This window comes from Stenella coeruleoalba (genome assembly GCF_951394435.1).
Source record: "Stenella coeruleoalba genome assembly, chromosome: 20".
Lineage (NCBI taxonomy): Eukaryota > Metazoa > Chordata > Mammalia > Artiodactyla > Delphinidae > Stenella > Stenella coeruleoalba.
The window spans coordinates 42,544,925-42,604,233 of NC_137166.1; the positions used below are offsets into that span (position 1 = coordinate 42,544,925).

At 43.6% G+C, this 59,309-nt stretch overlaps 1 long non-coding RNA gene across 4 annotated transcripts; it reads right to left on the reverse strand.

The window, feature by feature from the left end:
* Window positions 1-33,939: 33,939 nt before the first annotated feature.
* LOC307178372 lies at window positions 33,940-56,137 on the reverse strand. Of its 4 annotated transcripts, none has more exons than XR_013825186.1 (5): window positions 55,897-56,137; window positions 55,299-55,408; window positions 53,688-53,783; window positions 39,768-39,868; window positions 33,940-38,126 (listed from the first exon to the last, which is right to left on the reverse strand). It is a non-coding gene; the product is annotated as an uncharacterized lncRNA (long non-coding RNA). The 4 variants fall into 4 exon arrangements; XR_013825188.1 differs by lacking the exons at window positions 33,940-38,126; window positions 39,768-39,868 and adding exons at window positions 43,696-49,535; window positions 51,639-51,756; XR_013825185.1 differs by lacking the exon at window positions 39,768-39,868.
* Window positions 56,138-59,309: the final 3,172 nt, after the last annotated feature.

Sequence of the window (59,309 nt, forward strand, 5' to 3'; positions counted from 1 at the left end):
TGGCTTTTTTTTTTTTTTTGGCCATGCCATGCGGCATGTGGGCTCTTAGTTCCCCGACGAGGAATCGAACCCTTGCCCCCTGCGGTGGAAGCGTGGAGTCTTAACCGCTGGACCATCAGGGAAGTCCTGCTGTGGACTTCTGTCTGTTCCAGATGTCGGGGCAATGTAGAAGATGGGTAGAGAAGGTCGAGGCAGGGAAGGAGGGTGGTGGGGCCAGGGGCAGCAGATTAGGCTGACTTGACAGTAGGCTGGCTCCTCCCAACTTCTCTTCTGAGGTCAGTACCCACCACTTCCCCCTTTAGCTAAAAACACAAGCCACAGCTTGGTGAATGGCATGTAATGTCAGACAGCCTTGCCCCGCAGAGGTACAGGTCTTGGGGTGGGGGCAGTGATTCACTGGGTCTGGCTCTGAGTCGGCACAGCCAATAGGATGGAGGGGGCAGCAGAGCAGCTGCCGGAGAAGGACTGGGGCTGCCCAAGGGTCCACGCAGGCAGTTGCCAGTCTGGATAGGCAGGCTGGGCAGCGACCGTGGCTCTAGTCAGAGCTCTGTGTCACAGAGCCCATGTCATTGATGTGTTCCTGTGGGGAGGAAGCTGAAAGGAGGGGTCTTCCGGGAAAGAAAGCAAGGAATATGGGAGTACCAGAGAGGGAAGGCTAAGCATCAGAGGGCTGAGGCCCAGCACCCCAAGGTCACCATCCTGGGCAGCTGCCCATCTGCCCTGAGATTTCTTGATGAGAGATGGGTGGTTGTTTGTGTTAAACAGAGGTTTTCAGGGAAAATGGTTTGTGCTTTTGAAGGAGGTCAAGGGCAATGAACAAGAGAGTGTGTGCGTGGCCCCAGACCCTGCTGTCCTCAGCCCTGGCTGCACCGTGGCCTGTGCCTCGTGGGTCTTTGTGGTGCTGGCCACACAGTCCTGGAGTTGTGAGGCTGTGCGGACTTCCAGCTCCGTGGGCCGTGTTCACCAGCAGGCTACGTGTAGGTGTCCTTGCCCTTGGTGAGAAACTTGTTCCTGTCATCCAGGAGTTGGTGAGAGTTTTAGATGGACCCTGAGGGGAGGGAGGGGCATGGCAGCCGGGTGCGCCCCCTCCCCACAGGGCTGCAGGCGGCATGGTCCAGCTGAAGACCTGCGGACAACTCTTGCCTGTGGGTGGTGTGTTCCTTAAACTCCCGGTCTTTGGGGCCTGGCTGGGAACACGACTTGAGCTACCCGCCGGGAGCACTGGGCCTGACATGTGGGTTCAGGGGCTCCTGATGGCCGCCCTCAGGGTTTCCTCTCCCCACGCCTCCGACCTCTCCTGTGGGGCAGGAATTCAGGCCACTAAGAATGGGAGGAGGGAGGGCATTGCAGACGGATGCCCTGAGCATCTGGGGGAGAACTAGTGAATGAAGCGACGTTAGGTTGGAGTGTGTGTCTCTGCACGTGTTAGCGTGTGTGTGTGTGTGTGTGTTCTGTCTGCAGTAGGGCTTCTGGCTAGGAGAGTGCGTGGGTCTCGTTTTGTATGATGGGCATAAAGCTTGGTGTGTGTGGTATGTGAAAATTTAATTGTGTGTGTGTGAGTTGAATGCTCTGTTGGGAGTGTGTGTGTGTGTTTGGGGGGGCACATGAGACTTGCAGTGTGTGTGACCGTGTGATTGCAACAGCCCATCTGTCTCAGAATATGTGTTTGTGTGTGTCTAGAAGTGCATGCGAGACCGTATGTGTACAATGGGGTGCATGTGATTATATGAATATGATTGTGGCCAACAGTCCCCGGCTGAAAACTCACACAGCTCCGTAAATGGAGGGCATTCAGTCCCACGACCACATTCATGCAGAAGCCGGTCTGGCCGGGCAGGCAGGGAGCCTGGTCGAGGGTGCCCAGAAATAGCCATCAGCACTGTTGGCTCAGCTGGAAGACCATCCAGTTCCCAAAATGACCTGGGCTCAGAGGCAGGGAAGTCAATGCCAGACCTCACCCTGGACTCCAGCGCCAGCCCCCGCTCTCAGCCCCGAGGAGATCGGGACTCTGCAGTCATCACAAGGAAGTGGGTGACTCAAGGCCATGGACCTGGGGGCAACACCTGAGGGGCCCAACACCAGTCAGTTTGCCCCATGATTTCCTCTGACTCCTGCAGCCCTTCTTCTCTGCTACAGTTGAGTGGAACTACGTGCTGGTCTGATGTGTTTCATTGTGTCAGGTCCTGTTGTGTTATATGTGTTGTGAAAATTCCCTATCCAGGTCCCTCTGGGGCCTCACCTATGAGAAGCCCCCAGCCCCTTCTCGGCCCTCAGGAAAGGCCTGTTTCCCCTATGCCTCTGTTCCCTGGCTCACCCTGCTTGGTCCTCGCACTGACCCCTCGGCCCCTCACCTACCATCGATCATCCCCATTCTGAAACTAGCCCACAGTTGGCCCCTGTGGCCAGACTGGGCTGTGGAGAAGAGCCCCGGCCCCAAACAATGCATTCTTCACACAGCTTACTTCCTTTGCCTTTCTGTGGCCCGGCGGGTGGGGAGGTGGGGAGTCTATGGACATCCAGGGGCTGACCTAAGGATTCTGGGGCAGGAGTCGGATAGGGACTGTCAGGCAGAGACCTCAGTCTGAGATTGGAGCCTGCTGACCGGGGAGTGAGCACAATAGCACAGGGGCCCCCCGGAGGGGGCGGGATGGGTGGGCACCCTGGTGAGACCCCGAGGAGGCTGCCACTGGGAGCAGTTCGTTTGGAAGTTTGGGCCTCAGCAGACTTGACAATCTGACTGCACCTGCAGCATTTGCAAGAAGCAGCGGAATAGGCACTTTGCTGTTCCAGCTTCTTGCTTTAAGCTCCTGAAGGGAGCCGAGAGGGTAATGGCATACACGTACACGTTCAGCACGCACAAAGCACGCCTTCTGTAAGAGATGCGGTGTCCAGAGCTTTTGCGCGCCCGGCTCTAACCCTGCCTGGATGAGGGCACGAGGCTGAGTGTGGGCACAGGAATTCAGTGACAGCGATTGAGAGAAGGCCATGAAGGAGCGTGAGACCACCAGGAACCTGTTAGAGAGTGAGCTTCTGCTTCTCCCTTCCAGAAAAGGAGCGCTGACCGGGGCCAGCACCTCTGTTGTCCCTGCTGCACCCCGCTGGTGCTCATAAAGGTGGCTGACCCAGGCTGCTGGTCCACTGGCCAGGTGCCATCTTGACCTCTGCCGTTTGCTCCAGCTGCCAGTTTCTGTAAGCAGCTCTTTGACCCGCCTCAGTCTAGATTTTGTAGTAGCCCAGTTGACTTCCTTCCTTCCCTTCCTGCTCCGCGTCATGCGGGATCCTCCCGGACCGGGACACGAACCCGTGTCCCCTGCATCGGCAGGCGGACTCTCAACCACTGCACCGCCAGGGAAGCCCAAAGCTTTAGTTCTTGACTCTGGTAGAGAGAGTTCTTCCGTTTTGGCCTTGTTCCAGAGTGTCTGCTGTTTTGGGCCCTCTGCATTTTCATGTAAATTTAGAACCAGCTTGTTGAGTTTGACCTAACCACGCATTAAATCTGTAGATCGATTTGGAGATAATTAAAAAAAATTTAAGATATTTAGTATTCCTCTCTATGAAGATGGTACATGTCTCCATTTGTTTGTCTTCATTATTTTCTCTCAGTAAAGTTTTATATATCTATTTCTCTCTATATCTATCTCTCTATATCTGTATCTCTTATTCATTTATCAGTTCATTTATCCTAGGCATCTGTTATTTTTAATGCTGTTGTGAATGTTATCTCCTTTGAAAATGTAATTTTCTAGATGTTTGTGCCGCCGTATAGAACATTTTAATTATTCTATACTGACTTACATGCAGCACTTAAGAGACTCTCTAATATTTTATCTGTAGGTGCTTTTGGACTTATATAACTGTATCTAATACCTGTTCATTTCTTCCTTTTCCATCTACACAGACTATTCTTCTCTTGCTTTACTGCATTTGTAGGCTCTCTAGTACAATGTTGAATAGCAGTGGTAAAAGTAGGCATCCTTATCCTCTATCTAGACCCAAGGGAAGGTTTTTGCTTTGTTTTATTTTGTTTTTGACAGCTTTTTATCTTATATTATTATTGTTTGTTTTGGCATAATTTCAGACTTACAAGAAAGTTACAAAAATATTATGAAGTATTTCTGGCTACCCTTTATCCAGATCCAAAAGGATAGCGTTTGGTATTTCACCATTAAATAGGAAGTTTACTGTGGGAATTTTTTTTGGTAGACACTTGTTATTAGATTAAGGATATATTCTTTTGTTTCTACTTTCTAAGGGTTTTAAATTTTTAATTATTTTATTTATTTATATTTTTGGTGGTACCATGCAGCATGTAGGATCTCAGTTCCCCGACCAGGGATTGAACTCGCGCCCCCTGCGTTGGAAGCATGGAGTCTAACCACTGGACCGTCAGGGAAGTCTCTCTAAGAGTTTTTTTAATTCAAGAAAAGATGATGAATTTTATAACACATTTTCTGCATTTATTGAAATAAACATATACTTTACCCCTTAGTTCTGTTGATGTGATAAGTTACATCAAATGCTTTTCTAATATTAAACTTACCTTGCATTTCTTGTATAAATCCTTGTTAATCAACATATAGTATCCTTTTTTTAGTCTTAATGTTTTTTAAAAAATATTTATTTATTTATTTGGTTGCACCAAGTCTTAGTTGCGGCAGGCAGTCTTCTTAGTTGTGGCATGTGAACTCTTAGTTGCGGCATGCATGTGGGATCTAGTTCCCTGACCAGGGATCGAACCCCGGCCCCCTGCATTGGGAGCGTGAAGTCTTATCCACTGTGCCACCAGGGAAGTCCCAACATATAGTATCTTTTTGATATGTAATTTCACATACTTGTTAATATTTGGCTTAGATTTTTTTGTCTATGACCTTGAGTAGTTGGATTTTGATGTCATGACATTAGCCTCATTACATTAATTGGGGTATTTAGTGATGTTTTCCATTTGTTCCAAGAGATCTAGTTTCCCCCTTTCCCCAACCTGCTCTGTACCCCAGGATATGGCCTTTTTCGGATTGTGTCACTGGGTTACTTTGTCTTTCGGTTTTTGGTAGAGGCTTAGAGTTTAAAGTATAACTAAGTTCTAAGGCCATGGGGGTGGTTGCAACAGCACCTCAATCTACACAGGAATATTTTCCCCAACCTGCTTCTTCTCTTGAGTGTCTCTGTGCTGTTCCCCCATCACCTCTCCAGAGCTCCGACTTCAGGAAAAGCCAAGCCCCTTCTAGGCCCACCGTCCTGGGCCATTCGCACAACCAGTCCCGCACCCCTGCTGCCTCTGTGAGCTTATCCCTGCCTTTCTTTCCTCCCTCAGTGACCTCCTTTCTGCTTCTTGACCAGACCGAGTATGCTTCTGTAGCAGGGCTTTTGCATGTGCTGCACTCCCTACCCGAAATGCTCTTCCTCCAAGTGGCTGCCTGCTTCGTTGCCTCATTTCTCAGGTCTGTTCAAATATCACACGTCAGAGAAATTTCTCCATACTGGTTTTTTTTCTTTTAATACGTTTATTTATTTATTTTTGGTTGCATTGGGTCTTTGTTGCAGTGCGCGGGCTTTCTGTAGTTGAGGTGAGCAGGGGCTACTCTTCGTTGCGGTGTGCAGTCTTCTCATTGCGGTGGCTTCTCTTGTTGCGGAGCACGGGCTCTAGGCACGCAGGCTCAGTAGTTGTGGCACACAGGCTCGGTAGTTGTGGTGCACAGGCTTAGTTGCTCCTTGGCATGTAAGATCTTCCCAGACCAGGGCTCAAACCCACGTCCCCTGCATCGGCAGGTGGATTCTTAACCACTGCACCACCAGGGAAGTCCTCCCCATACTCTTGACCCCTTACATCAAAGGCGCTGGCTCCCTCCTGCCCCCCATGGCACTCTCTTCTTTCCCCCTGCTTCATCTTCCTCCATAGCACTTCTTGCCATTGGTTGATTGTCTTTCACTCCCTCTTCGATGTATAAAGAGCTGCAGGAGAGCGAGAGCTTTGCGTGTGCTGCTGCATCCCCAGGACTAGGACAGGGCCCAACCCTCAGTGGGTGTTTCACAGTGTTTGTTAGAATAATGGAAGGAATATTCCATTTCTCTGGAGTTGATAAACAAGAATATTTTTACTTCTATTTGCTGTAGATGTGCTTGTGAATATTGCCTGGGATTAATTAAGTAAGGTGAAGGTTTATAATATTTTGATAAGTCAGAATTAAGTAGCTTTTTGTTGGAGGCCCCTGGCTGGCCTTTTCTCTGAGTCACCTTTGGCAGAATAAGGTTTGCTGAAGCCCAGAGTTGAAGTTGGGACACAAGTTGTGTGACCACAATCAGAACCTTATGCCAGATAGGATTCACATCTGGTAATTGCTCTTGGCAAGGAGACACCAAGTATTGAGCTCCAGCTGTCAGCTGGTCTCCGTGGAGCCCTCCCTTGCCATGGCTACTGATGCCTGGGGGCCATACCTCTGAAGGTCACCCCATGAGGGGCTCAGGTGGCTGCAGATGTGCCTCAGAGTTCCTGGGCAGGAACGTGAACACCATATGGGCCAGGCTGCACGTGCTTGCCCTGTGTGTATGTGGGACGGGACTTCAGTGTGGTGGGACACCTGGGCACGGGTCACACGCCTCCTGTCCTTCAGAAGACACTGCCTTCCATCCCCTCCCCAGCTCTGTGAGATGAGGAAGCCAGTAGCTTGGAGTGCTGAAGTAACACAGGTCGCTGCTATGGGTCCAGCCCAGTGCCCTTCCGAGGATGCCACAAGACCATCTGAGACGTCCCCGGATGGTGGGGACATTCGGTGAGGTCAGAGCAAAGTGCTGAACAGGGTCAAGAGAGGAGTGGCAGCAGATGTTGTCCTTCCCTAATGCAAGTTTTTTTCAAATAAAATTTTAATTTGGGATAATTTTAGATTTATAGAAGAGTTGCAAAGATTTGTTAAAACTGAGAAACAACATTGGAACATTACTGGTAACTAAACCCTACTCTTTATTTGGATGTCACCAGGTTGTCCACTAATGTCCTCTTCGGGTTCCAGGATCCAATATACAACCTATGCACACTGCATTCATTGTCTTGCCTCCCCAGTCTTCTCCGCTCTGTGGAGTGACTCATTCTTTCCTTGTCTGTCATGGCCTTGGCAGTCTTGAGGAGGACTGGCCGGGTATTGTAGAATGATCCCCAGGCTGAGTTTGTCTGCTGTTTTTCTCATAATGTAGACGGGGGTACAGACTTTGGGTTTTGAGGAGAACACCACAGAGGTGAAGTACCTTCCCGTCACCTTACAGCAGGGTATATATGGCAGCAGTATGTCTTACCACTGGGTATACCAGCCTTGATTACTTGACTAATGTTGTGTTCGCCATGTTTCTGCACTGTTTTCCCCTTCCCCTACTGTTTCCTTTGGAAATGAGTTACTGAGTCTAGCCCACTCTCAGGGAGGTCAGGGCAGGAAGTTCCCCCTCCTGGAGGGGATAATCTACATATATGATTCGGAATGTTTCTGTAGGGAATGTTTGTCTCTTCTCCCCCATTTGTTTATTTAATCATTTATTTATCAGTATGGACTCACACATATTACTTTATACTTTGGGTTATCATCTAATATTCTGTTACTTATTTTGTTGGCCAAACTGTTTCCAATTTGGACATTGGAAGTTTTCTCAGGCTTCCTTCTGCTAGAGTTTTCAAGGACCATCTCATCTTGTTTGCACCAACAAACTGCTTTCCTAGAGTGGAAGGTTGAACTTGACTCTTGAGAGAGTTTTCAGCGCATGGAGCGGCGCCTCTGGTGGACCCAGCACTCTGGGCCTTAGGACTCCCATCCACAGTGGCCCGTAAGGCTGTGGGCCTCAGAGACTCTGATGCAGGAGTCAAACCCCACAAACCCACAGCTGTTTACTGATGCTTCTGGATAGGCTATGCAGTCCAAGCATCTCCTGGGACCAGATGCACTGACGGAGGAGGGCAAGACAGCCAGGAGAGGGGGCAAGCCTGGAGCCACTGGGAGTCAAGAACGTGCCCAGGAACTTGCTCCCTTAAGGGTCTCAGCAAAGCTGGTGGCACGATAAAAAATTACAGAACTACCGGCCCCTGGGAAAACCCACATGGCTGCAAGTCCTGTGAATTCCCTGGTAGGGAGTGATTCAGAGCCCAAGGCTGGTGTCCACCAGTCCTCGGGGCCCAGTCCAGAGACTGCAGCAGTTAAGATATTTAGGGGGCTTCGGTAAGGTCCAGCTCCTCATTCTTTTTTTTTTTTTGCGGTACGCGGGCCTCTCACTGTTGTGGCCTCTCCCGTTGCGGAGCACAGGCTCCGGACGCGCAGGCTCAGCGGCCATGGCTCACGGGCCCAGCCGCTCCGCGGCATGTGGGATCTTCCCGGACCGGGGCACGAACCCGTGTCCCCTGCATCGGCAGGCGGACTCTCAACCACTGCGCCACCAGGGAAGCCCCAGCTCCTCATTCTTATCTCCAGGACTTAACCTTGGGGAAAGGTAAGGATTCTGGATGACCTTTTGTCTCCCTGTAGTGGTGTAGACCTGCCCTTGACTCTCCTGTGCTTTCCTCTCCACAGTTCGGGAGAGTACTGCCTTTGGAGCCCGGATAGGCTGGGGGGAAGGATGACCAGGAAAACAGATGATGGCTGGGGCTGGGTCAACAGAGCATTTCGCTCAGAATGGAGCCCCTTAGAAATGTCAGCTCCAGCTGTTCTTTGGCAAAGATACCACCACGTCTCCTCCAGGAGCTCTGCTCTTGGAGTAGGAAGGGATTCCCACACTAAACACCCGCAAGGGCTGAGGAAGCCACCTGCACCAGGTGCCTGCCCACAGGCCTGTGGAGCTCCCGGGAGGGGTGTGGGCTGGGCTAGGCTCAGGGAGCTAGTGGTTTATAAAGCAGCAGAAACCCTGCCCTGAGCAGAGCATCCCAGCGCTGACACGATGAAGGGAACACTGCTTGTGCTGGCCTTGCTGGTGACCAGAGAGCTGACCTTTGAGACGGATCAGGGTAGGAAGGAGGGTACAGATGGTCTTCCTGACCCTTGCCCCATGCCGTCTCACTGCATCCTTCCGTAGTCATCTCCAGGCAGCTTCTAGGGACAGATTTAGAGAGCAGCTGGCAGATCAGTGCCCAGGAGTCCTGCAGAAACCCCCTGAGGCTTTCAGGCTTTGAATGCAGGGGGAGGTCATTAGCTGTGCACACTGTGAGGGATAGTTAGTTGGGGGTAGCGGTGCTTATTGGAAGGGAAGAAGCGGGTAGGCTGGTGTGCCTGGGGGCAGTGGTCAAGGGCAGAGGGGTCTCCAGTCCTAGCCCCTCTAGCTGCTCCCTTCTGCTGGGAGTGCCTCATAGAGAATGTTTTCTGTCTGGGATATAACAGTCCTGGGAGAGGGTGGATCTCAGTGGGAGGTGAGTCTGGAAGCATTGGATATGTGAGTTACTACCAAGAGGTGGGGAAACGCGAACCTCCTACCCCGGTGATTCCTTTGATGAAGTGTTTTCTGTCTGTGCTTACAGCGGAAGCTTGCCCTATATTTTACAGAGTGGTTAGCACTGTGGTCCTCGGAAAGCAGGACACTGTTGGACCTAGCCCTTGAAACAGTTGGCACTACTGAACGGGAAAAAGCAGACATAGAAAAACTCCAGGATTGCTACAATGAGTTGGGATTTCTGGACAAGCTCAAGCCTCTGAAACTCATGGTAATTTACTCTCCCCATCCGCCACCCTGACGACACACATGCAGCATATTGCAATATGCCACATGGTAATAGGCCGTGCAGTCATGGGATATGTGAGAGACAAGAGCTATAAACAATGAAACACGTAAACCTTTGCTCCACCCTACGGCACGTATGTTATGCAACCGCAGTCCACCTGCACAGCCAGCCTCTTCCGCTACCGAATATGTCCACAGCGTGCCAGTTAGCTCCCACACAACAGCGGACTCATATCAGTGCAACACACCAAGTGCGTTGACTCGTGATTTTTTCTTGGTGAGGGGAGTTAGCACTGGAGGAGTAGAATTTTAATCTTTGTCAGGAAAGGAAGAATTCAGCTCACACGCACTAGGAGTCCTGTCAGAGCTATTTTAGGAATATTGAAAATGAGCCCCTGCCTTTAGACTCTTCTCCCAGGAAGGGACTCCCTTGGCTTTGTAAGGTTTCTGGCTTGTGGCCACTTCCTTCCTCGTGTGCCCACGTTGATGGCTATTCCTCTGGCTAAGAGCCCCACTTCCACTGACATTGTCTCAGTGCCTACAGGCCAGAAGTCCACTCAGGTGTTTGGGGGCCTGAGGCAGCTTCTAGCTACATGCAGCTGCTCGGCTGTGCTAGTAATGTTATCTTCTGAGGAAATATCTTTCTTTCGTTGTTGTTCTTGTCATACCTCATGCTACCAGATAGGTAGTCTGTCTTTTACCCTATTTTCCTCAAAGTGTTGATACTGCATAGCGAGACGTTTTCCCATAAAGCAGAGTTTCTTGCACTAATATAAGCACACAGGGCACATGGGGCTGTTTACATGCACATTCCGTACACCCAATACACCTGACAGAAGGGGCTCAGGTGCAGGAGACGTGACACAAACCCCGCCTCTGCTACCTTGCTCCTCCCTCAGGACCAGCCCCTGCTACGCCCTGCAGAACCCTTGTCCTCTCCTCCCCTCCCTCGCACGGCTCGTTGCTCTGTCTCCATCCTGACACCTGTGCACAGGCGCTTAGGGAGCCGTCCTCCTCCTGGCCGGCCTGATGGCAGCCCCCTCTCCACTGGTGGGTCTGTGGGCCAGAGGTTCTTGCTGGGGATGCAGCTGAATCACTGAGGGTGAGGTGTGAGGTGTGAGGTGATCCTGGGGAGACAGGGTCGCCCTGCTGTGGGCTCAGGTCCTGTCCCTCCTCATCCTACTCTCTCCCAGGGTTCCATCCTCCTCAGTGATGAATGTGTTAACTATACAGTGTCCACGGAGATGGATAATATTCTGGGAGACATTTGCAAACTGCTCCCCTTGAGGAGATAATCTTTGCGAGTGATGCCTGGTCTACGCTTGGTCTTCCTGCCCTGTTCTCCTTATCAGCTGAAGCTAGAATCCAAACACCTGTCCCCACCTGACTCTAATAAAATGGCTGCCGCTTCGCTCAGCGTGCCCACTGTCTGTATGCTGTGCGGGGAGGATGTGAGGCCCCGCAGGAGATCTTGGGAGATGGTGAGAAGTGACACATGTGGTCATTGAGAGCATGGGGACTGGAGTCAGAACCAGGGTAAGCCTAGGCTCTGTCCTTGGCAAGCTGTGGCACCATGGGCAAGTTTGCTGTAACTTTCTCAGGCCATTCTCTCATCTGCAAAATGGGGATTGTGTGTGAAGATTAAGCAAAATAACACATATCTAAACCCCGACTTCACCAGCCTGGAAAGATAAAAGTGTTGTCCGGGGCCACTGATAGCATAGTATATCTCCCACTCTGGCCTTTATCACAGTTGCAGAGCCTCTAGTCCTTTAAATGTCCCTCCAGTTATTGGAGGGTGACTCCGGAGATGACCTGAGTAAGCTCATTGCAAGTCCCCTCTTTTTCCTACTGGCATTCACCATTTTCTACTTCTTAGGTGGATGTCTTCTGAGGAGCCTGACCTTTCTTCAAGGACACTTAGTACCACTGCTGTCCTTGGGTTCTGCCACTGGGACCAGGACCCCCATGAAGTCTTGGGCCAGGAGGGAGGGAGTGGATGGAAGAAGCTAACCCAGAGGCAGTGTTGTTGTCGTGGAAAGAGCTCAGGCTCTGGAGTCTTAATTGCAGGATGTGCCACATGGGGCACGTGTCCCGAACCCTCCGAGCCTACGTCTAAAAGCACGAAATGGGTAATTGCGTCTAAAAGCACGAAATGGGTAATTGCGTCTAAAAGCACGAAATGGGTAATTGCGTTACCAGTAGGAGACTTGTGAAGCTACAAGGAAGGGACTAGGCTTTACCTCTGTCTCCTAGGGTCTAGGGCAATGTCAGCTACAGGGAGCATGGCCCGCAAAAAGAGTGGCATAACTGGTAAAATCTCTCTACTGTCTGGCCAGGTGGGCAAAATAAGGTCACATACCAGGAGCTGAACTTGGGACCTGGGGCTAAGAGGCCAGGGCCTTGAGCCTGGCTCTTCTTTGACCTGATGGCTGAACTTAAGTATTTCACTTCACCCGTTTGTTCATTCTACACCTTGATTTTTTACATCTGCCAAGTGCTGGATGCTCTGCTAGGCTTAGTATTAAGTGTTCAGGTCATCCTAAAAAGATGTAAAATTTTGTTGAAAAGTGCAAAATAAAATTTGAACAGATAAAGAGCTAAATCATATCCTTGGATGAGATGAATTGACATTGTAGAAATGTCATCTGTTCCCAAACCCATCTAAATTCATCTTTGTTGGAATGAAGATGGACTTAATATTTGCCACCCAAAATAAAGGCTTGAAGTCAACCAAGGAAATTTTGAAAAACAGGAACTGTGAAGAGGATTGTTCTCACCGAGTATTGCAGCTGAAGTATGTCTCCAACTAATAAACAGTCTAGCTTTAGTGGAGGAATATTTAGGTGGTCATTGTGACAGAAGAGAAAACACATGGATAGAGTCAAAGATAGTGTAAGATATAATAATAACAATTTATTGAATCATGAAGAAAGAATGGATTTTTTAAAAATGGCATTGAGGGCTTCCCTGGTGGCGCAGTGCTTGACAGTCCGCCTGCCGATGCAGGGGACACGGGTTCGTGCCCCAGTCTGGGAAGATCCCACATGCCGCAGAGCGGCTGGGCCCGTGAGCCATGGCCGCTGAGCCTGCACGTCTGGAGCCTGTGCTCCACAACGGGAGAGGCCACAACAGTGACAGGCCCGCGTACCGCAAAAAAAAAAAAAAAGGCATTGAGAAAAATGGCCAAAGATTAAAACAATCGAGATGGATCTACCAAGCCTTTTCCTGTGGGTTTATGTGGATTAACATTTTAATTAACATTGCTCCAATGGTTAATTATTCATCAGTCACAACTGGTTTCTCTGTCTCTCTGTTTCTCTCTCTTTCAGCATGACGTTCATGATACCATAAATACTTTGTCTCCTAGGGCAGAATATACAATGGAGAAAAGACAAACTCTTCAGCAAGTGGTGCTGGGAATGCTGCACAGCCACATGTAAATCAGTGAATTCAGAACACATGCTCACATCATACCCAAAAAGAAACTTAAAATGGCTTAAAAACTTAAACATAAGACATGACACCATAAAACTCCTAGAAGAGAACATAGGCAAAACATCCTCTGACATAAATCGTACCAATGTTTCCTTAGGTCAGTCTCACTAGGCAATAGAAATCAAAGCAAAAATAAACAAATGGGACCTAATCAAACTTATAAGCTTTTCCACAGCAAAGGAAACCATAAACAAAATGTAAAGACAACCCACAGCATGGACATATATACACGACCAAATGTAAAAGAGACAGCTAGTGGGAAGCAGCCGCATAGCACAGGGAGATCAGCTCGGTGCTTTGTGACCACCTAGAGGGGTGGGATAGGGAAGGTGGGAGGGAGACACAAGAGGGAGGAGATATGGGGATGTATGTGTATGTATAGCTGATTCACTTTGTTATAAAGCAGAAACTAATATACCATTGTAAAGCAATTATACTCCAATAAAGATGTTAAAAAAATAAAGACAATCCATAGGCTGGGAGAAAACACTTGCAAACAATGCGACCAACAATGGCTTAATTTCCAAAATATACAAACAGCTCTTAGAACGCAATAACAAAAAAACAAACAACCCAATCAAAAAATGGACAGAAGACTTAAATAGACATCTCTCCAAAGAAGACATACAGATGGCCAATAGGCACATGAAAAGATGCTCAACATTGCTAATTCTTAAAGAAATGCAAGTCAAAACCACAATGAGGTACCACCTTACACTGGTCAAAATGGCTATCATTAAAAAGTCTACAAATGACAAGTGCTGGAAAGGGTGTGGAGAAAAGGGAACCCTCCTACACTGTTGGTGGAAATGTAAATTGGTGCAGCCACTATGGAAAACATTATGGAGGTTCCTCAAGAAACTAAAAATAGAATTACCATATGATCCAGCAATTCCACTCCTGGGCATATATCTGGACAAAACTATAATTCGAAAGTGTTCATAGCAGCACCATTTACAATAGCCAAGACATGGAAGCAACCTAAGTGTCCATCGACAGATGAATGGATAAAGTAGAAGTAGTATATATATATATATATATATATATATATATACACACACACACACAACGGAATACCACTCAGCCATTAAAAATAATGAAATAATGCCATTTGCAGCAACATGGATTGAACTAGAGATTTACATACTAAGTGAAGTAAGTCAGAAAGACAAAGACCATATGATAACATTTATTTTATTTTATTTATTAATTTTTTAAATTAATTAATTAATTAATTTTTGGCTGCATTGGGTCTCTGTTGCTGCCCGTGGACTTTCTCTAGTTGCGGTGAGTGGGGGCTACTCTTCGTTGTGGTGCACAGGCTTCTTATTGCAGTGGCTTCTCCTGTTGTGGAGCATGGTCTCTAAGTGCGTGGGCTTCAGTAGTTGTGGCACATGGGCTCAGTAGTTGTGGCTCATGGGCTCTCTAGAGTGCAGGCTCAGTAGTTGTGGCGCATGGGCTTAGTTGCTCCACGGCATGTGGGATCTTCCTGGACCAGGGATTGAATCCGTGTCCCCTGCATTGGCAGGCGGATTCTTAACCACTGTGCCACCAGTGAAGTCCTATTTATATATGGAATCTAAAATATGACACAAATGAACTTATTCACAAAACAGAAATAGACTCACAAACATAGAGAATAGACCTGTGGTTCCAACGGGCAGGGGTGAGGGAGGAATCGATTCAGAGTTTGGGATTAGCAGATGCAAACTATTATGTATAGACTGGATAAAAAACAAGGTACTACTGTATAGCACAGGGAACTATATTCAATATCCTGTAATAGCCATAATGGAAAAGAATATGAAAAAGAATATATATATATATACACACACATATATATATATACATATATATATATATATAAACTGAATCACTTTGCTGTACACCAGAAACTAACACAACATTGTAAATCAACTATACTTCAATAAAAATAAATTATAAACAAACCAAAAAACAAAACCTTTGTCTCCTAATCAGATGCTTGGAGATGGTCTTAGGACATTAGTGCAATTTTCCCAGGTTGCCGCCTCCTGAATAAAGCAATTTTTCCTTTTCCAGCAACCCTTGTCTCTCCAGTATCCACCTTTCCAACAGTGAGCAGCTGAATTTGGGTAGGATACCAGCCTCCTCCACTTACGCTCCTGGGTTGAACACAGTCACTGACTACATAGACAGGGATGTTTACTGTGGGAACGGCAGCAGAGTTCCATACTTGACCACCTGCTCAGTCACCCAACATCCCTCCCCCATTTTCCCCAGTATGACCTTGTCTAGACTTTTTCTCTCTTGTCACTGCCCAAATATACTGTAGCCCATAAAATTGACTTCAGCCCACATGTATTTGAAGAGAAATAATATTTATTAGCTTCCAGATAATAAGTGGATTCACTGCGTATGGAAATGACAAGCTTTCGTGTGTCTTTTGATTTTGTAACTTTGTGAAGCATAATACAATGTCTATTTCTTTTTTTTCTTTCTTTTTTCTTTTTTTGTTATTATTTTTTACATCTTTATTGGAGTATAATTGCTTTACAATGGTGTGTTAGTTTCTGCTTTATAACAAAGTGAATCAGTTATACATATACATATGTTCCCATATCTCTTCCCTCTTGCGTCTCCCTCCCTCCCACCCTCCGTATCCCACCCCTCCAGGCGGTCACAAAGCACCGAGTTGATCTCCCTGTGCTATGCGGCTTACAATGTCTCTATTTCTGTGATCGGTTGCAGAGTACACACCACGGAAATCTTCGTGCGCCCCTTTGAAAGGAGCGAGAGCGAGACCCCATCTCTTTATGGAAACTTCGGGTCACCACTTCCGAGAAAGTCTTGCTGGGCATCTTGGCCTTTGCCGAGAGGTCTGGAAAGGGCGCCCCTAGCCAGCGTCCGCGTCTGAGTGAAAACTACATTACCCAGATGTCTCTGCGCTGCGCGTCTGCGGCGCTGGGCCAATGAAGGCCGAGGAGAAGGACGCTCTCTTACTTTGCGAAACCTGTCAAGGAGGGACTTCCGGCGTTCTCCTGGCGGCGGTCATTTTGGTGACCATGGGTCGGTCGGCTTGATCCGGTTATGCAGCTCTTGGTCCGGCCCGAGGTAAAGTGAGCGGGAAGGGGCGAGAGAAGACGGTGTCTGCAGCTCATAGAGGCGGATGTGTGGCTCGGAGAGGGCGCCGCCTGGTGTGACTCCGCCTGGGGGCTGGGGTAGGGGTTTGGCTGAGCCCGCGGCGCCCGGGCTTTGTCGCCCGACTTTCCCGGCTTCGCTCCGCTACAGGCTCTCTGGCGGCTGTGCTGAGGGACCCAGCAGAGGTTGATGCTCTGTGCCACAGGCCTTCACCTGCCCAGACCCCCACCTCCGAACCCTAAAGCTTCGAATGAGGGGCGCTTGCCCAGGTCACTTTAGGTTGTCCCCTTTAAGACAGTGGAGCGTTCCTGGGTGGAGTCCCCATTTCTGACACCCAGTGTAATGAGTAGAGGACTGTTACATGCAGAGGGACCAACATGTGCAGAGCCATGGAGGTGCGATAGAGGAGCATTCGGGAAACCTGGGGCGAGTCTCCTTATGGAAACATTGTGAGCGGATGAGCGCTATGTGGAATGGTAGTTGCCCGAGCAGCTGGGCCTGCATTCTGAATACACTGGTAGCCACGGAGGGTTGTGAGCAGATAGACTAGATTTGAGCTAGAATTCTAGAAGTTTCCTAAAGGATGCTGAGAGATCAAACTGCGTGCGGGGTAGAGGGTAGGGGTGGGCAGTTAAGGATAGTGGGTATGGGGTGACCTTGTGGAGGCTACTGCAAACAGACCAGAATTACCATGGAGGCTGGACCGGAGAGGTGGCTGTAGAGTGGGGAGAAGTGATCCAATTATGAGACTTTTTTTTTTTTTAATAATTTATTTTGGCTGCTCTGGGTCTTAGTTACGGCACGTGGGATCTTTGTTGTAGCATGTGGGCTCTTAGTTGTGGCATGAGAACTCTTAGTTGCGGCATGTTTGCAGGATCTATTTCCCCGACCAGGGATTGAACCCAGGCCCCCTGCATTGGGAGTGCGGAGTCTTAACCACTGGGCCACCAGGGAAGTCCCTATGAGAAGATTTTAAAGGATAGAAAAATTAGCATCCACTCAACCCTCTTTCCCCATTTTTAACTAGGAGTTTATGAAACAACCACTCATTTCCACTGAGAGATCAGTATTCTGAATGTGTAGGTGTAGGTAGGCGTTTCAGTTCAACACTGAAATGTGTGAATTTAACAAGTTTATGCGAACACTTAATATTTGGTTCACACTTGAATATACCATAAATCAGTATATTAAGACACTAAAAAGTCTTAAATATTACATTTTCTCAAATACTCAAAAGGTAAATATAACACACATCTAAAATTTCAAAATCCATTAAGTCATTTGCACTGAAAACATTGACAAAAGCCTCAATTCTGTGGATGGTAGTTATAGCTCATATTTAACACCTGACATACCCTAAGGCATATGATACCAACGTTAGCCCTATGAGGTTGGTACCATTTTTATGCCCATTTTAGAGATAAAAACACTGAGGCACAGGAAGATTGAGTTCTAGTTTAAGGTTACACAGCTAGTAAGAGGCAGCACCAAGGACTGAAGCCCAGAAGTTAACGTCAGGCCATCTTGCTTCAGGGTAGGCATAGGACGTTGGATCAGCCCTTGAGACCCCACCATGGATGCCCTTCACTCATAGTCTCACTCTTCCTGCAGGTTTCCATGGCTTCAGAAGCGTTTCATGAGCAATGTATAGGTGAGTAAAGATTGGCTCAGGACCTCACTCTCCCCATCTCCCACTCATGGTCTCCAGGATGTGTCCTGGGACCCCCTGCCTGCCACTCTACTGTTGTCATTGGTTCTGAGGCCTCTCCTCAGACTCAAGACCCTGAATCCAGGCCAGGGGTTGTATGGAGGGGTCCCTGGTTTCTGGCCACTAATAGTCTGTCCTGTAGAAGGTATTAAATGTACGGGAATCACCATGTGCAAATGCTTAGAGGTGAGACTGAGTGGCAACCGCAGTTCTCCATTACGTCTTACGGGATCAGAGAGCCGGGGTGCAGGAGTCAGGCCTGAAATGGCAGGCTGAGGAACTGTGCCTCTATTCTGGGGACACTGGGAGCCATGGAAGTTTTGGAGTAGAAGAGGGTCTGAATCAGGTCTAAACAGACTTTCTCTGGTTGCAGAGTAGAGAGCAGACAGTAGGAGTGAGGGAGGCTTTTGCAGTACTCTAGATGAGTGTGGTGACAGCGGGACCAGGTTGGTGGCTGGATCAGGGTAGTGGCTGTGGATGGGGATTTGTGGATTTGTTTTTAAAGTAGGTCCAACAAAACTTTCTGACTAGAGAGGGGAGTTGTCTAAGTGTTGGCCTTTGCAGCTGGAAGGAAGGAGATGCCATTAACTAGAGTGGGGAAATCACTTGTAGGCATGTAATTTTCAAGAGGGAATATTAGGAGTTAGATTTTGGCCATGTTGAGTCTGAGAAGCAGAGAGCCCCCCAAGTGGAGGCATTGAGTGGAAAGCTGGACACAGGTCTGGTTTTCAGGGGAAGAAATCAGGTTGGAGACACCACAAGCTGGTGGCCTGTGTGTGGACTGGGGTGGAGCTGTGAGTCATTTAGTAGGGGGAGTCTTCAGATCATGGTGACGGTGTTGTTAGGGGACAAGGAAGAGGAGGGCCAGATTGGAGGACTGGGCCTCTCTCTTGAGCACCTGAATGGGGCTGGTGCACATCACAAAGGCAGATGAGGGAGAGTAGTGGCCGTGCGGGAGGGAGGAGGTAGGTGTGGAGGAGAGGTGGGTCTGGTAGGGGACCAAGGCTTCCAAGGGGGAGTGCACATGAGGTGGATGTGGGAGCATAGCAGTAATGGAGGTGAGATGGCAGTGAGGCCGAGGCCTACTCCCCCTCTAAAAGCACGCTAGAGTTTTGTGACCTTTGGTGAGGCCTGCAGGGTTTCACTTAGGCTGGCAGATAAGCTCAGGGGCAAATGGGTCAGCTGGGAGAGTAGCTGGGCCTGGGCTGGGGGATGGGAGGTTCTGGGTTTTGAATGAGGCTTGACTGGAAAGAGGAAGGCTGAGACTGGTGAAGGGACAGCATGTGTAACACAGCAGTAAAGAGAATTTAAAGTATGTGGCACCTGCATGTGGTTCTAGGTGGCTGAAGCTGAAGCAAGGAAAGGGCGTGGTGGAGAGGCCTTTAAAGCAGGGCTGGGGCTTCCCCTGCCAGCGTGGGCCATCAGGGCTCTGGGCAGGTGGATCGTAACTGCGTTTGGCAAGCACTTTCCAGATGCCTTGTGCAGAGTGGCATGTGGGGAGGCCAGGGAGATGCCTTTGGTGTGGGCTGAGGTGGAGGAGGTAGCAGTGTTGGTGGGGGGTTGGAAATGTGGGGGAGGTGTTGTCAATGGAGTGGTGCGCTCAGTGGGGAGAGTGAGAACTGAAGGTCCCAGGGACTTGCTCCCAGCAGCTTAAAGGAAGAAAACTGAGCCCATGTTTGGTGTGTCTGGGAGGCATGATCTGGGAACCCTTGTGGAACTTGCTGGCAAGAGTGGAGGTGGAGACTTTCATGCCATACCCAGTGCTTGGATGGCATTTATTTGCCCACATGCCTATCGTGGATGTGGGATGGCACATTGATCAATAGGAAGGAGAATGCTGGCACCAGTGGCATCTGGGCCTCGTATATCCTGAGTTTTGGAGCTGGAGAGGAGTGGGGGCAGGGAGTGGATGTCTGGGGGACTAACTGAGGGTCCTGGGGAGAGAGGCTGCTCAGGGACGTTGCCTTCCCCATCATGGTAGGGCACTGTAACCTTTGAGGATGTGGCTGTGGACTTGTCTCAGGAGGAGTGGGAGCTTCTTGAGGGACTCAGAGGCTCCTGTACCATGATGTGATGTTGGAGAATTTTGCACTTGTAGCCTCACTGGGTGAGTCCTTCACACTCAGCCGAGTGTCTTTGACTGGTTTCTTTCCTTCCTTGTTTCTCCAGGGGCCACTCTTTCCTTCACAGCCAGACTGTGGACATTGCTCCCTTCCTGTGTCTTCTTTCATAGGTGCTGTGGGTGCCAGGCTTGGCTGAGTGTACTTTCCCATCCTCTCCCAAGCAACCCTTCAGCATCCCTGAAGCCTTTCAGGGAAGGATATGGGAGTAGGAAGTCTGCAATGAAACCAGTGGATCCCAAAGACTTGGTCACCCTAGCAGAGTGACTGTCCAGATATATTGCAACTCTCTGCCCCAGGTCTGCCCCCGTCCCTCCAGCTGGCATTTCCTCATGCCTGACTGTGCCAGGAATTGCAGGCACCAACATGGTCACTACTTGTGGGGACCACTGGGCTGTTCCTATGAGATACTCCTCCAGGTTTCTTTTTGTAACATTAGTTTTTTTCCCTGTGTTCATGGGGTGGGTTGCTCTGCACCAGTGTTGTCTACTCACCTGCCTTGTCTTTCACTTAGGACTTGTGTCTTCCAGGTTCCATGTAGTTGCCCAACTGGAGTTGCAGGGAGAGATGTGGGTGCCTGACAGGGCAGGCCTGACTCCAGCCATAGCAAGAGGGCCCTGGAGGGGGACTGGCCTTGGGAGGTGGGACCTGAGGGATGGCTTCATGTCAGGGCTGGGTTCACATCACACCAGGAACCTCTCTGGTGCCCATTGTTGTTTTCATGCCAAGGTCAGGGGCCATAATTTACTTCTATCTTTTAATCTCCATTCTTGACAATTTGCCCCTTTATCATTTCTAATCTGACTTCTGGCCAGGGCTAATCCATGCCTGTCTGGCCTTCAGGTCTCCCCTGTTCCTCTCCACGGCTCCCTCAGAAGGGCTCTCCAACATTGAGCTACACGTAATGTATTGGTGAAATGTAGACATATTCTAAGCAGTACATGAACACCAGCTACTTGGTTGCAGTTGATTTCCCCTTTTGTTCAGTGCTCATGTCACTAGCAGACAAGCCCCTGCTGAAAGCCATTTGCAGAGAAGTGAGTTGGGAGACCCAGCCTCTTCTTCCTGTACTGCATCCCACCTGTTTCCTTGCCCATAGTAGACCTCCCCATTGTGTGATCTTGCCAGGCTCAGAACTGCACAGCAGACCCTTTCTTACCTCACTTCAGCCCCTTTGTCCTTCCAACAGTCCTATGTACTAATTCCTGGGTTTGTAAGAAGTACATTTGTGATAGGGCTGCCCCCTCCCACCAGAGGCTGCATGCTTTCAGATTGTTGGTTTTGAATGAAGGATGAGGAGGCACTTTCTCAAGGCGTGTTACAACTCAGGACTCCCAAGGCAGGTCCAACCACCCAGAAGGCCTACCCTTGTGGGATGTGTGGCCCAGTCTTGAAAGACATTTTGTACCTGTCTCAGCAGCAGGGAATATACCCCAGGCAGAAACTGCACGTGTGCAGCATGTGTGAAACCACTCTGGTTCAGTGTAAGCATTCACCAGCAACAGAAGCAGCACAGTGGAGAGAAACACCTCAGAAGGGTTGAGGACTGGCTTTTGTTTGTTAAGAATTGCAGAGTCCACATGTCAGAGAATCCCTTTATGTGTGGGGATTGTAGGAAGGACCTCCTGCCCAGCTTGGGCCTTCTCCAGCGCCAGAACACTCACAGCAAGGGGAATTCACCTAGAAGCACTGAATGCAGGGAGACTTTTCGCAATGGAGAAGGGCACGATAGGTGAATGTGGGAAAGCCTTTAGCCACAAAAATAAGTTCGTTGAACACCAAAGAGTTAACACTGGAGAAAGACCTTATCAGTGCGTTGAATGTGGAAAATTCTTTAGGCACAACTCTAGACTTATGGTACAGCAGAGAGTTCACATGGGTGTAAGGCCTTATGGGCGCAGTGAATGTGGGAAAGCCTACAGCAGAAGTTCCCACCTTGTTTGGCATAAGAAAGTTCACACTGGAAAAAGGCCTTATGAATACAGTAAATGTGGGAAAGCCTATAGCAGCAAACACTTGTTCAACACCAGAGAGTCTACACTGGAGAAAGGCCTATGAGTGCAGCAAATATGGGAAACTGTTTAGCCATAACTCCAGCCTTATTGTACACCAGAGAGTTCACAGTGGAGCAAGGCCTTATGAATGCAGCAAATGTGGGAAAGCCTTCAGCTATAGACACAGACTTGTTCAACATCAGAAAATTCACACTGGAGAAAGATCTCATGAGTGTAGTGAATGTGGTAAAGCCTTTAGCCAGACTTGTCCAGCACCAGAAAATCCACACTAGAGAAAGACTTATGCATGTAGTGAATGTGGGAAATGCTTTAGGCAAAGCTCTGGCCTTATTGAACATCAGAGAATTCACACTGGGGCAAGACTTTATAAGTGTAGTGAATGTGGAAAATTCTTTGGCCACAAAATCACACTTGTTTGGCACCAAAGAACCCACACTGGAGAAAGGCCTTGTAAGTGCACTGAATGTAGGAAATCCTTTAGCCAAAGTTCTGGCCTTATTGTACACCAGAGAGTTCACACTGGTGAAAAGCCATACGAGTGCATAAAATGGGAATTTTTTTAGCCAAAGATCCAGCCTCATTTTACACCAGAGAGTTCACACTGGCAAAAAGCCTTCTGAGTGCAACGAATGTGGGCAACCCTTCTGCCTTAAACCCACACTTGTTCAACACCAGAGACTACACACTGGAGAATGGCCTTATGAATGCAGTGAATGTGGGACATTCTTTAGCCACAAGTCCAGCCTCATTAAACATCAGAGAAGTCACATTGTAAAAAAGCCTTAAGCTAGTGGCCTTTCCTCATTTGTTACCAGAAAGTTCAAACTGGAGAAAGGCCTCTGCAGTGCAGGGTGTTTGCTTGGTCAACGGGAATGACACCAGGGAGAAGTTCTGACAGTAGTCTTTATAAAGTAGCCATCAACCAAAAGTTGTATCTCACACATCTGAACGTCCACAGTGGGGAGATTTCCTATGAGTGCCAGTTATGTGGGAAGCTCTCAGGACCTGTAATGCAGTTTGACCTGCTCAAGGCCCTTGCCTGAGTTAAATCACTGCCAGTACCTGTGGCAGAAGCCATCTCGCCTCTGCCTTCTGGCTGATGTGCATCAGGTTACCCGGTGTGCCCAGGGAAGGCAGACCTCTGTACTCTCCCCTTCTCTGGAGGAAATCATGAGTGGTCTAAGGTCATTGGAGGCATAATTACATTCACACACTGGGTGTGATTAGAGTTGGGGGGAGCGAGCTAAAGAGGATGTACCCCATCTGAAGTGCTTCCAGAAATATTCTGCTCACTAAAGCTGTGAGGGATGAGCATGTATAGATATTCTCAGTACTTGTAGATTTACATTTCTTCTATGGACAAGGGTCACCGGCAGAGCAAATAATCTTAAAGCTTTCTGGATTCCTGGGGCTACTTGGGCTGTTTACCTCAAAGCCACTGTTAGACAGGCAAGAAAATGGAGACTGAGAGAAGAGAGATATTGTAGTCCAAGAATGTCACTTTTGTGACTCACAGTCTTTATTGCTTGCTATTCTTTCCTTCCATTGAAGTAGGGGTGTCCCACCAGAGGGCTGAGAATAGTTATGGTCAAGTCAATATGTTTGTCAAATATTCCAGTTCTTCAAGAGAAACAGGAGATCCAGATTTTTTGAAAGCTGGATTGAGATATAATTGATGGGCAGTAAACTGTGTATATTTAAAGTGTAAAATGTGATGTTTTGTCATGTATGGGCATTATACATATATGGTTTAATGATATTTAACAAATTCATCACCCTCCAAGTTACCTTATCCTCCTTTATAATCCCTCCTGTCCTCCCGCCCTAGCTCGCCATTCTCATGTCTTTCACTAAAAACTTCCAATTCTAGAATTTTGTATAAATGGAATAACAAGATGTTTACTCTTTTTTGCCTTTTTTTCCTCCACATATCATAATTATTTTCAGATTTCTCCATGTTGCATGTATGGGTACTTTATTTGCCTCATTAGAGAGTAGTATTTACTTGATGGATATATCACAATTTGTTTTTCTATTAATCTTTTAATGGACATTTGGATTGATACTAGTTTGGAGTTACTGCAAATAAAGCTGCTATGGACATTCATGTACTAGGCTTTCTCTTGGGTTGTCAACTTAAAGAAAAACACAACATAAGAGTTGTGAGTTTAAGTTTTATTCAGGGTCTTACTGAGGACTGTAGCCCAGGAGACAGCTCTGAGGAACTGCTCCAAAAACGTAGGGGAGGAGCCAGTATATATATGAATTTTTTGGCTAGGAAATACATGTAGTCAAGCATACATCTTGGTAAAAGATTACTGCTAATCACAAAGAACAGATATCTCAAGTTAATGATTTTAGTGCTTTTCTATGTATGAGAAGATGCAAGAATCTGGGGTCACTAAAGTTCTTCCTGAGATATGCATCTAATTATCTAGGGGACCATTTATCCAAAGCACAGAGTGACTCATCCTGTTTTTTCATCCTGAATTCCCCTCAAGGTACACTGCTGGTGGTGACTGCAGTGGGTTGTGGCTTAACCCCTGTGTACCTGGATGATGAGTGATGCTCTTTGTTCTTTTTTTTGTTCATGTTCCAATACTTAGGAGTAAAAGGCTTGAATGTCTCATTTGTGACCACAGCATTTTAACTTATGCAGTGACTGAGTGCTAACACAGAAATGTTAATACCATTGAAAGATTTTATTACATTTCCCAAGGGAAAGGACACATAGGGCTACATGGAGATCACCACTGTTGGTCAGGAGGCAGAAAAGAGTGAGGGGAAGGCAGAGGCCACAGCCTTTATTGGGGTTTTTGTGGGAGGAGCAAGGCAGAGTAAACAGCTTAGGATTGGCTAGTTTGAATAATGACAGCAGGTTTTGGACTAGAGAACTGGTCTCAGATTGTCTGGTACCTGGCCTTGTGTTGATTTAGGGCAGGGGAAATATTGGCTTTGTGTGTGACTTGGTGGTTGGGGCTATAGATTTGGATCAGTTGGTTTGTACATTAGAGACATACTTCTGGCTAAACCCTTTGCTGTCTCAAGAATGGGATAGTCCTGGGAGGGGTGGTCTCTCCAGCAAGCTTTTTAAGATGTCAAAACATCAAAAAATACAGAAAATAAAGAACATGATAAATACACTGAGTCAAAGAGTAAGTGGATGTATATCTTTTTATAAACTGACAAACTGTTCCAAGGTGGTTATACCATTTTACATTCCCACCCGCAGTGTATGAGAGTTTTATTTGCTCTATATTCTTACCAGCACTTGGTGTGGTCAGTGTTTTTGATTGTAGCCATTTTCCTTAGGTGTGTAGTGGTATTTCTCTGTGACTTTATTTTGTATTTCCCTAATGGCCAGTGTTTAGAATTTTTACATGTGCTTACTACCATCCCTCTGTTTTCTTTGGTTAAGTGTTTGTTCAGATCTTTTGCCTATTAAAATCTTTTTCTGATGTATTACTGATTTTTCAGATTTCTTAAATTCTAGATTCAAGTCCTTAATTAAGTATGAGATTTGCCAGTACAGTTTTCTAGCCTGTGGCTTGGTTTTTCATTCTCTTAACAGTTTTCCTATGGCAGAAAATTGTAATGTTGATAAAATAAAGTCCAATATATTGTTTTTTTCATTTTATTGAACATGTGTTTGGATTGTATGTAAAAAGTCTTTGTCTAACCCATAGTAAGAAGATTCTCTCTTATGCTCCCTAATGGAGGTTTTCAGTTTTAGGTTTATAATCCATTTTGAGTCAATTATAATGCACTGTGTAAGGTTTGGAGTCAGAGTTCTTTAAAAAAAAATGATACTCAGTTGCTTCACAACATTTGTTGAAAGAACTATCTTTTCTCCACTAAATTGCCTTTACACATTTCTCAAAAATCAGTTGCTCTTATATGTGCTACTCTTTTTCTGTACTTTTTTCATCTATATTTTTGCAAATATCTTAGTCTTAATATAATTTTATAATATGTCTTGAAATCATGTAATGCAGTCCTTCAACTTTGTACTTCTTTTTCAAATTTCTTCTTGCTATTCTGAATCCTTTGCATTTCCATATGAGTTTTATTTATTTTTATTATTATTTTTTTGCGGTACACGGGCCTGTCACTGTTGTGGCCTCTCCCGTTGTGGAGCACAGGCTCTGGACGCACAGGCTCAGCGGCCATGGCTCATGGGCCTAGCCACTCTGCGGCATGTGGGATCTTCCCGGACTGGGGCACGAACCCATGTCCCCTGCATCGGCAGGCGGACTCTCAACCACTGTGCCACCAGGGAAGCCCTCCTCAATCATTTTTAATTAATTTGAGTCCTCTTCCTTTTTTCCTTGTTAAGTCTGCGTAAAAGTTTGTCAGTTTTATCTTTCAAAAAAATTGACTCTTGGTTTCATTGATTCTCCATTGTTTCTGTATTTTACATATTCACTCTGTTCTTTATCTCCTTCCTTTTGCTAACTTTGGGTTTAGTTTGTTCTTTTTCTAGTTCTTAGAGTTGAAAAGTTAGATTGTTTATTTGAGATCTTTTTTCTAATGCAGGCATTACTCACTATAAAGTTCCCTCTTAGCACTGCTTTTGCTGCATCCCTTAGTTTTGGTATGTTGTGTTTTTATTTTCCTCTGTTTCAAGGTATTTTTTCAAATTTCCCTTTTGTTTTCGTCTTTGGTTATTTTAGATTATATGTTTAACTTCCACATGTTTTTGAACTTTTCAGTTTTCTGTTATTGATTTCTAGTCGATACCTTTGTGTTTAGAAAAGGTACTTGGTGTGATTTCAATCTTTCTGAATTTGTTGAAACTTGTTTTATGACCTAACATATTATCTATCCTGGAGAACATTCCATGTACACTTGTGTATACACATTCCATGTGTATAGTTCAAGTCCAATGTTTTGTTACTGATTTTCTCTCTGGATTTTCTATTCACTGTTGAAAGTAGGGTTGAAGTCCCCTTCTATTATTGTATTGTTGTCTATTACTCTCTCCAGTCTGTTACTATTTGCCTAATACATTTAGGTTCTCCAATGTTGGGTGCATATATATTTACAGTTATTATATCCGCTTAATGAATGAACTGTTTACTATTACATAATTAACTTCTTTGCTGTTAAACTTTTTGAATTAAGGTCTGTTTTGTCTGATACAAGCATAGTTACCTGTGCTGTCTTTTAGTTTTCATTTGCATGGAATATCCTTTTCCATGTCTTCACTTTGAGCCTGTGTGTGTCCCTGAAGATGAAGTGAATCTCCTCTCTGCAGCACCTAGTTGGATCTTGATTTTTCTTTTTATCCACTCAGCCATTCTGTGTCTCTTGATTACAGAATTTAATACATTTATATTTAAGTAATTATTGATAGGGACTTGCAATTGCCATCTTGCTTGCAATTGTTTTCTGGCTGTATTGTAGTCCCTTTGTTTCTTTTTTCCTCTCTGTTGCCATCCTTTGTGAATTTATGATTTTCTGTAGTGGTATACTTTGAGTCCCTTTATCTTGTGTTTATCTACTATAAGTCTTTATTTTGTTACCTTGAGTGTTATGTGAAATATCTTATTGCTGTAACAGTCTGTTTTAAGCCAATGACAACTTAACTTTGATTGCATAAAAAAACTCTACCCTTTTACTCCACCCAACCATCATTATGCTTTTGATGTCACAATTTGTATCTTTTAATATTGTGTATCCATTACCAAATTTTTGTAGCTATAGCTATTTTTAATGCTTCTGTCATGTAACCTTTATACTACAGTTAAGTGTTTAACACACCACCATGATACAGTATTAGAGTATTGTGACTTTTAACTATATATTTACCTTTACCAGTGTGTAATACTATTTTCATATGTTTTTCTGTTTCTACTTAGCAACTTTTTGTTTCAGCTTGAAGAATTCATTTCAGCAGTTCTTGTAAGGCAGTTCTAGTGGTCATGAACTCCCTCAGCTTTTCTTTTTTTGGGAAAGTCTATCTTACCTTTATTTCTGCAGGACAGTTTTGCTGGGTAAAGTATTCTTGGTTGACAGTTTTTTTCTTTCAGCACTTTGAATATATCATCTCATTATCTCCTGGGCTGAAAAATTCTGCTTAGATATCACTGATAGACTTATGGGGGTTCCTTTTTTTAAGTGTTATATCCTTTTAAAAATATCTATCTATCTATCTATATTTGGCTGCACCAGGTCCTAGCCGAGGCACACGGAATCCTTGCTGTGTGCGGGGTCTTCTTTGCAGCATGTGGGATCCTAAGTTGTGGCGTGTGGGATCTTTTACTGGTGGCATGTGGGATCTTCAGTTGTGGTATGAGAACTCTTAGTTGCGGCATGTGGGATCTAGTTCCCCGACCAGGGGTAGAATCCAGGCCCCCTGCATTGGGAGTGTGGAGTCCCAGCCACTGGACCACCAGGGAAGTCCCTGGGGGTTCCTTAATATGAGAGAAAATTTTTTTCTCTTCATGCTTTGAAAATTCTCAGTCTTTGATGTTACACAATTTTATGGTATTTTGGAGATGACTGTTTTAGAGTGAAATGTTTTGGTTTACCTATTAGCTTCATGAACTTGAATGTCAGTATCTCTCCCCAGGTTTGGGAAGCTCTCAAGACATTTCTTTTTTTTTTTTTTTTTCTTTGTGGTACGCGGGCCTCTCACTGTTGTGGCCTCTCCCATTGCGGAGCACAGGCTCCGGATGCACAGGCTCAGCGGCCATGGCTCATGGGCCCAGCTGCTCCGCGGCATGTGGGATCTTCCCGGACCGGGGCACGAACCCGTGTCCCCTGCATCGGCAGGCAGACTCTCAACCACTGTGCCACCAGGGAAGCCCCTAGACATTATTTCTTTTAAAGAGTCTTTCTTTCTCTCTCTCTTCTTCTGGTATTCCAATGATGCATAGATTGTTTCTCTTAGTGGTGTCCCATACGTTCTGTAGTTCTCAATCTTCTTCTTCATCCTTTTTTATTCTTTTTTTCTCTTTCCCTTTCTGATAGGATAATTTAAAATAATCTGCCTTTGAGCTCACCAGTTCTTTCTTCTCCTTATGCTATTTTGATGTTAAAGCTCTCTATTGAATTCTTCAGTTCAATCGTTGTATTATTCAGCTCCAAAACTGTTTGGTCTTTTTATTTAAAGCTCTCTATCTTTGTTGAACTTCTCATTTTGTTCTTGTATTGTTTTCCTGATTTTGTTAAACTGTTTAGCTGTTCTCTTGTAGCTCTCTGAGCATCTTTACATCAACTATTTTGAATTGTCAGGTAATTCATGTAGTGCCTTTTTTGTGTGAGTCAGTTATAGGATGTTTACTGTGTTCCTTTGGTGGTATCATGTTTCCCTGATTTTTCATGATCTCTGTAGCTTTGCATGGGTGTCTGTCCATTTGAAGAAGAAGTCACTTCTTCCAGACTTTATGGACTGACTTTGGGAAGGAAGAAACTTCACCTGCAGGTGGAGGCATGCTGGAACATGTTGAGACCCTGGTTCTAGTGCTGCAAGGCATGAAGTGTGAATATGTGTGTTGTCTCTGGGTCTGGGTGGAAGTGGTGACTCTGGCTTAGGCTGCTGGGGTACAAGGCATCAGCAACTTCATGGTCATTGGTGAGTGATGTAGGGGGTCCACAGAGGCTGCAAGGATTTTTGGGGTCCTCAGCAGCACCGCCAGGTCCAGTGGCTAGGGAACAAGGCATGGAGCAGTGGTAGCCAGAGCTGGTGGTGTGTATATGCTCACCTGTGGGGGCCAGCTGTAGGTGCATGTAAACTGTCAGGGGCCAGTTCCAGACACATGCGTAGCAGTGGGGGCCAGGGTCAACTGTAAAGGCCAGGGTCAACTGTGAGTGCACTGGCAGTGTGCACAACCAGGGCTGTTGTGTCTTGCCACGGGTGCATGTAGTAGAGGCCTGGGGTTAAGAGTTAGGCTGGGGGTATGCAGGCACACAGCTAGAGGGGTTAGCTGAAGGTGAATCCAGGAGTGCAGGTCAGTGACATGAGATGGGGTCAAATCTGAGGCCACAAGGAGCTGTGGAGGCCCTGGCTGTTGACATGCACTACTGCGGCTGCAGGATCTCCCCAGCCATGTGCCACAGCACTGTAGGCCAGCAATGGGGGTTTGGGCCAGACAGTGCACTTCAGGAGGCTAGTTGTAAGTAAGCCCAGTGGTGTGGCCTGGAACAGGAGATAGGGCCTAATTCAGGCCTACAAGCAACTGTGGGGGCCCTGGCTGTTGGCATGCCCTTCGGTAGCTGCAGGATCTTGCTACAGGTGTGCACAAAGCAATGGAGGCTATTGACAGGTTTCAGGCAGGCAGTGTGTAAGTGCACAGAAGGAAAGGCTAGCCCTGCACATGTGCATGGCAGTAAAATTCATTTTTACTTACCTGATTGGACCCCTTCATTAGCCTATAATTTTTCTTAAGACAAACTTCAGAATTCTTGGTCTGTCCCAAGTGCCTATCCAGAACCATCTGTCGGTTTTTTTTCCAGTTTCATATCGTGCTGTCCTACCCATGTCTCTATTCTCAAAACATCAGATTTCTACCATTACCCTGAGGCTGCACAAGACTTCCATGAGATTCCTCCAGTTGGTTGTCCTAATGTCAGAAGCACCTGAACTATGCTTAGAAAATCCATCAAACTTTCATAGTGAGAGGCTTCTTTCAGATCTCCAAACAAAAAATTTTCCTCTACCACACTATTTCAGAATTTCGTGGATTTCTTCATTGAAGAACCTAGTATAGTTAATTTGAGTAATCTTTATATAATTAATTATATGCATAATGTTAGCATGTACATCTGTTATAGGATTTATGAGTTCTGGGACATTATTTCTTCATCCACTGTTCATTGAATCACAGATTCCTAGGGAGAATCTGAAACTCCTAAATATTAACAGATGATGGAAAGAATGATTGAATGCCCTTTAGAGAACAGAGTCATACAGTTACAGTTTCACTGTCCAGGAAGCAAAGCAAAACTGAGAGACATGGGTATCACTGACAATGACTATAAAAGGGCCAAATGTGGGCTTCCCTGGTGGTGCAGTGGTTGGGAGTCCGCCTGCCGATGCAGGGGACACGGGTTCGTGCCCCAGTCCGGGAAGATCCCACATGCCGTGGAGCAGCTGGGCCCGTGAGCCATGGCCGCTGAGCCTGCGTGTCCGGAGCCTGTGCTCCGCAACGGGAGAGGCCACCACAGTGAGAGGCCTGTGTACCGCAAAAAAAAAAAAAAAGGGGCCAAATGTTGAGAAACATGAAGCAACAAACAAGATATGTTCACCACTCACTGGCCTAAAATAACAATAGAGTCCTCTAAACAGTCAAAATGAAAGAGGGTGAGGAAAAGGAAGCAACACCTCACTAGGTATAACATGATGTGTGTGGCTCTGGTTTCATGGTTAGGACTGGGGGAAGGGCTGTTTTTTTGTGACTGGATTGGACTCATGGCTTCAACCTATGTAGGACGAAGACCATGGTGACACTACCCCAGACGATGGGGCCCAAACACATAGTCAATTGTAGAAACTATAACTGTAAGTAGAGGGCTTAGAAATCTGTCTGGAAAGAGTAAGGAACATACCCATAATTTATTATTACACTTAAGCTTTGGCTGTTCAATGTACTACTTTCATAGGAACAAAGGTATTAGCAAGAGATTAAAGATCCAGCAAATAGAGGAAGCCAGTGCACTTCTGGGAGCCAGTCTGAGCTCCATCCTCCCTGACTTACTGGGGAGAAGCTTAATACCCTGGGAGCCACTCATGAGGCTGGTCGTGCTGAGGGGCACCCCTGTGCCCACTCTGAAAATACAAGTCGTCATCCTGTGTCATCCCGGAAATATTTTGATCCAAATGCTGCCACTCTCTGAGGCTACCTTGCCTTGTGTTCATGTCACATATATTCTTTCCACATTCCTTTTTCTGCCTCTTAAGGTATTGACTTAGGTCTTTTTTTTTTTTTTTTTTTTTAATACTTGGGCCTCTCCTCGTTGTGGCCTCTCCCGTTGCGGAGCACAGGCTCCGGACGGGCAGGCTCAGCGGCCATGGCTCACGGGCCCAGCTGCTCCGTGGCATGTGGGATCCTCCCGGACCGGGGCACGAACCCGTGTCCCCTGCATCGGCAGGCGGGCTCCCAACCACTGTGCCACCAGGGAAGCCCCTCACTTAGGTCTTCTTTAATATTGTATTTTATCAAAAAATTTTTGATACACCGGTTTTTAAAAATGAAGTGGTTCTCAACAGGTGACTGTGTTGCCCCAAGGAGACATTATCAATGTCTGTTGAAATATTTATTTACTTACTTAAAATTTAAAAGCATATTGTGGTAAGACTATTTAACATGAGATACACCTTAACAAATTTTTAACTCTTAACAAATTTTAAACTGCATAATACAGTATTGTTGGCTCTAGGTACAATGATATATATAGTAGATCTCAAGAATTCATTCATCTTGATGAACTGAAACTTTATGCTCATTGATTAGTAACTCTTCATTTCCCCCTCCCCCCAGCCTTTGGCAACCATGGTTACACTCTATGATTGTATGAATTTGACTCTTTTAGATACCTCATACAATAGTGGAGTCATGTAGCTTGTTTTTCTGTGATTGGCTTATTTCACTTAGCATAATATTCTCAAGGTTCATCCATGTTGGCACATACTGCAGAATTTGCTTATTTTCTGAGGCTGAATATTCTGTATTTTATATATAAAAGAAATATTTACATACTTATATATACATTTATATATTTAATATAGTATTATCCAGCCTAAAAAATGTGATAGGCTAAATATCTAATATATGGTATATATAATATAGTAATATATATTATAAAATTATATTGCATATATGTATATTTTCTTTATCCATTCATCTGTCAATAGGTTGTTTTCACATCTTGAATATTGTGAATAATGCTATAATGAACATGAGAGTGAAGATATCTCAATACCCTGATTTTGACCCTTTGGGATAAATACCCAGAAGCAGGATTGCTGGATTGTATGGTAGTTCTATTTTTACTTTTTTGAGGAACCTCCACATTGTTTTCCATAGCTGCTCCAACACTTTGAATTCCCGCCAACAGTGTAAAAGGGTTTCAATTTCTCCACATCCTCACCAGCTCACCAGCACTTCTTGTCTTGTGGTTTTTTGATAATAGTCATCCTGTCATTTGTGAGGTGATATCTCCTTGTAGTTTTTATTTGTATTTCCCTGACAATTAGTTATGTTGAGTACCTTTTCATATATACCTGTTGGCCATTTGTATGTCTTCTTTGGAGAAATATCTATTCAAGTCTTTAGCTAATTTTTAAATCAAGTTACTAATTTTTAAAAACTGTTGCTCTGTATATATTTTGGATATTAACCTCTTATCAGATATATGATTTGCAAATATTTTCTCCTATTCTGGAGGTTGCCTTTTCATTCTATTGATTGTTTCCTTTGCTGTATAGAACTTTAGTTTGAAGTAGTCCCACTTGACTATTTTTGCTTTTGTCACCCATGCTTTTGGTGTCATATCAGTGAAATCATTGTCTAGACTAATGTTGTGAATCTATCCCCCTTTTTCTTTAGGAGTTTTACAGTTTCAGGTCTTATGTTTAGGGGTTTGTGTTTGTTTCTACAGTAGATCTCCAGAACTTACTTATCTTGTATATCTGAAACTCTGTACCCTTTGACCAACATCACCCCATTTCTAAGCCCCTGGAATCCACCATTCTGTTCTCTGCATTGGGCTATTTTATCTTTTTCCCCCAGGTTTATTGAGGTATAATTGATAAAAATTTTGTATATTTAAGGTGTACAATGTGATGTTTTGATATATGTATACATGTGAAATGTTTACAAAATCAAGCTAATATTTCCCTCATCTCACATAGTTACCATTTAAGTGTGTGGTGAGAACACTTAAGCTTTACTCTTAGCAACTTTCAAGTACACAATATTATTAACTATAGTCACCATGGTGTACATTAGATCTCTAGTAGTTATTCATACTGCATAACTGAAACTGTACCTTTGACCACTATGTCTTCATTACCGCCAAACTCCAGCACCTGGCAACCACAATTCTACCCCCTTCTTTTATAAGTTTTGACTTTTTTAGATTCAACATATACAGTATTTATCTTTCTCATTCTGGCTTATTTCACTTAACTAAATGTCCTCCTGTTTCATCCATGTTGTAGCAAATGGAAGGATTTCCTTAGTCCTTAAGGCTGAATAATATTCCATTATATACAGGTTATATACTGGAACTGATTTTTTATATTGTGTGAAACTTCCTCTTTCTGCACGTTTTCCCAACACCATTTATTGAAGAGTCTGTCCTTTTGCCATTTTGTGTTCTTGGCACCACTGGCAAAGATCAGTTGCCTGTAAATGCATACCTTTATTTCTGGGCTCTCTATTCTGTTCCTTTAATCTATGTGTCTGTTTTAATTCCAGAACTATACTGTTTTTTTTGTTTGTTTGTTTTTTGTGGTACACGGGCCTCACTGTTGTGGCCTCTCCCGTTGCGGAGCACAGGCTCTGGCTCACGGGCCCAGCTGCTCCGCGGCATGTGGGATCTTCCCGGACCAGGGCATGAACCCGTGTCCCCTGCATCGGCAGACAGACTTTCAACCATTGCGCCACCAGGGAAGCCCTATACTGTTTTTATTAGTATAGCTTTGTAGTGTATTTTGAAATCAAGAAGTATGATGCCATCAGCTTTGTTCTTGTACAAGATTGTTTTGGCTATTCAGGGTCTTTATGATTCTATATTAATTTTAAAATTGTTTCTTCTATTTCTATAAAAAATGCTATTGGAATTTTGAGAGGGATTGCATTAAATCTAGGCATTTTAATAATATTAATTCTTCCAATCCATGAACACAGGATAAATTTCCATTTGTTTGTGTCTTCAGTCTTTCACTTAGTTTTTACTTTCACTCTATAGTTTTCAGTGCACAGATCTTTCACCTCCTTGGTTAAATTTATTCTAGGTATTTTTTGGTTTTGATGCTATTGTAAATAGGATTTTCTTTTTCAGAATGTTCATTGGTGTACAGAAATTGAACTAATTTTTGTATATTAATTTTGTATCCTGCAACTTTACTGAATTTGTTTATTAGTTCTAACAGTTTTTTGGTAGAGTCTTTAGGATTTCTATATATCATGTCAACTGCAGAGACAGTTTTTCTTCTTTTCCAATTTGAATGCCTTTTATTTCTTTTCGTTGCCTAATTGCTCTGGCAAGGACTTCCACTACTTTGTTGACTAGAAGTGGTGATAGTTGACTAGAAGTGGTGATAGTGAGCACCCTTGTCTTGTTCCTAATCTTAGAGGAAAAACTTTCAGCTTTTCTAACTATGTTGTTAATGGTGGATTTGTCACATAGGGCCTTTACTATGTTGAAGTAAGTTCCTTCTATACCTAATTTGTTTAATCTTTATCACGAAAGAATGTTAAATTTCATCAAATGCTTTTTCTGCATCTATTCAGATCATATGCTTTTTATCACTCATTTTAATGTGGTATATCACATTTATTAATTTGCATAGGTTGAACATCATTGCATCCTAGGGACTGCCAGGGAAATCCTGTAGTTTTCTTGTAGTAGCCTTATTTGGCTTTGGTATCAGCTTAAAACACTGGCCTCATACAATGCATTTGGAAGTGTTTCTCCTCTTTTAATTTTTTGGGAGAGGTTGAGAAGGATTGGCATTAATTCTTTAAATGTTTGGTAGAATTCACTAGTGAAGCCATCTGGTCCTGGGATTTTGATTACTGATTCAATCTCCTTACTCATTGGTCTGTTGAGATTTACTGTGTCTCCATGATTTAGTCATGGTACACTGTATGTTTCCCGAAATTTGTCCATTTCTTGTAGCTTATCCATAATAGTTGGCATACAGTTGTTCATAGTAGTCTCCTTTGATCCTTTTCATTTCGTTGGCATCAGTTGTAACGTCTCCTCTTTTATGTACAATTTTCTTTCCTTGAGTCTTCTCTCCTATGTTCATGGTTAGTCTAGCTTAAGATTTGTCAATTTTGTTTATCCTTTCAAAAAGTCAACTCTTAGTTTTGTTGATGTTTTGTTTTTCTAGTTTCTATTTAATATATTTCTTCTCTAATAATTATTTCCTTCCTTCTGCTAACTTTGGCCTGTGTTCGTTTTTTTTTTTAGTTCCTTGAGGTATGAAGTTAGACTTTTGAGATCTTTTTTCTTAATGCAGGCATTTATTGGTATAAACATCCCTCTTAGAACTGCTTTTGCTGCATCTCATAAGACTTGGTATGTTACATTTCCATTTTCATTTGTTTCAAGGTATTTTAAAATTGCCTTTTTGATTTCTTCTTTGACTTGAGTGATTTTTCTCAAGAGTATATTGTTTAAATTCTCCATTTTTCATTTTCTTTCTGTTACTAATTTCTAGTTTCATACAATTGTGGTCAGAAAAGATACTTGATATGATTTTAATCTTATTAAATTTCTTAAGACTTGTATTTTGGCCTAACATATGATCTGTCCTGGAGAATGTTCTGTATGTATTTAAGAAGACTGTGTATTCTACTGGTTGGATGGAATGTTCTGTATATGTCTCTTAGGTTCAGCTGGACTGATAGTTCAAATCTGCTGTTTCCTAATTGATTTTCTCTCTGAATGATCTGTCCATAATTGTGAGGTATTGAAGTCCCCCAACTATTATTGTATGGCTGTCTATTTCTCCCTTCAGACCTGTGAAAGACTGCATATATTTTTAGGAACTCTGATGTTGGCTACATATAAATTTTAAATTTTTATATTTTTCTTGATAGACTGACCCCTTCATCATTATGCAGTGACAATCTTTGTCTCTCTGACAGTTTCTGACTTAAAGCCTATTTTGTCTTATATAAGTGTAGCTACCTTCTTACCATTTTTGGTTACCATTTGCATGGAATATCTTTTTCCAGTCATTCATTTTCAGCCTATGTCTGAGAGTAATTATTGATAGTAAGGAGTTACCATTGTGATTTTGTTGTTTTCTGACTTTTTAAAAGTCCTTTTTTACTTCCTCTCTTCCTGTGTTCCTTTGTGGCTTTTTTTTTTCTTGATTGTGGTATGCTGTGATTCCTTTCCCTTTATGTTTTGAATTGACTAGAGGTTTTTTCTTTGTGGTTACTATGAGGCATACATAAAACATAGATATAACATCTGTTTTAAGCTAATGATGACAACTTCAGTTGCATGCAAAAATTTGTAACATTTCACTTCTCCAACCCACATATTATGTTATTGATGTCACAATTTACATTTTAATATTGTTTATCCATATCAAATTACAGTAGTCACAGTTATTTTAACAGTTTTGTCTTTTACCTTTTATACTAGACTTAAAAGTGATTTATGCATACCACTACTATATTGGCATATTCTTTTTTCCAGTTTTATTGAGATATAATCGACATACAGCACTGTATGAGTTTAAGGTGTACAGCATAATAACTTGGCTTTCATATATTGTGAAATGATTACCACATAAGCTTAGTTAATACCCATCATCTTACACAGAAACAAAAAAAAGTTTTTTCCCTTGTGATGAGGACTCTCAGGATTTACTCTAACTTTCAAATATACCATACAGCAGTGTTAACTACAGTCATCATGTTGTACATTACATTTCCAGCACTTATCTCATAACTGGAAATTTGTAGCTTTCTATATTAGAGTATTCTGAGTTTGACTATATATGTGCCTTTACAGTACGAATTATACTCCCACATTTTAATATTATTTTTTAGAAATTTAACATTTATTTTTGGCTGTGTCGAGCCTTAGTTGCAACACGTGGGATATTCATCGTGGCACGTGGGATCTTTCATTGTGGCGTGCAAGCGTCTCTGTAGTTGAGGCGCACGAGCTCAGTAGTTGTGGCGTGCAGGCTTAGTTGCATGTGGGATGTTAGTTCCCTAACCAGGGATCGAACCTGCGTCCCCTGCATTGGAAGGTGGATTCTTTACCACTGGACCACGAGGGAAATCCCTAAAATTTTTATTGAAGAATTCCATTAGGACTTCCTGCGAAGCAGTTCTAGAGGTGATAAACTACTCAGGGTTTTTTGTTTTGTTTTGTTTTTTCCTCCTGGAAAAAATCTGATCTTGCCTTCATTAAAAATTTTCTGACATACAACTGACAAAAAATAAATTTATATATATTATGTACTTTAAATATAAATATATTTAAAATATACAAATTGATTATTTGATATAAGTACACACTGTGAAAATATAACTACAATCAAGTTAATTAACACATCCATCACTTTTTTTGGTAAGAATGCTTAAAATCTCTCCTAGCAAATTTCATGTATGTGATACAATACTATTAACTATAGTCACTGTTCTGTACATTAGATCCTCAGAGTTTATAATGGAAAGGGTACAAACGTTTCTGAGAAGAAACCCACGACATTCCTCCAGAATCTCTTGTGTATAACAAACTGCTTTTTCTTTGCTGCTTTCAAAAATCTCTGTCTTCGATTTTGACAGTTTGATTATAAAGTGTCCTGTTGAAGTTTTCTCTCTGTTGAAACTGACTGGGGAACTCTGAGATTCATTTATCTGGATGGTCCATATCTCTCTACATATTTGGGATGTTTTCACCTATTATTTCTTTAAGTAAGTTTATTGCCACTTCTCTTCTCCTTCTACAAGGACTCCCATAATGCATATATTGGTTCTTTTTTTTTTTTGGATTAAACAACAAGAATTTATTTCTCACAGTTCTGGAACTGGAAGTCGGAGGTTAGGGTGCTAGGAGGGTGGGTGTCTGGTGAGAACTCTGTCTTTGGATTGCAGCTGGCTACCTTCTTGCTGTGTCTTCACATTTCACATGGAGGAGAGAGAGAGCTCTTCTTATAAGGACACTAATTCCATCATGAGGGGTCTTACACCCCACCCCACCCTCCCTGCCGCAATGCATATATTGGTTCTTAAAAGTCTCATAGGCTTTCTTCACTCTTTATCATTCTTTCTTCCCCTCCCCCAACTGTATAATTTCAAATGATCTGTCTTTGAATTCATTGGTTCTCCTGCATGATCAAATCTTCTGTTAAAGCTTTCTATGGAATTTTTGATTCATCATTATATTCTCAGCTCCAGAATATATGTTTGGTTGTGTGTTAAAGTTTCTGTCTCTTCATTTAACTTATTTTGATCACGTATTGTTTTTCTGATTTTGTTGTCTGTTTTAGCTCATAGTTTTTTTGAGATGATTATTTTTCAATTCTTTGTGCATCTATTCATAGATCTCAATTTCTTTTCGACTGGTAACTGGCAAATTATCGTCTTCCTTTGGGGTATCATTTTCCTATTTTACTATCTCTGCCTATGCTCTGCATCCCACCCTTTTCCAGCCATTCATTCATCTATCTTCACATTTGTCAGATAGAAGCAATCCCTAGCTGCATTATCTTCCTGGCTCTCTACTGTAAAACCTCAAGATGACACTTGGCTTTGTCTGGCCCACATCTGGGCTGCTGAGAATAGTTGGAGTCATCAAGTGTCTAGATTGGCACTACTGCAGAGTAATGCTCTTGCCCCTCTCCTGCTTCCTTGCACAGCTCAGTCAGTTGATGTGTCTCTAACCCCCTCCTCAGCCCGACAGCCTCTTCCAACTACTTACTTTTGCATTATATCCCACATGTTCCATCGAATTCTTCATGCATAAGAAGGAAATAATGATCTTGCCCACTCCTCCATCCTGCACAGTTTCAGTAGATGGCCCTGTTTTTCAGAGAGTTGAGAAGGTGGGACCTTGTGCAAACTCGTAACACTGTGCCTCCTCTAACCCAACATTCAGCCACCATCATCATGCTTATTTTGTTTTCCATATTGCATGAATCCATCATCTTTACCACCTCCATGGGTTCCACCACGAACATCCTGCTCTAAGCTCTCATCATCTTTTGCCAAGACGATGCCAAGACACTCCTAACTGGTTGGCTCACATCTGCTCTGTGTTTCTTCTGATCAGCTCTCTCTCCTGCACCAGCTCTGCCACCCATGCAAGCATTGATCCATCCATTCACCACTCACTCCCTGAGCCACTGATGTCTCAGCATACAACCTACTTCATGGCCTTCTTTCTTGCTGCTCAACCTTACAGAGCATCTCTTATCTGTCTCATACCTGTAGCTTCACTTCCCAACTTTGGAAGAGGTCTCGCCCCCTGCCGTAGCTACTTCCTGCACCAGAGACTAAATCACACCTTCTCCTGCAACTTCGGAGGCTTCTCATGCTTCCTCCTAGTAAAGGTAACCGGTATTTAGACTCTGTCACCATAGATTAGCTTTGACTGTCTTGACTTGATGTAAATGGAGTCCCACAGTTTATTCTGTCATGTCTGTCTTCTTTTGATCTTCGTTATGCCTGTGAGAGTCATTCTTGTGGTTCTATGTAGTTCAACTCTGTTCTTTCTCAGTGCTCAGCAGTATCTCATTGTATGTCCATTCTCCTGTGATTACCATTTTAATTTTTTCCTATTTCTTGTATTATGAACATTCTTGTTCATGTTATTTTTGGAGATATATACTATGTATACATAATATAGTACTCATTTTTGCGGGGAATATACAGAGAGAGGAATGACTGGGTCTTAGGCTATGTGTATGTTTAGCTTGAACAGAAACTGCCAGACAGTTTTACAGAGTGGCTGCACCCTTTCACGCTCCCACGAGCCATGTGTGAGAGTGCCCATTGCTACATTCCCATCAGCACTTGGTGTCTTCCCCTTTCCTTTCTGAGGCCCAGTGGTGAGGTGGCTCAGAACCACAGCACTGAAACCATTCTTGATGAAGTCATAGCTTTTATCCTAATTACCAAATGTAAGAACAGTACTAACGACAGTGGATAATGGCCCACAATATACTGAACATTCAACCTGTGCCAGGCACTATGCTAAGTACTTTACAGGTGTGGTCTTGTTAACCCTCATGGCAGCTGGTGAATTAGGAACTGGGCATCTCCCAGTGTTTCAGGTTAGGAAATGGTGATTTACAGGTGGTTAATAACTGTCAAGATGACTGCTTGGTAGAGGCAGGGTTTGAACTGAAGTGACATTCTTCACCACCACGGTGTACTGGTTTTCGATGCAGCAGAAACCTGTTCCACTTTTCTGCACCTCAGCTTTGGTAGCACTTGGTTCCAGTGGTCCCTCTTTTCCAATTCTGACTGGATTGTTCTCTGCCTCTTACTCTAATTGCCTCCTCAGTATTGGCTTTGCCTGACATCTCATGGCCCTTTCTTTTTATTGTAATTAGTCTCCCAGAATGATCCGCCTCTACTCTTAGTTCTTCAGCTCATGCATGTTGTGTCCCATATCCATGCCGCAATATAGGCAGGATAGTTAACAGGTATTCATTGCTTTTTGGTGCTTGTAAACACTGTATATACACTGTTTCAATTCATCCTCACAGTGATTTTTTGAGACTCTACTTGTACTCTGATTTGTAGGTGAGGAAGCAGAAGCTTGTGGAAGTTGAACGCTTGCTGAAGGTCAGAAAACTAGCAAGGGGGTGTTGCTGGGATTTGAGCCTGGGCTGATTCTCCCCAGGTACATGATGTCAAACACAATACTCTGTTGGCTTCTAACATTTATATTTGACTACAGTTGTATACGTTTATATTAATCATAAACTTTGGTTTATGACACACTCATCATCTGGCAATGTACTATCATGTTTAATTTATTTTTAAACTTTTCCCAGTCATTTATTTATTTCTCCTAAAAAGATTATAGTGGGAACTTCCCTGGTGGTCCAGTGGTTAAGACTCCATGCTTCCAATGCAAGTGATGTGGGTTCAATCCCTGGTCAGGGAACTAAGATCCACATGCCACGCAGCACGGCCAAAAGATTAAAAAAAAAAAATTATAGTGAACGCCATCAACCAATGCAAGAACAGGAGTATTACCAACCAATATCCTACCTTGATCTATATATTTCTCCCTTTCCCATCCTCTCCCTTCCTGACAAAGATAATCACTGTCTTGAACTTGCCTTCATAAGTTCACTACTTTATATGTGGGAGTGTTTTATATTATAAATAGAATTTCTTTTGTAGATGTGGTGGCTTTCAGATTTTCTGTTTCTTGTGCTGGATTTGTTATTTTGCATCTTTCAAGCAGTTTGTCTATTTCATCTAGTTGTCAATTCATTGGTTTAATTAAAATCGTATCATACCTGTTTGTAAGCATACTTAAACAGCATATTATATGGTTTTCTGTTTTTTAATTTCTGATAAATGGTTATCATACTTGATTGCTATGGCTTGAATGTGTACCCCTCACATTCATTTGTTGAAATCTTCATCTCCAAAGATGATGGTATTAGGAGTTGGGGCCGTTGGGAGGTGCAGAAGTCATGAGCGTTCAGTGTCTTATCCAACAGGCTCCAGAGAGATCCCTCATCCCTTCCACCATGTGGGGACACAGCAAGAAGGCACTGGCTATGAACCAGAAAGAATGCCCTCACCAAAATGTGACCATGCTGGCGCCTTGATCCTGGACTCCCCAGCCTCCAGAACTGTGAGAAACAAATTTCTGTTGTTTGTAAGCTACCCAGGCTTTGGTATGTTACAGCAGCCCAAATGGACCAAGACATTGATGTAGTTTTCTGATACATGCTTTTAAAGAATTCAGTGTTAAATTATAAGAATCACTGTGTGTGAGCTGTAGTGTTTTTTTTTCCTTCTTCTCAAAATATTGTTACGTCAATATATCACAATGTATTTATCGATTTTTGTGGACATTCACCTATTTCCATAATTATATCCAAAAATTCTCACTATACTACCTTGTTCAATGAAAGATACTTGTTTCCTTTTTCTTTCTTTTTTTATTTGGTGGTTATCCACCTTGCTGCACACACGTGCAGGAGTTTTAGTTGTAATTCTTCTTATGAGTGGAATGACTGATGGAAAACAACTTTACAAGATGTTGCCCAGTGTTTTCTAAAGTGACGTTATCAATTTGTTAACTTCACCAGCAATGAATGTGAGATTTCATACACCACATCCTGTCCCACATATGATATTTTTGGGCTCTATAATTTCTTCCAGTTGAATAGGTTGCTAACTGGTTTCTTACTCTGGTCTTCACTGGCATTTACCTCATTACCACTGAGGTTGAACTCCTCATTAAAAGTTTTTTGGCCAGTGTGTATGTTCTTGTGGAATAGAATAGAGAGCCCAGAAGTAGCCACTTTTTAATTGAAGTATAGATGATTTACAATATTATATTAGTTTCATGTGTACAACATAGTGATTCCATATTTTTATAAATTATACTTCATTTAAAGTACTTACAAAACAACGGCTCTATTTCCCTGTGCTGTACAGTATATCCTTGTTGCTTATCTATTTCATACATAGTAGTTTATACCTCTTAATCCCATACAGCTATCTTGCCCCTCCTCCTTTACCTCTCCCTACTGGTAACCACTAGTTTGTTCTCTCTGAGTCTTGTTCCTGTTTTATATATATTGGGTTGGCCAACAAGTGCCTTTGGTTTTTAAGTAAAAATAAAAGACACATTTTTCATTTTCACCAAGAACTTTATTTATTTTTTTAAAAGGATTTTTTTTTAATGTTTTTATATTTTATTTTATTTATTTTTGGGGGCATTGGGTCTTCGCTGCTGCACGTGGGCTTTCATCTGGTTGCAGTGAGTGGGGGCTACTCTTCATTGTGGTGCGCAGGCTTCTCATTGCAGTGGCTTCTCTTGTTGTGGAGCACAGGCTCTAGGTGTGTGGGCTTCAGTAGTTTTGGCACGCAGGCTCAGTATTTGTGGCTTGAGGGCTCTAGAGTGCAGGCTCAGTATTTGTGGCACACAGGCTCAGTTGCTTCACGGCATGTGGGATCTTCCCAGACCAGGGCCTGAACCCATATCCCCTGCACTGGCAAGCAGATTAACCTCTGTACCACCAGGGAAGTCCCACTACTTTTGTGTTTTGTCTTTAACCTCCATAGTTTGTGTGTAGATGATTTCCTACCTACACTTATGTTCGCCTTTACTGGTGAGCTTTCCCATTTCATAATTTTCTTGTTTCTAGTTGTGGCCTTTTCTTTTCTGCCTACAGAAGATCCTTTAGCATTTGTTGTAAAGCTGGTTCGGTGGTGCTGAATTCTTTTAGCTTTTGCTTATCTATAAAGCTTTTGATTTCTCCATAAAATCTGAACTAGAGTCTCGCTGGGTAGAGTATTCTTGGTTGTAGGTTTCCCCCTTTCACCACTTTAAATATATCATGCCATTCCCTTCTGGCCTGCAGAGTTTCTACTGAAAGTCAGCTGATAGCATTATGGGAATTCCCTTGTATGTTATTTGTTGCTTTTAATATTTTCTTTCTTACCATGTGTCTTGGCATGTTCCTCCTTGGATTAATCCCATATGGGACTCTGCACTTCCTGTGAACTTGGAGTGACTGTTACCTTTCCCGTGTTAAGGAAGTTTTCAGCTATTATCTCTTCAAGTATTTTCTTGGCCCTTTCTCTCTTCTCCTTCTGGGACCCTATAATGTGAATGTTAGTGTGTTTGACGTTGTCGCAGATATCTCTAAACTGTCCTCATTTCTTTTCTTTCTTCTTTGTTCTGTGGCAGCGATTTCCACCACTCTCTTCCAGTTCACTGACCCATTCTTCTGCCTCATTTATTCTGCTGTTGATCCCTTTATAGTGTATTTTTCATTTCAGTTATTGTATTCTTCAACTCTGTTCGGTTGTTCTTTATATTTTCTAACTCTTTGCCAAAAACTTCTTGTAACTTAAACTTCTCTGCATCCTTTCTTTTCCCATATTCTTGGGTCATCTTTACGATCATTACTCTTAACTCTTCTTGGGTAGATTGCCCATCTCCACTTCATTTAGTTGTTCTTGTGGGTTTATTTCTTGTTGCTTCATCTGGAACATATTCCTTTGCTGTCTCATTTTGTCTGAATTTCTATTTGCATTTTTATGTGTGTTAGGTTCATTATGTTTTTCAACCTTGGAGAAGTGGCCCTCTGTAGGGGATGGACTATTTGTCCCAGCAGTACACTTCCCTCTCATCACCCAAGGGGCAGAGGACAGCTGGTCCTACAGTAGTTTCTGACCTGTGTTTGAGGACTTAGTTACACAAGCTTAGGGATCATAGTTCTCTTGCTTATGGACTGCCCCCTGGTGAGTGAGGCTGGTCAAGAGGCTTGTGCAGGCTTTCTGGTGGGAGGGGCTGATGCCTACCCACTGGAGGGTAGAGCTGGGTTTTGGCTTTCTGGTGAACAGGGCCATGTCAAGGGATGTCTCTAGAGGTGGCTGTGGACTGAGGAAGTCTTTAGGCAGCCTATCTGCCGATGGGTGGGGCCGTTTGGTCTAAAGCATCGCAGCATGGGAGCCTACAGGCTTTTGGGTAGGGTTAGGTCTTGGTGCTAATGACCCCAGAAAGACTTCTGCCTTCAGTGACAAGTTAATGTAGATGAATACTCACCAATATCTCCGCCTCCAGTGTGTACGTCCCCAGGGTGAGATACAGCTGCCCCCTGCCTCCCCAGGAGACACCCTCCAAGACCAGCACGTAGGTCTGGTCTACACTCCTATGAAGTCACTGCTTTTGCCCTAGGTCCCAGTGTACATGAGACTGTGTGTGCACTCCAAGAGTGGAGTTTCTGTTTTCCCCAGTCCTGTGGAGCTCCTGCATTCAAGCCCTGCTGGCCTTCAAAAGTCAAATGCTCTGGGGCTCCTCCTCCTGATGCTGGACCCTCACGCTGAGGAGCCTGACATGGGGCTAAGAACTCTCCTGTGGCAGAACTTCTGTGATATAATTATCCTCCAGTATTCTCCAGTTTGTGTGTCACCCACCTGGGAGGTATGGGATTTGATTATATTGTGAGTGTGCCCCTCCTACCATCTCGCTCTGGTTTCCTCTTTATGTCTTTGGCTGTAGAATTTTTTTTTGGTAGGTTCCAGTCATCTTTATTGATGGTTGTTCAGCAGTTAGTTGTGATTTTGGTGTGCTCATGAGAAGAGTTGAACACAAGGTCCTTCTCCACCATCTTGTTTCCTCTCACTGTCACTAGTTGTTTACTTTCCTGTTTTTGCCACATATTGTGTCTTTTTTCTATATTCAGTTCTGGAGTTAGGAAAGTCCAAGATCAAGATTCCTATGGGGTTCAGTTTCCTGGCTTGCAGAGAGCCACCTTCTCGCTATGTCCTCAAATGGAGAGAGAAGTCATCGTGTTCATAAGTGAGGACACACAATATGTTAAATATGTAACTTCTTCAGAATAAAAAGAAAAAATAATTTATACAAAAAAGAAAAAAAACATTCCAACAAATGAAAGTCCAGGACCAGATGGCTTCATAGGTGAATTCAATCAAACATTTAGAGAGAGAAGACCTAACACCCATCCTTCTCAAACTCTTCCAAAAAATTGCAGAGGATGGAACACTCCCAAACTCATTCTACAAGGCCACCATCTCCCTGATACCAAAACCAGACAAAGATACTACAGAAAAAGAAAATTACAGACTGATATCACTGATGAACCTAGATGCAAAAATCCTCAACAAAATACTAGCAAACAGAATCCAACAGCACATTAAAAGGATCATACACCATGATCAAGTGGGATTTATCCCAGGGATGCAAGTATTCTTCAATATACGTAAATCAATCAGTGTGATACACCATATTAACAAATTGAAGAATAAAAACCATGCTCTTCTCAATAGATGCAAAAAAAACTTTTGAGAAAATTCAACACCCATTTATGATAAAAACACTCCAGAAAGTGGGCATAGAGGGAACCTACTTCAACATAATAAGGCCATATGCCATAAACAACAAACCCACAGCAAACATCATTCTCAGTGGTGAAAAACTGAAAGCATTTCCTCTAAGATCAGGAACAAGACAAGGATGTCCACTGTTGCCACTATTACTCAACATAGTTTTGGAAGTCCTAGCCATGGCAATCAGAGAAGAAAAAGAAAGAAAAGGAATCCAAATTGGAAAGGAAGAAGTAAAGCTGTCACTGTTTGCAGATGACATGATACTATACATAGAGAATCCTAAAGATGCTACCAGAAAACTAATAGAGCTAATCAATGAATTTGGTAAAGTAGCAGGATACAAAATTAATGCACCGAAATCTCTTGCATTCCTATACACTAGCAATGAAAGATCAGAAAGAGAAGTTAAGGAAACACTCCCAGTCACCACTGCAACAAAAAGAATAAAATACCTAGGAATAAACCTACCTAAGGAGGTAAAAGACCTATACTCAGAAGACTATAAGACACTGATGAAAGAAAACAAAGATGACACAAACAGATGGAGAGATATACCATGTTCTTGGATTGGAAGAATCAATATTGTGAAAATGACTATACTACCCAAAGCAATCTACAGATTCAATGCAATCCCTATCAAATTACCAATGGCATTTTTTTACAAAACCAGAAGAAAAAATCTTTAAATTTGTATGGAGACGCAAAACACCCCAAATAGCCAAAGCAATCTTGAGGGAAAAAAACGGAGCTGGAGAAATCAAACTCCCTAACTTCAGACTATACTACAAAACTACAGTAATCAAGACAGTATGGTAGTTTCACAAAAACAGAAATATTGACCAATGGAACAAGATAGAAAGCCCAGAGATAAACCCATGCACCTATTGTCAACTAACCTATGACAAAGGAGACAAGGATATACAATGGAGAAAAGACAGTCTCTTCAATAAATGGTGCTGGGAAAACTGGACAGCTACATGTAAAAGAATGAAATTAGAACACTCCCTAACACCATACACAAAAATAACTCAAAATGGATTAAAGACCTAAATGTAAGACTGGACACTATAAAACTCTTAGAGGAAAACATAGGCAAAACACTCTATGACATAAATCACAGCAAGATCCCTTTTGACCCACCTCCTAGAGAAATGGAAATTAAAAAAATAATAAATGGGATCTAATGAAACTTAAGAGCTTTTGCACAGCAAAGGAAACCATAAACAGGACGAAAAGACAACCCTCAGAATGGGAGAAAATATTTGCAAATCTCCAAAATATACAAGCAGCTCATGCAGCTCAATATCAAAAAACAAACAACCCAATCCAAAAATGGGCAGAAGAGCTAAATAGACATTTCCAAGAAGACATACAGATGGCCAAGAGGCATATGAAAAGCTGCTCAACATCATTAATTATTAGAGAAATGGAAATCAAAGCTACAGTGAGGTGTTACCTCACACCGGTAGAACAGGCATCATCAGAAAATCTAGAAACAACAAATGCTGGAGAGGGTGTGGAGAAAAGGGAACCTTCTTGCATTGTTGGTGGGAATGTAAATCGATACTATGGAGAACAGTATGGAGGTTCCTTAAAAAACTAAAAAATAGAATTACCATATGACCCAGCAATCCCACTACTAGGCATATACCCAGAGAAAACCATAATTCAAAAAGACACATGCACCCCAATGTTCACTGCAGCACTGTTTACAATAGCCAGGTCATGGAAGCAACCTAAATGCCCATTGACAGACAAATGGATAAAGAAGATGTGGTACATATATACAATGGAATATTACTCAGCCATAACAAGGAACAAAATTTGGTCATTTGTAGAGATGTGGATGGACCTAGAGACTCTGTATACAGAGTGAAGTCAGTCAGAAAGAGAAAAACGAATATCATATACTAACACATATATGTGGGATCTAGAGAAATGGTACAGATGAACTGGTTTGCAAGGCAGAAATAGAGACACAGATGTAGAGAACAAACATATGGACACCAAGGGGGGAAAGCAGGGGTTGGGGGGGGCAGTGGTGGGATGAATTGGGAGATTGGGACTGACATATACACAGTAATGTGTATAAAATAGATAACTAATAAGAACCTGCTGTATAAAAAATTAAATTTTTTAAAAAAGAATCTGCATATAACAGCAAGGTGGGTAACCACAAAAAATAACTAAAAATAAATAAATAAATAAATAAAAAGGAAACAAGTGAGTATCTTTAACTGAACAGTATAGTCAGAATTTATGGGTGTAATTATGGAAACAGGTGAATGTCCACAAAAATTGATAAATATACTGTGATATACTGGTGTAACAATATTTCAAGAAGAAAGAAAGCTATAGTGCACACATTGTGATTCTTAGTTATTTAACACTGACTTTTTTAAAAGCATATATCAGAAGACTATAGTAATGTCTTAGTCATTCAGGCTGCTGTGACAACGTACCACAGCCTGGGTAGCTTACAAACAGAAATTTGTTTCTCAGAGTTTTGGAAGCTGGGAAGCCCAGGATCAAGGTGCCAGCATGGTCACATTCTGGTGAGGGCCTTACTCCTGGTTCATAGCTGGTGCCTTCTCGCTATCATGGTGGAAGGAGCGAAGGATCTCTCTGGAGCCTGTTTGATAAAACACTGATCCCATTCAGGAGGGTTCCACCCTCATGACTTAACACAGTCCCACCTCTTAATACCATCATCTTTGGATGAGAGGATTTCAACATGTAGGGGACACATTCAAGCCATAGCAATCAACAATGATACTACTTATCAGAAATTAAAAAACAGAAAACTATATTTTCTTTAAATATACTTGCAAGTATGATGTAATAAAGTGATGAACTGACAACTAGATGAAATAGACAAGTTGCTTGCAAGATGCAAAATAACACATCCAACACAAGAAACAGAATCTGAAATGCACCACATCTACAAAAGAAATTCAATTTATAATACAAAACACTCCCAATATAAAGTAATGAAATTATGAAAGCAAGTTCAAGACAGTGATTCAGGAAAAGAGAGGACTGGAAAAAGAAGAAATGTATAGATAGAGGTAGGATATTGGTTGGTAATACTCCTGTTCTTGCATTGGCTGATGGTGTTCACTATAATCTTTATAGAGAAAATAAATGATTGGAAAAAGTTTAAAAATACGACAGTGCACTGACAAATAAAAGTGTGTCATTAAACTAAGGTTTATGATTAATATAAACCTATACACCTGTAGTCAGTTATAAATTTTAGAAGCCAACAGAATGTATTGTGTTTGATATCATGGTACCTGGGGAGAATCAGCCCAGAAACAAATCCAGCAACACCCCCTTGCTAGTTTTCTGCCCTTCAGCAGCCATTCAACTTCCACAAGCTTCTGCCCCCTCACCTACATATCAGTACAAATAGAGTCTCTCAAAAATCACTGTGAGGATGAATTGAAACACTGCACCTACAGTGCAAGGACCAAAAAGCAATGAATACTTGTTAACTATCCTGTCTATATCACAGCATGGACATGGAACACAACATGCATGAGTTGAAGCTGAAGAACGAAGTAGAGTTGGATCATTCAGGGAAACTAATTACAGTTAAAAGAAGGCCATGAGATGCCAGGCAAAGCCTTTTTTTTTTTTTTTTTTTTGGTTTGGCTGTGCTGCACAGCATACAGGATCCCAGTTCCCCAACTAGGGATTAAACCCATGCCCCCTGCAATGGAAGCACACAGCCCTAACCAGTGGACTGCCAGGGAATTTGCCAGGCAAAGCCAATATTGAGGAAGCAATCAGACTAAGAAGCAGGGAACAATACAGTCAGAATTGGAAAAGAGGGACCACTGGAACCAAGTGCTACCAAAGCCCAGGTGCAGAAAAGTGGAACAGGTTTCTGCTGCATCAAAAACAAGTACAGCGTGGTGGTGAAGAATGTCACTTCAGTTCAAACCCTGCCTCTACCAAGCAGTCATCTTGACAGTTATTAACCACCTGTAAATCACCATTTCCTAACCTGAAACACTGGGAGATGCCCAGTTCCTAATTCACCAGCTGCCATGAGGGTTAACAAGACCACACCTGTAAAGTACTTAGCATAGTGCCTGGCACAGGTTGAATGTTCAGTATATTGTGGGCCATTATCCACTGTCGTTAGTACTGTTCTTACATTTGGTAATTAGGATAAAAGCTATGACTTCATCAAGAATGGTTTCAGTGCTGTGGTTCTGAGCCACCTCACCACTGGGCCTCAGAAAGGAAAGGGGAAGACACCAAGTGCTGATGGGAATGTAGCAATGGGCACTCTCACACATGGCTCGTGGGAGCGTGAAAGGGTGCAGCCACTCTGTAAAACTGTCTGGCAGTTTCTGTTCAAGCTAAACATATACATAGCCTAAGACCCAGTCATTCCTCTCTCTGTATATTCCCCGCAAAAATGAGTACTATATTATGTATACATAGTATATATCTCCAAAAATAACATGAACAAGAATGTTCATAATACAAGAAATAGGAAAAAATTAAAATGGTAATCACAGGAGAATGGACATACAATGAGATACTGCTGAGCACTGAGAAAGAACAGAGTTGAACTACATAGAACCACAAGAATGACTCTCACAGGCATAACGAAGATCAAAAGAAGACAGACATGACAGAATAAACTGTGGGACTCCATTTACATCAAGTCAAGACAGTCAAAGCTAATCTATGGTGACAGAGTCTAAATACCGGTTACCTTTCTAGGAGGAAGCATGAGAAGCCTCCGAAGTTGCAGGAGAAGGTGTGATTTAGTCTCTGGTGCAGGAAGTAGCTACGGCAGGGGGCGAGACCTCTTCCAAAGTTGGGAAGTGAAGCTACAGGTATGAGACAGATAAGAGATGCTCTGTAAGGTTGAGCAGCAAGAAAGAAGGCCATGAAGTAGGTTGTATGCTGAGACATCAGTGGCTCAGGGAGTGAGTGGTGAATGGATGGATCAATGCTTGCATGGGTGGCAGAGCTGGTGCAGGAGAGAGCTGATCAGAAGAAACACAGCAAATGTGAGCCAACCAGTTAGGAGTGTCTTGGCATCGTCTTGGCAAAAGATGATGAGAGCTTAGAGCAGGATGTTCGTGGTGCAGCTCACAGAGGTGGTGGAGGTGATGGAGTTACCCAAGATGAAAAACATAAATTAAGCAGGATGATAATGGCTGAATGTTGGGTTAGATGGAGGCAGAGTGTCATGAGTTTGTACAAGGTCGTTTCCCACCTTCTCAACTGTCTGAATGACAAGGCCATCCACTGATACTGTGGAGGATGGAGGAGTGGGCAAGATCATGATTTCCTTCTAAGGTATGAAGAATTTGATGCAACATGTGGAATGTAATTGAAAGGTGAGTATTTGGAAGAGACTCCATCGGGCTGTGAAGGGGGCTAGAGACACACATGAACTGGCTGGGGAGTGCAAGGAAGCAGGAGAGGGGCAAGACCGTGACTGCAGTGGCACCAATCAACACACTTTGTGACTCCAACTGTTCTCAGCAGCCCAGATGTGGGCCAAACAAAGCCAAATACCATCTTGAGGCTCTACGGTAAAGGAGGGCCAGGAAGACAATGCAGCTAGGGATTGCTTCTGTCTGACAAACGGAAGGATAGATGAACAGGTGGAAAAGGGTGGGATGCAGCCTACAGGCAGAGATGGTAACATAAACTCTCTTATTCTGAGTCTAGGAGGACATGTGAGGGATTATGCATTGTGATTGTTATTTTTACATGAAAGATCCTAACAGCTTTTTTTGAGCTTGTAACTATAACTCAGGCATGGTGCTAACTAATTTCATGCATCAAATGATTACATCTTCAAACAGCCCAATGAGTTAGAAATTATTATCACTGTCATTTTTCAGGAGTAGGCTGAGTGCAGCAGACTGGTTTGATGTAAACAAAACCCAGAAACCCATCTGCTCTTCTCCTTGGACACAGAGCTAAACCTCAGTTCCCAGCTGCATCGAAAGAGGGATACAGACTCACAGACATAGAGAACAAGCTTGTGGCTGCCAAGGGGGAGGGCGGGGTGGGGGAGGGATGGATTGGGAATTTGGGATTAGTAGACGTAATCTATTATATATATGTATGACTGAATTGCTTTTCTGTACACCAGAAACTAACACAACATTGTAAATCAACTATACTTCAATAAAATAAATTGAAAAAGAAAAAAGGGATGGCCAACTGCCGAGTTCTTGTCAAGAGTGTGAGGGGAAATAATGTAGGTGTGACTTCCATACTTCCTCTCATTTCCCCTCTGCCAGTAGAATGATGCCAAGGTAACCATAAAGCCAGACAGGCGACACCTGGGTCTCTGAATAACCGTGTGATACAAGCTCACACGCTGACCCACATGAGCCCTGCCATGAGTGAGAAAAATCCTTCGTGTGTTGAGCCACTCAGCTTTTGGAGATTATCTGTTACTGCAGTGAACATTAACAGCCTAAATTAACTAAAGGAGGCCCGACAAAATCATGCAACTTCCCTATTGCCACTGGGCTGGTGACCGGCAAAGGCAGGTTTTAATACCAAGCAGTTGGAGCCCAGAGCCTTGCCCTTATACATAAAACAGGTTCTTTACCCTGTGGCAGAAAAGAATCTGTTGAGGTGGGAGGACAAAGGGACTTCAAGACGGAGAGCTCTACCCTGACCCAGGCACCCAAGGAGGCCACAAGAAGAAGCTTCCCACGGAATTCCAGAGGCAGTGGTCCCCTCAGTTGAGGTTGCCATGACCCCTCCTGCCCAACACTTGGTCACCCACCTGGACAGGCACTTTGGGAGAGGCTTCTCTTCACCACCCACAGCTCCTGCCTGTGCTTCAGTGGGTGGATTAGATCTGGTTTGGGAACCGGATATCCTGTTTGTGGAGAAAGAAATAAGATATTCGTATTTTAGCAAAGACAAAAAGAAATGTTTCAGTCCTGTCTGGGACTTTGAGATGGAGAGGAGACCTCGGAATGAGGCTGCTCTTGTCCATACTGATCTGTGACCTGGGAACCAAAGCCAAGAACGTTATCATTAGGCCCTAAAGGCTGAGTAGGGTAGTGCTAGCTGTCTAGGGTGATCCATCTCCCTAGTCCTGGAGGACCCCCCAAAACTGTCCAGATGCAGTCATGGGACCCAGATGCACTAGTGTTCATGGAACATTAATTATGACCATTGCTAACAACTGCCTTCCTTGACACTGACCCACTTTTTATTTAACTTCAATACATGTCTTCATATAGGGAATCTTGTGTCCATATAAGAAATGGAAAAACCAGTTTCATTTGCCACAAATGCAAAGTTACTGCAAACAGAACTATCAAGTCTCAATGAACTCATGCTGCCTGCTCAGGGCTCTGAGTCTGAGGCTGTCCCTTCTGTTGAAGAGAGAAATTGCCAGCAGTCAAAGGGGCATTAAAAGACAGCATGAAACAGCAACAGGAAAAATAAGAGAAAAAGGAATGGCCTTCTCTGATTGTCCATCATTGCCACTTGCCATGTTTGTGCACCCTCTAAAATGATCTCCCATACCAAGAGACGATCATGGCCCAGACTTAAGTACACGAGGGATGAGCATGTAGGCATCAGGGGCAAAAAAAGCCTTTTAAAGGAGATTCTGTTTTTCAGAATGACTGCCAGTAGGACTCACACAGATGCCTCCTGATGTCCTGTCTGCTTCACTCACTTGCTGAACAACATGCCATTACCCAGGGGTTCTGCTGACTGGGCTATAAACCAATCAAGCTTGGCCACTCAGTCTCCATCCTGTAGGAATCTGGAGAAGGAGCAAATTAGGGCCAGCCTGTGCTGAGCACTGGAGTAAGAGGTAAAAAGAAGTGTGGGCTCGGGTGGCTGTTTCCTGCCACTAGAACACCCATGCAGAGACAGCCAGACGTAGAGAAAGACAGATATATGAGGAAAAAAAAAAGTACAGCAAGAAGTAGAGACAAGGAATTGAGGGGTTTCTTAGATCAAGGGTAGGGGTGACCATTTCTGGCTATCAGCTCCCTGCAGCAGAAAAAGCCAATCTGCTGAGAATGGCACAAGGAGACCCACAAATAGATCAGAAGACACCAAGGCCAGTATCTAATCAGTATTTCTTCCATTTCCTGACTTTAGTCTCTCATGGTGCCTGACTGGACCTCCTACCCCTCAATATTATAAGACACCCATATTTCCTCCAACAAATCCTTCTCCTCTGCCATCTGAGCTGTTGAGGGGAACTAGGTTTCTTGCTCCAAATTCCTTGTGGCAGACACAGGAGCCTGAAGATAAACCAATACATGTCAGGGCCGTGGGGAGGAGGGAGAGTGTCCTCAGAAGCCTCCTGAAAAGGGCAGCATGAAAGAGGTTGTAGGTCCCCACAGAAAGAGCAGTGAGGCCTTACCCACAGGTCTCCAGCATCACCTCCCAGTACAGGCTCCTCTGGGCAGCATCCAGCTGCCCCCACTCGTCCTAGGTAAAGGTCACTGCCACGTCCTTGAAGGTCACGGATGCCTGGAAAGTCAAACAGAGGTAGCTTTGTTGGCCCTGGGACAGACAGATGTGATTAGAGCTCAACGTTCAGTCGTTGGTAAAGGACCAGAGGGCCCCAAAATCAATAACACTCAGCACTTCCTGGGAGCCCAGCTCTGTGTCAGGCTCCAAGGCGAGGCAGACACTGCCTTTGGGCAGAATGTGACTGTATTAGAGCCAAAGGTCTTCTATGCTGAAATCATTCACAAAAGACATAGAACGATGCCAAGGCCGTGTGGCCTAAGAGACATGCACGCATTCTGGCAATGAAGGGGAGGGAACAGATGACAGTGATCATACTAATCAGCAGTTGAGCATAATACTAATCAGCTGGTCCTCACCGTGTGCCTACACCACGGCCTCTAATTCCCTGTGTGAGCGGGACCAAGAGGGGCGGCAACCAAAACGGGTCCTGTGGGCTCCCTCTAACCCCCCCACAAGGTCTTACAAGGCGCAGAGGTGGTTCCCACGTCTTTATGGTGATTCTCTGGGAAGTTCTGAAAGGTCGCGGGCAAGGGAAGCCCGTGAACAGAAAAGAAACACGTTTCAAAAGAACTAACGCCCCCAGGACGCCGGAAGTCCAAGCCAACAACACAGGAAACGCCCGTTTTACCGTCCCTATTGGCCCAATTCTTACTGCTTCCTCCCAGCACAGACTTCTGGGTAGTGTAGTTTCTCTCCTGCAGGCAGCCTGGCCAAGAACCGGAAAGCCTTCAGGGATCCCTAGGCGGGGTGCTAGGAAATGATGGCCTGAGGCTCTTAGGAAAGGGCCGGGCCTCGCACCTTCTTAAAGGGGAAGTACACAGATTTATCCGCCACCTGTCACAGATAACTTTAAAGATTTCAGATGCTCCAAAGGTTACAAACCTAATTGGATACACCACACCAAACTATGACTCAGAAAGTGTGTGTCTGTATCTAAGAGGAAACATATGATATCTAGCTACTCTTCAAATACATGGAGATTGAAGCCTTAGAGTTGGTCCTGTGGACCAAAAAAAATGCACAACAGTGAGTTGTGAGTTAAGTTTTATTCGGGGCAAAATGAGGACTTTAGCCTGGGACACAGCGGCTCAGATAGCTCTGAGGAACTGCTCCAAAGAGGTGTGTGCGTGCGTGCGTGCGTGCGTGTGTGTGTGTGTGTGTCAGTATATATGTGGTTTTGAAGAGAGATACATGCAACCAAGCATACATTTTTGCAGAATGTTGCCACTAGTCGTGAGGAGCAGATGTCTCCATTAATGATTTTAGTGCTTTTCTAGATATGAGAAGATGTAAGAAATTGGGCTGATAAAACCTTCTCCTGAAAATAACTATCTAAAGGCCTGTTCTGCCAGTTTTTCCTAGAGCACAGAGTGCCTTATTCCTGATCTCTGCTCTGAACTCCTCTCAAGGTGTGTTGAAAGTCAGCAACTGCAGTGGCTAGTAATCTAATCCTTGTAGAGGCAGATGGCTAGTGACAATTTTTATTTGGCAGTTTTGTAAATTTCAGTATGTTTTGTTAGGGATAAGTGAGAAAAGTCTCCAGCAGGGATGCAAAGATGGAGGGGAGGGGAGGACTTTCAGAGGCTCTGAAGCTGGTGAACATGGGTGGCACTCTGCCTCTGGTTGCCTCAGAAAACGTCTGTCCTGTTGGTATAATCAGTGATGTGTCCAACCCAGCAAGCAACATTATTTTATCCAGATACTGTTTCCTAATCCACATCCTAAAACACATTCAATTTCTTTTAGGAATCTGGAAAGGAAAGCCACTTACACAATGTCATTTCCTGCCAGGAAAGAAGCTGTCACAACCCCTGCAAGTGTGCCAAAGGGGCCTCTGAAACCTGAGACAAATATTTGTGACTTCAGGGTCTCAATTCCTTACTAAGAAGTGATTATCGCTTCACCTGTAATTTCACAAACAGTAGTAACTGCATGCAGAGAGTATCACTGAAACACACTTGTAAATTATTTAAATTCCTGAAAGTCATTAATAATAATTAAGAATTCATTCAAAGATAGTGGCAGAAATACCCCTGGGAAAGCACACTGTGAGAAGTGGAAAAAGTTAATATCTTAAGGAACTTTGAGCATAAGAAACTGAAGTCTGAGGAGTAATAGTATGAGAAGTAATAGCCTGTGCTATCCTACAAGTTTTACCACACTTGAGGATTTCTCTTTTAAACGTGTGCCTTTTTTATTCTTAACACACTGAGGCAAAACCCACTAGAAGAAAGTGGTAAAGAGGACATTTGGAAGGATTTTCCAGAACGGTGAAAATGAACAGGAAGGGGGGTTGTTGTCATGTTTATTCACTGCTCTAACCTATGTTCAGTGAGCAAATAATGGATTTTTGGGCACTATCATCAGTGTATGGGAGACAAAGGAAAGAAGAGACACAAAGAAACCTGCCCTCATGATACGTACATTCCATTTGAGAACGACAGGCAGGAAAAATGAAAAAAAAATACTAAATTAAATAGTATGTAAAACATGGTAGACAAAATGGGGAAAAGGAGAGAAGGTGAGGGTGCCAAGAAGGTGGTGGAACAAATGTTGAGTCAGGGAGTAAAGGAAAATAATTTTTCAAGTAGAAAATATGAATTAATGATGCCGTTTTTAAAAAGAGCTTATGTAGGTGTAGATAGAGTAGGAAGCACCAGGATTTTCTCTCCTCACATAGACAACAATTTCAGCAGAATCTATCTAGTGTAAGTATTTTGGAACTCTGTAGTCTACTGCAGTCAAATTCCGTAAGAAGACTTGGGCAGTAAATTGTGGTTAATGTTAGTCAATTTCAGCCCTTAGCACAGTAGCAGCTACCAGTCCTCCACCTCCAGCCCTGTGACAGACCACTGTGCATGTGTTCCTGGAGCAAGCTATGTATAGCTTGTGCCAACCAGGGCAAAAAGAACCCTGTCCTCGAAACAACAGGGATCTGTTCTTTGATTTCTGTTCTTGATTAGAGAGGAGCAGACAACTGAGGGCTGTGAGGTGCATTGTTCTTGCACCTCCCCTCATTGTTGAGCCCCTCCCACTCTGGCTGATGTGACTTCTGGGAGGATTTAAAGGGCTAGAACCCTTTTTTTCCTCCCTTCAGTTTTCTCATTTTCCCACTTTGGGAGCTAGAAATCAAGGACTAGGACAGTGAAAAGCAACTTGCAAATATGAGAAAAATTAGAAAGTGATGAGGGAAAGGTGCAGGCCCAGAAAACACCTGAGAAGACTGAAAGTTTAAACCTCAGGAGATCCTTCCCACAGAGTTAGCCTACAAAATGAAAATAAAATAAGCAAAAATAGCAAGCCCTGGAAAAAGGGGAGAGTCTGATTTCCAGAATTACCACATTATTAGATTTAAATGTCCAGTGTTCAACAACAACAAAATAAAACAAAAAAGAGAAAGAAAGAAAAAACAGAGCCAAAGAGAACTGCTAGATACCATGTAGAAGACTAACACACATTACAGGACTCCCAGAAAAGGAGAGAGAGAAAGGGGAAGCGAGAATATTTGAAGAAACGTGGCTGAAATCTTTCCTAATTTGATGAAAGGCATAATTATAAATATCTCAGAAGTTCAACAAACTCCAAGTAAGATGACTGCAAGGAGACCCACTACAAGACACAATATAATCAAATTTTGAAAGACAAAGACAAAAGAGAGAGTTTTGAAAGTAGCAAGAGAGTAGCAACTTATCACATGCAAGGGATCAACATTAATATCATCAGTCTATTTCTCATTAGAAACTTTGAGGGCCAGGAGGCAGTGGGCCAATACATTAAAATGCTAAAACAAACCACCACCAACAACAAAACAAACACCCACACCATCAACCAAGAATCCTCTATTTGGCAAAACTTGGAGCCAAGAAATTAAGACATTCCTACATAAATAAAAGCTGTG